This window comes from Dryas octopetala, chromosome 3 (genome assembly GCF_963921425.1).
Source record: "Dryas octopetala chromosome 3, drDryOcto1.1, whole genome shotgun sequence".
Taxonomy (NCBI): Eukaryota; Viridiplantae; Streptophyta; class Magnoliopsida; order Rosales; family Rosaceae; genus Dryas; species Dryas octopetala.
In genome coordinates, this window is record NC_141368.1 from 9,959,009 (window position 1) to 10,017,264 (window position 58,256).

The 58,256-nt window shown below is 34.2% G+C and overlaps 6 protein-coding genes and 1 pseudogene across 13 annotated transcripts; 4 read left to right on the plus strand and 3 right to left on the minus strand.

Annotated features, from left to right (window-relative positions):
* Positions 1–4,364: 4,364 nt before the first annotated feature.
* Positions 4,365–10,301, plus strand: LOC147290680 (UBX domain-containing protein). Its single transcript, XM_086235095.1, has 12 exons — positions 4,365–4,578; positions 5,552–5,613; positions 5,751–6,189; positions 6,276–6,359; positions 6,458–6,538; positions 6,953–7,075; positions 7,166–7,348; positions 7,425–7,544; positions 8,407–8,550; positions 8,630–8,686; positions 9,830–9,954; positions 10,037–10,301. The coding sequence occupies exons 1-11, from the start codon at positions 4,495–4,497 to the stop codon at positions 9,935–9,937; spliced, it is 1,485 nt and encodes a 494-aa protein (XP_086091221.1). The 5' UTR covers positions 4,365–4,494; the 3' UTR covers positions 9,938–9,954; positions 10,037–10,301.
* A 337-nt stretch (positions 10,302–10,638) lies between these two features.
* Positions 10,639–15,763, minus strand: LOC147290681 (S-adenosyl-L-methionine-dependent methyltransferases superfamily protein). The gene is made up of 6 exons (XM_086235094.1): positions 14,847–15,763; positions 12,761–12,971; positions 12,290–12,587; positions 11,467–11,859; positions 11,285–11,362; positions 10,639–10,996 (listed from the first exon to the last, which is right to left on the minus strand). The coding sequence occupies exons 1-6, from the start codon at positions 15,501–15,503 to the stop codon at positions 10,747–10,749; spliced, it is 1,887 nt and encodes a 628-aa protein (XP_086091220.1). The 5' UTR covers positions 15,504–15,763; the 3' UTR covers positions 10,639–10,746.
* An 8,769-nt stretch (positions 15,764–24,532) lies between these two features.
* LOC147290682 (uncharacterized) lies at positions 24,533–25,325 on the plus strand (annotated as a pseudogene).
* Positions 25,326–30,545: 5,220 nt separating this feature from the next.
* On the plus strand, positions 30,546–32,547 carry PP2-A13 (phloem protein 2-A13). Its single transcript, XM_086235554.1, has 3 exons — positions 30,546–31,376; positions 31,487–31,605; positions 31,828–32,547. The coding sequence occupies exons 1-3, from the start codon at positions 31,062–31,064 to the stop codon at positions 32,237–32,239; spliced, it is 846 nt and encodes a 281-aa protein (XP_086091680.1). The 5' UTR covers positions 30,546–31,061; the 3' UTR covers positions 32,240–32,547.
* A 2,766-nt stretch (positions 32,548–35,313) lies between these two features.
* Positions 35,314–39,824, plus strand: LOC147290684 (F-box family protein). Of its 3 annotated transcripts, none has more exons than XM_086235300.1 (6): positions 35,314–35,417; positions 35,969–36,157; positions 36,680–37,099; positions 37,218–37,381; positions 37,501–37,619; positions 39,300–39,824. In XM_086235300.1, exons 2-6 carry the CDS (start codon positions 36,031–36,033, stop codon positions 39,577–39,579), a joined length of 1,110 nt encoding a protein of 369 aa, XP_086091426.1. In that variant the 5' UTR covers positions 35,314–35,417; positions 35,969–36,030; the 3' UTR covers positions 39,580–39,824. The 3 variants fall into 3 exon arrangements, with proteins under 3 accessions (XP_086091426.1, XP_086091427.1, XP_086091428.1); XM_086235301.1 differs by having other exon boundaries at positions 35,315–35,417; positions 35,973–36,157; XM_086235302.1 differs by lacking the exon at positions 35,314–35,417 and adding an exon at positions 35,418–35,438.
* A 661-nt stretch (positions 39,825–40,485) lies between these two features.
* On the minus strand, positions 40,486–43,549 carry PEX11C (peroxin 11c). 4 transcript variants are annotated; one of them, XM_086235306.1, is made up of 8 exons: positions 43,397–43,549; positions 42,064–42,270; positions 41,710–41,784; positions 41,557–41,631; positions 41,376–41,456; positions 41,188–41,262; positions 40,881–41,054; positions 40,486–40,718 (listed from the first exon to the last, which is right to left on the minus strand). In XM_086235306.1, the coding sequence occupies exons 2-8, from the start codon at positions 42,253–42,255 to the stop codon at positions 40,683–40,685; spliced, it is 708 nt and encodes a 235-aa protein (XP_086091432.1). In that variant the 5' UTR covers positions 42,256–42,270; positions 43,397–43,549; the 3' UTR covers positions 40,486–40,682. The 4 variants fall into 4 exon arrangements, with proteins under 4 accessions (XP_086091432.1, XP_086091430.1, XP_086091429.1 ...); XM_086235304.1 differs by having other exon boundaries at positions 42,064–42,273; positions 43,397–43,548; XM_086235303.1 differs by having other exon boundaries at positions 42,064–42,273; positions 43,385–43,543.
* Positions 43,550–48,656: 5,107 nt separating this feature from the next.
* LOC147290686 (ARM repeat superfamily protein) lies at positions 48,657–52,382 on the minus strand. Of its 3 annotated transcripts, XM_086236594.1 has the most exons (3): positions 51,841–52,382; positions 51,531–51,655; positions 48,657–50,601 (listed from the first exon to the last, which is right to left on the minus strand). In XM_086236594.1, exon 3 carries the CDS (start codon positions 50,552–50,554, stop codon positions 48,869–48,871), a length of 1,686 nt encoding a protein of 561 aa, XP_086092720.1. In that variant the 5' UTR covers positions 50,555–50,601; positions 51,531–51,655; positions 51,841–52,382; the 3' UTR covers positions 48,657–48,868. The 3 variants fall into 3 exon arrangements, with proteins under 3 accessions (XP_086092720.1, XP_086092719.1, XP_086092718.1); XM_086236593.1 differs by lacking the exons at positions 51,531–51,655; positions 51,841–52,382 and adding an exon at positions 51,154–51,360; XM_086236592.1 differs by lacking the exons at positions 51,531–51,655; positions 51,841–52,382 and adding an exon at positions 51,007–51,360.
* Positions 52,383–58,256: the final 5,874 nt, after the last annotated feature.

A 58,256-nucleotide genomic window follows, 5' to 3' on the forward strand; every position in this document is an offset into this window, starting at 1 on the left:
TTATACTTTCATGTCTACCATTTAGACTCAAATACAAAGTTGGATATTACACTTAACAAATCTGCATAATATAGAGGAGAGTCTAATAAGAAAATATTATCCCGAAATGTTATTTTATTGTATTCAATAATAATAAAAATGTAGTTTGTCATTACCCAGGAGATCACCATCATAGAGATACGATTGGGATTCTGTTCTGGCATGGCATGGAGGCAAATAAATTACTTACAGCAATCTATTGCTGTTATAAAACATGTACATAGAAGGAAGTCATGAAGGCCCATTCCCCAGTCCCCATTCCCTCCACAACCATAACCAGCAGTGGACTTTTATTACATATTATGTACATAGAACCCTTCAAATCCAAGATGTGTAAGTTTGGTGAATGTAATGTAGGAGTAATATTACATTATACGATATGGTGTTATTTTAATGTAAAACAAAGATTAGCTAGTTTATAGTAGGTGTAGATCCAACAATGAATCAATGATTCATCCAATCATATAAAAAACAAGGGTTAAATACAAAAATGGTTCACGAACTTTATAGTGAATCTCAATTTGATTCATTAACTATAAAAAGTGTCAATTTGGTCCATAAACTTTTCAAGTTGTACCAAAGCAGTACAAATGGTGAAAAATTTAACGAAAACTAGTCATGTGCACAGCAAGTGACCACATTTTCAAAGGCATTTTAGTCCGTTTATCACATTTTCATGTGACCAATTCCGTTAATTTTTTGATGAAAATTAACATTTGTACTGGTTTGATGCAACTTAGAAAGTTCGTGGACCAAATTGATACTTTTTATAATTAGTGAACCAAATTGAAATTTACTGTAAAGTTCGTGAACCGTTTTTATATTTAATCCAAAAAACAATATATGATTTTCTCATGTTCCTTCCATGTATTATTAGGGATTGTTAGTAAGTTTAGCTTTTTATTTTTTTTTTGGGTGAATCCACTCTTGATCTATGTTCTTCTTTTTGCATTTTTCAACTTCGTTGGATGTAAAATGACATGTAGCTCGCATTTGTTTTGCATTTTCATACATTTGTGTTCCATTCCAGCTTTTTTTTTCTTTTCTTATATATCCTCTCGTATATCTTTAAAACAAAAAATAATAATCAATTGTCCAAATATGGATCGAGATTGTCTGCTTAGTTCTCTCCCTTTTTCTGCCTTTCATTGTATTACCACCCTTCATTTGATCTAACGGGTTTTATTTCTCCACATCAGCATTAATTGTAGAGTGATGATCTATCTAAAGGCAAGAAAAGGCAGACAAGCTAAAGGCAGAGGAGCAAAATCCTCCAAATATCAATTTATTTATTCAAATTTGTTCTTTGTGGCCCTAATATAGAAAGATGTCCAATCCACGTGATTGTTGTGATTCCCCAGTTTTACTACTACAGTAGTACTCGTGATTAATGACTAAACCTAATAAAATCTTATCTTTGATCCTGTAATCTCTTTTAAATTTTTAATTATATATTTTCAACATTCCGTGGATTTTTCTACATGTTTTACACTTTTACTATTAAAAATCTAAAAAAAAAAAACAGAAAAACAAAAAGATTTGTTGTCACTTGTCACTTGTCAGTAATTGGGTGGGTGAATCCGCGGACCATTTTAAATTGGTTTGCATGCAAATATGCAATGGAAGTCCAATTATTGCACAAACTTCAACAATGCAGTAAAATTGCCAATAATGAGAAGAAAGATATAGAAAAATAAGGCAGCATGGAATAAAAAATTAATAATGCAATAGTCGCCAAATTTTTTATCAAATGTATAATAGATGATAATGTAACATGTTCCTCTTTTCAATTTATTTTTGCATGGAGGGAATTTAGGGAAAGGGTAGCTAAACATGTGAGTCATGTTTTCATTTTTTTTTTATCAAACATGAGAGTCATGTGGTTGATGGTGCCACATTAAGGTGTCCTTACTTAAGTTTTATTAATCTGATTAAGAAATGGAGGTAGGATTTGAACATGATTATTTAATAATAAAAATACAATAATAGCAATCTATTATATTAAAAAAAATCCTCTTTATTACCTAAACATGCATAAAATATTGTTCAATATGTCTTAATTCTTTTTCTTATGTTGGAAGGCACCCAAATCATTACCTATTATAATTCTCATTCATTTCCCCATGCTTCATCACCACTTGGTACTCCCAATAGCTTATAATATTACTATTATATATATTACCTCAAATTTTCAGTTTTTATTTTATTTTTTATGTGGGATCCTTCATTCATTAAACATTTAAACTTCAAAACCGCTTACAGCATGTAAAAAAAAAAAAAAGCTAAAGAGGGCCTTTCTCAATCCATCTTTAAAATCGAAGGAGGTAGCACATGCATATTTGAGAAGGGAATGCACCACCATGTTACATTCTTGTTTTCTAAATTGGCAGACGATAGCCTGAAACTCTTGCATGAGACTTTGGATCTTCATGATCAAGGTGGACCCAAGTAGCTAAAGAACAATCTGCATACTCCAAGGAAAGAACAACCCTGCTCACATTAGACTCGGGACCGCATTATCAAGGTTAATTTTGAGATTTTAGAGGCTCGAGATGAATCATAAAAATGAAGCACTTGACCATTTATATACATTATTTAAGGTTAACATAATGTATAAAGTATATTAAATTTTAATGTATAAAGTAGAACTCTTAACATTTGGAGCACCAAAAAAGCCCAAACTATCCAGTAACCATAATGGGCCCAGAAACTCAACTAGAAGCGTCATGGGCATAGAGGGGTCATGGGCCTAGAAGCACCATGGGTGTTCAAAGGAGATTAGCTATTTCTGGAGATGATCGAAACTTAAGGACCCGTTTAATTCGAATTTTGGATATCTAAAAATGGAAAATCAATTTCATTCTCACGTTAAAGAAGTATATGGAAGGGATTTCAATTCTTGACTCAAGGGAGTTTGATACTCTAATGCCCTTATTGGGAGGAAAATGAAACTCTTGCTCCAACTTGAGTTTTGTTTTCTTTCCTTTTGAGGAATCATTTATTATTATTTTTTGAACAAAATTAATCTTATTATTATTTTAAAAATAAATAATAAATGAGAGTATAATTGAAAAACTGAATTTTTACTTTTTCAAGATTATCAAACATAAAAAAGAAAATTTCATATCCTCTTCTTTCTAAAAAATGCAAAGAAATTAATTTATTAAAAAATTAATTTTGTGAATCAAACGGGCTACAGAGCCCAAAGTTCAGCTCTCGAAGCACCTCACCACATCCCTTGTATACTCATGTTGTCTCTTTCAACCAACAGTATACACAATTTTGGTTACAATTCTAATCACACATTATTTAAGATCTAAAATTGGTATACAAAGAGAGCAGTTTTACTCACCCCTTTTAACTAAGGTGTATGCTCACCTCCCATTTAAGATGTTGCCATGTGTTTAAAAAGTTAACCATAAGTTAATTCAAAAATATTTTATTATTATTTTATTTTTTTTCCCCAAAACCGGTTCCCACTTCCTCTTTTTTTTTTTTTTTTTTTTTCTTCTCCTCCTCCTTTCTCTCCATTCGCAGTTAGCTTGCTATTCCTGCAACCGAATAAATTAAAGTAAGTCCATCATACTTTAGCTGAATCAATAAGTAAAAGAGAAACCCAAATGGGCCATCCTAGTGAAAGTTATAATCACAACACATATTTTGCAGTAAACAAATAAAAAAGGAAGAAGACAACTACAGTTGACAAGCACACCATTAATAACTTACCTATAAGGCCATGGCCTCACATCCTTATCAGAGCAGCAATAACATCACCCAAAACTGAAAGAGAAAGATTTATGGTCCTTCCCTCATCAAGTGTTAGTCAGCGTGGCGTAAGGGAGAGAAAGCAGGGGAGAGAGAAATGATAGGGAGAGGGTGGTTGACTGGTTGCAGGTGGTCAGCGCCGGCGAGTTGGGCTGGGGATGAAGGTGCTGAGAGAGAGAAGCACAGGGGATGGAGAGAAAGGAGGAGAAGAAAAAAAAAAAAAAAACAAAAAAAGTGAAAGGGGGAAGTGGGAATCGGGTTTTGGGGGAAAAAATTGAAAATGAAAAAGAAATAATAAAATATTATTAGATTAACTTATGGTTAGTTTTTTAAACACATGTCAATATTTTAGATGGGAGATAACCATACACCTTAGTTAAAAGGGTGAGCAAAACTCCTCTCGTATACAAATACAAAAAAGTGAAAAGCATTCTCTGGTTTCTATAATTTCGGCGCATGTCACGTGCTTAGGCAATCATTGCATTCCTTTACACGCGTCCCCTTGTGAAAAAGGCGCGCAAGCCGTTGTTGTTCCCAAAAAAAAAAAAAAAAACCATTGTTGTTCCTTCTGCTATTGTCCTCCTCACTCCGCACTCCCCACTGCTATTACCATTGGATTCCACAATTCTGGCTCTCTCTTCTCTCTCTCTCTCTCTCTCTCTGCAATTACTCTCTGAAATCAAAACGACAATGGCGACGCCAACACCGGACATGGTCGAGACGTACATGAGCCTCACCGGCGCGTCTCACTCTCTCGCGCTGCAAAAGCTGGAGGTTCAATTTTTTCCTCTCACCTTCTTCTTTCGTCCTTAATTTTCTATCGCACTTTTCTCTCTTATAAGTTCTGATATTTTCAGTACTTAGGCAAAATTTTCTCCCTGTAAGCTTTTATTCCGTTATTCAAATTTTTTATATTATTTTATATTTTTCATTTCTCAAAATCAGAAGACGCTGCCGCTTGCTGCCTAGGGTTTCTTGCTCTATTTTGTTTTTTGTTTTTTTTTTTAATTACAGTTTGTTTAATTTCTTGATCTGTTTATTTCATTATTCATAAAATGTGATATCTATAATTTGGTAAAATGTAGGCAATCATGCTTAAATTGTATGCAAGATTAGGGATGATATATTTAAAGAAAACTTTTAGTAAGTTTGGTAAAATGTAGGCAATGATGCTTAAATTTGTTTGTGCTAATTTAAAAGGTTGAAAGGAATGTAATTTCCTTGTTTTTAGAAGCTTGAAAGGGAATGTAGAAGTATATAGGGTTCTCTGAATTGGCTCTACTATTATTTGATGAGTAGAGGTTCCTCATTCTATGAACTATAAAATGGTATACAAGCTCTAGTCAATCAAATCTTTGTTCTATAAGCGAACCCCAACTCAAGTGTGTAAGATTCTTGTATAATCATTTTGAAAAGTCATTCCTCTGGTGTGTTTCGAATTTTATCATTGGGCCATACGGTGGACCATTTACGCTGAGTGATATCGTCAATGTGACAACACTTTGTGTGCATCCTTGGTTGTAAGGTTGGGAGCTAAACCCATGAGGTAGATTAGTTCACTAGGAATTTAGGATTTCTTGAATGATGATTATCTATAATCACGATGGTATCCTATTGAAAACTGAAATTTGAATGTTTTGCACTACGTAAGATGAGTTGTATTTTTCTCTATTGATAGTCACCTCTATGTGCTGTTCTATGTTACTACGTTTTCTGAGTTGTCTGGTATGTTTTGGCTTATAAACAGGAATATGGTGGCAATCTCAATGAAGCCGTGAATGCGCATTTTAGTGAAGGAGATCGACACATGTATCACATTTTCCCTACATCTTATTCCTTTTTACTTTCTTGATCAACTTAGCACTAGCAACAAATTTACTTAACATTCTGCAGTGGTGTCTCTTCTCTCTTTAATACTTGTTTTACTTTTGTTCTTTCTGCTTCAGTACAAATCCAGTGTCTCCTGCTTACCCACAATACAATTTCCCTCATATGAGTAATCCAAATCAAGTTGCACCACTTTCACCAGTTCCACCAGAAGGACTTCCGTCACAAGGACTTCTACCACTTCTCTCTGCTGCTAGGAGTTTCAAGCCTTCATCACTATTGGACCTTAATTACAGTAGAGATCTCCTTAATCGGATTGGTTCTGCATTTACTGGTCGTGCACCAATAGTTCCACATCCTGTAGAAATCAGCAGAGGGAATGAGCAGCCTTATCTCTCAGGACAGAGGTCTACCATTCAGGGTGTGACAGGAACTGAATTGAATGCCTCACATCCATATGGAAATGATGTGGAGAATGAAATGATTCAAGCTGCTATTGAGGCTTCAAAACGAGAGGCTGAAGTGGGTTATCTGAATATGCAAAACAGGGATCTCAATGTATGCTACTGCTATTTTAACCATTTTAGCCTATATCTAGTGGTTTCCTGAATTTATGATGACTCTTGTCAGATTTATTCATTCAGGTTTTTCCTGGTAATGGGCTTCCAGGAGAGAAAACTCATCAAGATAATGATGATTTTGATCGTGCAGTTTCATTGTCCCTGAAGGTTCCTAATTTTGGTTTATTTTTTCTTTGGTTGGGGGGGGACGGGGTGCTTCCTTATCTTTGAGGTCCTTGATTTATTTTATATTGAAGTGAGTTCAGACAGCAGAACAAGAGAAAGCAATACGTGAGCAGCAACTGAAAGAGAAGAATCAAGAACCAGGAACTTCTAGTATCTGGAAGGTATACTTTCTATTTGTTGTATAGTTACATGTAGACAAAATATGAGTGTGCACATACTGTGTCAATGTACCCAAAAGAAGAAAAGACAGTTGTAATAAGAAGTATATAGGAATTTTCCATTCAAACAATATCATTACAGGTTATATGCACTGCAGAAAGGAAACTGTATGCCTTATGCTCTATATTTAAGTGTTCTCTATTTTTTGGCAGAAATTGTTTCAGATAAATTTTAGGTTGAATGTATCTCATTCAGGGTTTTTTCCTTCAAGAATTTAGGTCAGAGCTAAATTCTGCTTATTATAAATCTGTAAAAAAAAGTCAATCTTGAAATTTGAGTATTAATAATCTCTTGATCTTCCCCATATGAAGGAAAAGATATTGTTTCTTCTGAAAAAATATGTTTCTAAATTATAGCGAGGAAGGTCATCACACCAAGATGGAGCTGAAATTGCACAACAGCAATTAGTGAGTCAAGAGTCTCAGCGTGATGCTGGTAATCATCTTTATCAGGGTAACTTTGCCATTCCTTGTGAAGAGGTATCATCTTGTTGTTGTCAACATTTCCATTTAGCCAATGCAAAAGAAAATTGACTGCTGTACTAATCAAATTGTTTACAATCTTTGTAGTTGGGCAACATATCTTCCAAAGAGCTTGATGAAGCAATACTGCTCGAGACTGCACTTTTTGGTAAATCTTCATATGCACCTAATTTTCCAAGTGGTCCAAATAGAAATTTGGGTCCTTATCTGCAGCCTGCACCTGGCCCTTCATCGTCCTCTCTATCAGCGAGACAACTAAGAGAACAACAGGTTTTTAACTTCCTGCTCGCAATTACTATTTTGATGGTATTTTCCAGCACTTGATTGTTAGAAATATTACCTGCAGGACGATGAGTATCATGCATCCCTCTTGGCTGATAAAGAAAAGGAAAGGAATGCTGTCAATGAAGCTGGCACTTGTTACTTGAAGGAAGACTCAGCTGACAACAAAAAGACTGACCCATTGGTAGTGTGTCTGCTGAATTTTGTGGAATATTTTATCCTATTCCACTTTTCCACATATTACTGAAATTGTGATGTTTTCCTCAAATTTTAAATATTGTGAGATGCAAGGGAACAGCTATATTTTTGTTTATTATCTCTGTTTTCTTGATGTCCTTATATGGTTGAAGAAGTTTTTATTGCAATTCTAAACAAGTGGGAATATTTTTTGTTAAATATGTGTATTCTAGAAATTCATGTTTATCCCTTTCTGTATTGGTTGACAGTTATAGTTATGGTTTATTGTAATCAGATTGCTTGGCTTTGAGGCTGAGGATTAATATTAATAAAAAATTAAAATTAAAATAGATGTGCTTAAGCTCCATGTAGTTCAGTTCTCATGCTGGATTCTTGATGTGATGAACCAGAGATTTTGAATAAGCCAAATGTATTAAGGTACCAGGCCATTTTGACTTCACCATAGTTACTTGAGTGCTTATGATAACCTAAAATCATAGTGCTGTTTGCATCTGCATATACAAAGCTGTAACTTTTGGTGCATAGGCATTGATTGTTTTGACTACTAGTATTACTTGGGTTAACCAAGCTGTGGATTTGTATTGGACATTTTACATGGCCACTGGGCTATGTACGTTAATGTACCAAGGAAATAAAATGAGATTCTAATTATTCTCATGAGTCATGACTGCTTTGGCATCCTTATGTACAGAGCATGTCCCCTTCCCTTTAATGTTTGGTAGTTTTTACTGTAATAAGAAGTTAAGATATTTGGTTGGGGTGTATGATGGAATGCTTACCATTTTGATTTTTCAATGGCTAGATGTTTTATTTCTTTTCCCTACAATTTATTGTCTCACTGATGACAGGAATTTGAGAGAAGGCTAGCTGCAAAAAATGCTTTGCTTCCTTGTGAACCAGCATCGGATGATGAGAATGCTATAACTCTTCTTGTTAGGATGCCAAATGGCAGCCGCCTTAGCCGCCGCTTTCGCAAGTCTGACAAGCTTCAGGTATAATGTTAAAAATGTTTTAGAAAGTTCAAATGCATTTCCCTGTCTCCCTACTGACTGAACTTTTGTTCCTTTTTAGCTTCTTTTTTATTTCATAGATGTCGGTAGAGTGGTAAAGCCTGGCACTTACAGAGTGGTAATATTCTTCTTTCTTCTTTTTTCTTTTGTTCTTTCTGTTTTAAAGAGTACAACTCTTTTGTTCATTTTCAGATCGGACATTAAGGAATTGTTAAGGCATATGCATTTTGTTTTTCCTTTAACAGTGAATGAAGTGTCATTTTGTTCTTTAAAGACCTTCCTCTTTTTTTTTTTTTTTTTAAATAATAATTATTATATATTATATATTATAATTTTTTATTTTTTCTTCATTTTTGTTTCATACCTTGATAAGATTGCAGTCAATTAGTACTACCAAATGACATAGTGTTCCTCTTTGCTTTGGTTTGAGGATTGTATACAATAAACATACTAGTTGGTCTTGATTCGAAATAGCTGTAAATTGATTGGAGCATGATTTGAACATGCTGATTGTGAAATTATTCATGTCATTTATGTCAGACTATCCAATAAGTTTCCAAGTTTTACAGACTTTGTTCACAATTGTCTATTACTGGATATTCCATGACCAATTAGATTTTGTCTATGCATTTCTGTTTGGCATGCATATAACCTTATTACTAGCCATACACATAATTCTTATGTGGGTGCTTACTGCTTTGTAAATATAAGTTTTGAGGGGGATTTTGGAAAGTCAGTTCATTACTCAATGTTTTTGATGTCTAAATCAAGTGAAGAAAGTAAATAATTGGAATGAAGCAACCAGGGAATAAAAAGCTCCCCCTTCTGTTATTTAATAATTTTATCCAACTATAATCTTGTTTTCAAAGAAATATTTGATACTACTTTTTAAAATGCCCCAATGTTATTAATATGATAAGAATGTTGGTTAATGTGACAACTGCAGCCAATTGGATCATGGCTGTTAAGTTATCTTGAAATGTTCTTTTTTTTTTTGAAGAGAAAAATACTTGTTATCTTGATATGTCTGACCCTAATGTGGTCCTCTTATCGTGGGACAATCCTTTTATACTTTAAAGCCCATGTGGTGTTTAATTTCAGTAAACAATTTGTCATTTGGGTAATCTATGATTGAACGTCGGACCATACTGGCCAGCGAAAGTTTGTTGAATTGGTTGTTTGCATATGAGATAGCAGTACATTACTTCTTCCCATAGTTTCTGTATATTCTGACTATATGTTGCTTTATTTCCATGAACAGGTGAGGTCATATCCTTGGCGCGCTTTCAGTGTTGATGAAAGCTTATTAACTTTGAGCGAACTTGGCCTGACCAACAAACAAGAAGCCTTGTTTCTGGAATTGATTTAGGATTGCACGTCTTTCTCGTAAGTTTCCTCTTTGATCATGCAGCTTGACACAAGATGAAACAGTTGATAGTTTCAGTCTAAGGTTGATCCGTTTTGCTAGGAAATTAAGGGACTTAGCCCGGGCTTGGAACCTATGTCATGCCCTTTAAAGGTAGTGGATGTTGGATTTGCTTGATCGGTGGATCTTTTATCATAATGTGACTGCCCTCATTTGTTGGTAACCAATCTCATGGGAGGTATGGTTTTGAACTTTTGAACCTGAATTTGTACCTGTCTTATGAATAGACGACATAGCTTGTAAAACCGACATGTATTATTCATCAGGATCATGACGATTTGTATATAGTTTATTAGTTTAAGGTCCACTTCTCACAAGTCTGACCGGATCATATAACTCGTATAAAAACCTGTTCTATCAAATTCAAGTAGATGAGCAGTTCTTATGTCGTTAATTGACTTATGCTGTTTCGTTGGTGAGCTTCGTCTCTGCTACATGAGAACATGTTTTGTAGCATGTAATTTGGGAGCTATGCTTTCTCTTTTGTTTTAATTTTTCCTTCTCAATGTTTTTAATTTTTTTGTTTCTTTTAATCAATAGAAATAGGGTATACAATAAGATTGTCCACCCTAACCAACAGATCAAGAATGTTCTTTTTTTGTAAAGTATAAAAAATGCTTTTCCTTGGTGTATAGAATTCAATCCAAGTGTCACACCACAAATAATGGGTGCTGAAAAAAATCATTTCATCATCAAATTATCAACATAAAAATAGTCAATTTGAACCAAGAAAGAAGAGAATCCCTAGGTATCTATGAATCTTTTGTGCTTTCTCCTTGATTTTGTTTAGGGGCTGTTGCTGTCCAATACTGCTTCGCCGCCAATAATATCTTTTCTCTATATTTGGGGCCATTTTCATGGTCTACGATACTGGCATCGTATTGCATTGCATCCATGATTCTCTTGACCTTCACCAACACATCCACATCATCCCTGAATATTATACTACCCTCTGGCCTTAAAATCCTATCCATTTCTAAAAGAATATCTTCCATTTCACATCTGCAACATAAATATTTATGTGTAAGTAGTAAGATAAAATGCTTTAAATGTTTGACACGACTCTCTATTGGTCCAATTTATACCCTATGTATCTATTTGTCTCATCAAGTGACTTAGCACGTGATGAGAAAGAGGCAACATAATAGGTGTATATACCCATTACATAGAAGTTTTACTCTTACATGTGTATGAAGAGTATGAGAAGCTAGTTTTGGAATAAATTTATGGTTTCCCGAAAATTAGTATTTAACTGAGTCAATGTTCAAGAATGAAAGACTTATTAGTCACCTGTCCTTGTAGAGGCTGAAAACTGAATCAGAGTGGATGAAGTCATAGGTTCTTGGGTAAGTAGACATGGCCTCACACCTGCCAGGAAACAAGGTATTATCAGCACCAACAAAGTTTACATGTTTTAGGCTTTTAGCTATCCAAGGGTTGTTATGTTATTGCAGGGAGGGATAAGAGCATACCAATTCTGATATGTTCCAATCAATCCTCGTTCGTAAATGGCTCCAAGGGTGTTAACCTCAGCCTCAACAGGGACAATGTTCATAAGCCACACAGGGTCATTGACAAGTGCAGCTGCAAAGCCTCCCAAGTAAGAGTTCATGTCGAGCAAATTCCGGTACCGCCCGGGCTCCGCCAAATGATAGTCCAAGGTCTTGTAGTATACTACTCTCTGCTTCCATAGCTCTGTGTTGTCTCTGAAGACCTCAGGTGTGATCCCTGTCAAACTTCCACTGCTAATCCTTGGAGGGACTGAAGTTAGCCTCTCTGGCCATTTGGCCAATTCCCCACCTGCAATTTCTTTTATGTTGGTCACTCCAGGCAGTGGTGTCAAACAATCCTCCAATTTAGTGTACCTAACCAAAAAAAAAGACAGGAGGCAGGGGTGTTGAGTAAAACTTCAAAAATAGTGCTTCATTTGAGGCCAATAAGGCTCTCTTTTAACTGATTCTCCATTGAAGAAACATTGAGTAAAGAACAAAAAAGGTAGCAACTACACAACGCATGTGAATGGTATGGATGGTTGGACTTGGACAGTTTAACAAACACTATGCAAAGAATAGCATCCCCTCTGCCTTTGCCATTTGATTGGTTTTGGTATCAATGCCAAAGTGTGTAATCTTTACCAGTTGGAAGAATTTTCTTTTCTCATCTGTCTAGAGATCACACAAAGGTAAATTCTAAAAACAAAGTTTTAAACTACATCTACAAAATGCATAACCAGAAGATTAATAATTTTTGTAAGGAAAAAAAATGTGACATGTTCGATATTGAAAAGCACAATACCATGCAGTGTCTGGGTCTTGAGCTTTGCAGAAGGATGGTTTCTTGAAGACCTTCCTATTGACCTTACAGTGGACATGGTTGGTGGGTTTTTGCCAAATGGCAAGGTCATCCTTTTGCTTCAATTTTTTCCAGCATAGGCTTTTTGCTACATTCTCAATCATAGTCTGCTCAGCCTTGAGGTCTTCAGCTGGTCTGTCCCAGCCTTTCCAGTGCTTCTCCCAGTTTATGGGTGGCCCGGACAGAATCCAGTACCCGCCGGGACGTAGAACTCTATCAACCTCGATCAAGTAAAGCCCGTCTGCATAATCAAACATCCAAAATTAAATAGAAAAATAGAAAACTAACATGTTTTGGACTATACTAAAGTCATATCATAATTGAGGTCGAGTCAACATGTGGGTTGAGACTGAGAATATGAGATCTCGAGTTCTCAACTCACATATCGACCCCCATATTTTTTAAGGTGCTTACCATACTGGCCCCAAGGTATGAGGCAACGAGAGCAGTGAGCCATGTCAAAGGCTCTTGAAGGGTATGGGAGTCTAATGGAAGCAAGAATGCCAATCAATGCAGGCACTCCTCTTTCAAGAGCAAATTGAACTTGTGCTTCATGGGTGTCTCTTGGTGCAAATGACACTGTTAGGATGTCCCTAGACAAAAGGTATGCTCCCCAACTTGCAACCTAAATGAAAAATAAATAAGAAATATTTTCACCTTAATTACTTGCTAATATTATACATGAAAAAAATCACATGAAATGTGAACATTTTTTACATTGAAATTTCACATGCTAAAGGTAAAAAATTGAAGCTTTATGGTTTTAGAATAAAAGCTAAAACCAATTTTAAATGGGTTTAGATTATAATTTTCTCTTTCTCACTTCTCTCTCTCTCTATTTAATTGAATGATAAAAAGAAAAACGTTACCAAACAAACATTTGATTTGTCTGAATTTGTTTTAAATAATCAGTATAAAAAATTGCATAAGAATAAGTTGTTGATAAAGAATTATGAGAAAGTGACTTGTAACAAATTAGCAAGATTAGTAAATTTGAAGAGTGCTATAAATGAGGAAGCTTGGCAAGTTACCAACAAACTTCTCAATGTGACATTCCAAAACATCTTTAAAATTTAATTAGATTTCAAAGCACATTAATTATTAAAATTGTTATAATAGAAAGAAGTGCATTGCAAGAATTGCTTTCCCACATGTACCAATGCTAATAAATAAAAATATAAACGTCTTCTTCATCCATATCCTTTATGAACCACTTTACTAGTTCACTTCATTGCCAAGGGTCTACAAAGACTGTAATAGGCTTTGTAGCAAACCAGTTTCAGTGTCATTAATTTACAAATTACAACCCAAAAAAAGAAAAAAATATACAGATTTTCCTGAAGTGATTTTCATTGGCCAATTTCTAGAGGACAATTGTACTAGAAATTTTAGCATTGGACCAACCTAATTTGAAAAATTTACCATAAAAATTTTACTTACCTTCAACAATTTGAAAGTAAATTACTATTAATTGGGCCTATGAATTATACTAGGATACCTAATGTCTACCTAATACAACTATAGAGCTTGTTTGACATAGTTTTCAAAAACCATTTCCTGTTTCAATGTTTTCCTAATACCAACCCAGATTTTTGCTAATCTCTTATATAAATATAACATTATTCCAAAGAGGAATCATATTTCAAAATTTCTCTCAATTATTTCCTCATCTTACCTTTCTGGCCCTCTGGGTTGGTATTAGCACAATGAGAGCAAATTATTTGAAGTAGAATGAGAGCAAATTATTCCTAAAATTGTCTACTTTATAACAAGGTGAGCTGGAATTTCTTTCTATTTTATACAAAATGAAAAGTGACATATTTTTTAAAAATAATGAGTATTGAGTCTATGACCATATATGGATGCTGGAAGGATTTTTTTTTTTTTTTTTTTTTTAAGGCTTCCTTCTTTGACACTTCCTTAATTTACTCTCATTCTTAATTATATGCGTAGCAAAACGAAGGGAAATTAAAAATAAAATAAATCCTATCCAACCCAATTACGGAATTACCCTTCACGCTTACTTTCTCATTACTCAAACAATTGGCAATTTGTTGACCAAAAAACAAACAGTTGGCAATTCTGTATATTTTTTTTTTTTTCAAAAAAAGGATCATGAAAGAAAAATGATCTTATTGGCCAGTTCAACCATTTGAGCTGGCCAATCACAATTTCTACATTGATATAAAAAAAAATTATACATTCAAAAAAATAAATAAGCATTGGAAAAAGAATCCACCCAAATATTTACTCTGACACGTCATAAATTCATAATATCTTAAATTATCTGATAAGAGAACACAATTAATATTGACCATAAACTTACGATAGAATGATAGAACAATGCACACACATTAGCATATATAGACATGCATGAACCATGATGATGATGATGCATATATACATACATACATATATACTAATATACACACACTGACACACAGCACATACATTCACATGACCCAATTAAAAAAAAAAAAAAAAAAATTGACGTACGTACCCCACAACCGGTATCAATGGCGGTTCTGACAGAGCCATCTCTGAGATTGATGATCTTCCCAATCTCGTCGATATAGGCGTTGGCGCCGCGCGGGAACATGGTGCCGCCGCCGGGGAACCTGAAGCGGTCCCCCTCGAAGTGAACCCAATTCTGGTTCTTCTTCTCCACCGTCAGCCACTTGTGCGGCACGTTCGCGTACCACACCGACTCCCTGCTCTCCGGCCACCGGAACGGTGCCGTATAGCCCTGCGGGGCCGGAATACGACACTTGAGCACCTCCTCCTTTTCCGGGCAGTGTCTTTCTCTGTACACCAGTCTCTCCCGCTCGAACTTCAGGGACCGGGTCGTGTCCTCGCACGGCGTGTACTCGCTCAGCTGCCCGTCGCAGCCCGGGATTTGCACCACACGCGCCGCCGCATAGGGGAGGTCGTCGGCGCGGTGGTGGGTTTGGAAGTCGAGGTGGAGGGGGGCGGTGATGTTTTCGGGGAGGGATTTGCATAGGTTGGTGGCGGAGGAGATGGCGGAGCCGCCGGTGGAGTGCTGCCAAATTCCGACAAGGTAGCAGAACGTGCAGAGTACCGCGGCCGAGGTCATGAAGTAGAGGTTGGCTCTCTTGGGTTTCAGGGAGAAAAACGAAAGTGGACCTGGCCAAGCCATTTTCAGAGAGAGGGAGAGCGGGCGTGTGTGTGTGTGTGTGTGTGTGTATAGGTGTGTATATATAGGTCGAGAGAGAGAGAGGGTTGACTAGTGAGGTTTTCAAGGTTCATATGGTAAATATATTTGGTGGAGGCCTCACGCGCTTTGGTGTCTCACAGTCCCAAGTCCTCCTCAAACTTGTTCGACAGTTTGACATGAAGACTGAGGAAGTGGCTCTTGCACACGAGAGGGTGTCTGAATTTATTTAATGTGTGTGAGTGTCTGCTTACTGCTTTCAATGTGTCAATAACATTAACATTGTACCATATGAGTCCACACTCTGGATTCTATGAATCTCTTCCACTCTTTTTTTTGGGGCCGGGCATGAATATTTGACAATTTTTGGAGTTGTTCTTTCATTCATTTTTTGTATTTTTGTTTAATCAATGAAATGTATTAAATACTAAGTTCATCATTTTGACCCTGACCGTGGTAAAAGAAGATACAACTATCTTATAATCAATGTTGGTTTGAGCTTTAAAATTAAGCGTTTAGAGTTTTACAGTTCAATATTAACGTTTTATATTAAAAATACAAATAAATAATAATGTAATTTTAGACGTAAATAAGATATGATTTTGTTCTTAAACATCATTAAATTACATTGAACAAGTAAATGTTATTCAATACATGTGAATGTAATTACTTCTATGCATTGTAATTGGGGGTTTTACTTACATTGTACAATATGATGAATTTGTGATTGTATTTGTCTCTTCAACAAAATATAAAGATATCTTGTGCGCATGCATACAAAAAACTTATTGTATGTGTCATTTGTTTAATTGTTTAATTAATGAGCATTTTCTCTTCGTCTCTTCGTTTAATATTTTATTCTATTCTTGATGATGGGAAACACATATTATGTCCTTCTATGTAGTCTAAAATTTCATTTTTTCGAATGAAGTAAAAGTAGCTAATTATTTTCTTATGATATAAAAGGTATTACAAGATGAACACGTATTGTGTGTATTTGGGTTGTAGTCTCTATCCTTTGGCAATTTATATATTGGTCTTGTACCAAGGTTCTAATGTATAAGAAGAATACAATAAAGTCGATTTAAATTAATCCATTAGTGATAATTTTAAATATCATATAACAAGTTTAGGATATATAGTTCATTATTTAAGCACCACAAAATCAATTAGACAATGAAATGACATCTTTTGTCAGAATTCAATAATGATAAAAGATAATTATCCTAACAATTATATTTGTGTAGACTAGAAATTAAGCATTACATTGTTAATGGCAATGCCCAATTTGGCAGCTGAGGTGAGAAGCTTCAAATGGCGTGGAAGCACTTTTGGGGAAAGTGGTCTCCACTCTACAAAGCGCGTGAGATAAGGAAGGAAGAAAGGAAGGGTCCACCTCAGGATTTTGGAAGCAGAAGCATGGTCTCGCAGTTTCGGTACTTGCACGGACAAGCAAGCAATCTTCCGCCAAAACCTTTTTAAAAGTGCTTATGCGCACAAAGAGCACACAGAGAGTTTTCACTGAAAAAATATATATATATATATATTATGTAAATAGTAATTTTTTACCGTAATATTGTTATGTAATGTTAATAACTAACCAGTGTATATTTATTCCTGGTCCAAAAAAAAAAAAAAAAAAAAACCAGTGTATATTTATTATAATACTATACCATAAAACTTGGTTTGGTTCCCAGATGAGTGCTTTGAGAACCATGGTAAGTCTAGAGGGACAAAAATGTTTACTATTATCATGTTTGGTTTGTACAATAATATGAAATCAAAACTTGTTTTCTAATAATACTCTCATTTATTATGTGTAAAATAATATTTTCAATTTATAGTGAGAGTCAAGGATTCTAAGGGCTAGTTTGGTATTGCTGTGAGAAAAAACAGCTATGAAGTAAAACAGCTGTGAAGTAAAGTCAGCTGTAAAGTAAATCAGTTGAGTGTTTGATAAACTATGTTTTCAAAAGTGCTGTGAGTGCAAAAAACAGTATCAAAGTGTTTGGTAAATGTTAATGTAAAAGTGCTATGACTGTGTATAATTTTACAAAAATGGACATGATACTGAAAGTGTCTTTCACTTATTTGTTTGGTAAAACTAAAATTTTTTTTTACTTATTTTTTAAATTTGTGACTACAAATTTTTATTAGCATTAATTTTTTTAAGAACAACATTATTAAATAAGTATGCCTATTATTTTTTAAGTATATTATAATTTTAATCGTACAAATAAAATATCATAATTAATTATCACAATATAAAATATAACTAACAATAGACATATTTATTAATTTAAAATAAACAAATAAAAATTATAGAAATCAATAAGGGTATTATGGGTAAAATAAAATATTCATTGTTATTGTGATTCACTACAGCTTTCAAAAGCACCTAGAAACCTGCTTTCTGTTTTTGTTGTGGGGAGTTGAGAATTGTGGGGAAAACAGTTTTTTATTTTTTTACCAAACACCAAAACTGTTGTAGGTGATTGAGAATTGTCATCCACAGCAGTTTTTGGGTCTTCCACCGCAATCTCAAACGGAGCCTAAATTCCCATTTTTTTGGGTATCTCATATCCGTATAAAAGGTAACACATTCTCAACATAAGAATAGAATCTCATACTCATTCTTAAGCTCAAACTCCACATTCGCAAACTAAACATGCCCTAAAAGTATAAACTTATCGTCCACTCATATTATAACACGTGAATTAGTAACACTACATGACACCGCTACCATCACACTTAAAAAATTTTCTTGTGTTCATTATGAACCATGTTGATTACATTCATTGACGAGGAAATCCATATAATCAATGATACTCTTCATACTTTAAATAATTAAAATAACAGACTTTTAAATTAAAAAGTTCTATGATAATTTCATCCAATTCATCTCATCCAACCTACTTTGCTTTTCTAACCTATATCTCACTTTCTTTTTAACTTCATCACATACACTAGTGTGCTAATAGGCTAATATAACACACATAGCGTATGTAGCTAGCAAGTAAATACTGAAAAGGTTTATAAAAAAAAAAAAAAAAAAAAAAAAGAGAGGAAGATATGGCTCCTCTACTTAAAATTAAATTGGTAGCGCTTGATTGTTAATGTTTTAATATGTCTTTTAGTACAATCTAAAGGTAAAGAAAATAACCCTTATAATGCCAATACAAGCAAATAATTATTTCTTTATATAAAAATTTTATTTAACCATTACCATTCAAAATTATAGATAAAAAACAATCATCTTACTTCATATAAGTAGTTATTCAACATTAAAAATAGGGAAAAAAAAAACAATTTTGGTCCATGTGGTTTCAAAACTCCTCATTTAGTCCTCGTGTTTTATATTGTTTGTAATTTAAAGACATTTTTTAATCAAAATGAAATTATTTTTCAAATTAAAATTAATAAACTCGCGAGTTTTACTAAAAAATGACAAAAAATCATATATGTAAAATTCAATTTGATTTTTAAACAAAAATTGAAATTTTGAGTTTGTTAAAATTGTCCTTATATTACAAAAAACATAAAATACAGGGACAAAATATAGAGTTTTGAAACCATAAGAATCAAATATATTTTCAGGGTATAACACAAGAACTAAAAATGTTTTTTTTCCCTTAAAAATATTAAGTGAGATATCTTCACATCAATACATTTTGAAGCCCCACATTAGGCTTTTAGAAGGTGATTGATTAAGTTGAGTGCAATACCCGTGTAAGAGTTCGGGCCACTTAGGCCAAACAGTTCTCTCACTGTACCTTGTCTTCCTTTCTTAACTCAAATTACTAATTAATTATTTATTTGTAATTCAAAACTTTTATGGTTAATTTGAGAAAGTTATCTTCAGTTTGAAGTGTTTTAAATGACGAGTCATATATGAGTGAAGCATCGTGGGTGTCGTCTTTGATAGAAAGAAATCACAAAAAAGGGTATGTTGCTACTATTTTGAAACGATTTAAAGATCACCGAAGTAATGTCTAAACCCAATAATTCAAGGCAAAGATAAAGATCCTGGAACAAGGGCTGCATATCTCTGGTCATCGGCATCCCATCGTCGGTTTTAGGTTAAAATTTGGGGTAAAGAGAGATAATACAAAAATTTATGGTTTCATTATTTCAGACGTTAATGCTAACTTTTCTCTATAACAGGCATAATTAACGTAAACTTGTTTAGGTAGTTGGATTGAGTTTTTGTTTTAAAAGACGACAGATATTATTTTATGGTTGGTTTTGACTTTTGAGTATAAACAGGTCCTCAAGCATTGCCGCTTTTAAGTGGCCAAAAAAAAAAAAGCATTGCCGCTTTTATATATGTCATTAGGTATCCCATTCAATACATGCAGGCATGCAGCATGGGTTTCATGATTTGCAATTTGTATCCATGACATATTTGACAAGAGAATGATAGATTGGTACTTGATATAGTAATTAGATTTTGTTAGTACCAAATAATGATTATACGATTTTGCCCTTTAATTTGCAGCCAGTCACTTCGCACATTCTTGAATTTCATTGGCCCTATGATGCTAAACCAGTGTCTTTTGTGGTATAGGCCGGCTTTCTTACTTCTACTGCTGCATGTGGTTTGGTTTGGGGGGCTAGTCTCTCTATAAATCTACAATCTATATGGTGCAACTTGCAAATTGTTTATTGAAGCTGTATTGTAATAAGGGCTTTTGGCAAACTACCGGAGACTCGATCCTAATTCCACCACCATAGCAAATTAGCAACAAACCATGTTAATCGGTTAGCCAAAAAATTAAGAAGAAGACATAGCAACAAACCATGTGTCCCACACCAAAAATTGGACAATGTATGCATGCTCAGGAGCCACAATTTATGCATAAATAACCTTATCTCCATTTGGGTTATTGAATTTATTTTGGACTCATCCCAGTTAGGCAAATACTATTCCCTACTCCCTACATTAATATTCCCATCCTAATCAAAGTTCAACCTCATTTCCAACATTTGGCAATAGAACCAAAGTACCAATATTTTAATGTGAAGGTATAAATTTCCTTGCACATAGACAAAATTAACTAATGGACTAATGGGTAGTAGCTAGCTAGGACCCATTTCCCGAACATTCTTCAATTTTTGGACAATAAAGTCACATCATTAGAGCTAATTCGACAGTTTCTACTACTTATTTGACAAAAGAGCTAGAAAGCCTCTGATTTAATTAGATGGCAAATATAAGAAGTAAATTTTCTTGCTTAAGGGGTTTTAATTTCTTGGTTTGATTGCCATACGTAGGGGTCTTAATTTGTAGTTTGATAGTGGTAGGTTACTAGGCTGAGTGGGTCCTAAGTAGATAGAGCTAAAACCCAAAAGAGTAGTTACACTAACTGAATATTGGTGAAATTTGACTTTAAACTTTCTGTGCGCTACACATTGTTTTTGATAAGGCATCTTTCTCAATTCGGACTTTCTCATGTATACCCATGTGCCACAGCCCACAATACTATACTAATCAATGCATAATAAATAATATTAGAGTTGTTGTTAAACTTGTGTTCGGAGGAGTTATCGTCTCTCTTGTCTTTTATAGTAGAATCAATCGGGAGTCTGACAGACAAAGTTTCATCAAATAATATGTCACTATACATCAATAATGAGATATAAAATAATTCAAATTTAAATAAATAAAATATTATCACACTATCAAAAGTAAAAACTTGCGTTACATTCAATATTGGACAGAAATAGAGGCATTCTCTTATTGCCAACTTGCCATAGGTCCCGGCTAGGAATAATTTCATATACCTAATCTGTATATAATATGTCAATGTGATGCAGTGTAGCATGTGACAGCAAATTTGCTCTCTATTCCATTATTATTTGGAATTTAAGAGGATATAGATTATTTATATGTTAGCAAACACACACAAAAAAAAAAAATTTATTCAATATAATTTTGATGCTCAGTCATGTGCATGTATGTGAACATGGCTATAAAATTATGTGCATACTTGTTTCTGTAGAGAACGTTTAAAATGATAAAATTATTTGGATCAAATAAAACAAATTTTAGAAGAAAAAATGGATAATTGTTGCTTCTTTCTTGTGAGATATTTTCAGTCTCAAATAACTAAATAATTAAGTTGAAGAGATGCCAATGGCAGCTGATGGTCTACTCAATCCTCACTGTGAAATTAAATTATATCTAGGGAGATACATGCATGGCTTAATCTCATGAATCATTATGGTTATTTTAATACATAAGACCCAATCAAATGTGAAATGTAGCTGTGTAGTTCCTCCCAGCATAAATCATATGATTAGCAGGGGAAGCAGGGGAAGGTAATACTTTGGGGAACATCAAAATTGTAGTCACTCAACTATATATATTATATTGGATTTGAATAATACTGTTTCAAAAGGAACTATGTATTAGTCATAGAAGACAAGAAAAGAAGAAGCATGCATCTTGTAGCAAGTTGTACTAATACATGCATCATGTATTAGTCACTCACCCAAATACAAAGATTTTAATTATATATACGGATATACCATTATTCCAAGGTGTTGCATACTTGCATGCATGCTGTTGGGTCAGCAAATTTAGCATGTTGTGGTTGTACAAAGGGAAGGGCAAAAAGTAACTATCATGAGCCATTCATTCTGCACTTTTAATATGCAAAATAATTTTAAAAAAATATAAGAATGAAGAAAAGGAGAAAACCAATGTGGGGACAGAAATTTGTTGGGAAATCTTTGTAACAGTAAATGAGTCAGAAATTAAAAGCACAAGGGACACATATCGCTCTCTAACAATTTGAAAACATGGAGAAAGGAGCTGATAGCCCCCATTTGTTGGCAAACTCAGAATTTTATGTGTGCTAGCAGCAGCCATTTTCATTGATGTATCTTTTCCTCATGACACATACTCTACCATATATATAATACACACACACACACACACATATTGGCCATAGAAAATAACAGTCACCCACTGTATATAATCATTCTTTCTTTTGTGAGAAAAGGATTTTTTAGCATGAGTATCTGTGCTCTTTACTTTGGAATTGGGCCATTAGTATGGGTCTTTAAGGTCCCATTTAGATTGGAATTGGGCTATGGACCTGCCTTTAATTTCCTAATGTGGGTAGTGCAACACATGCAGCAATAGGCATGTGCAAACTGTTGCATTTTGATTTTGATGGATCCAGTCACATGGCCTGCAAGCTGCATTAGCTTCTTAGCCATAATTTTTTAACCCAAACTTTATGTCAAAAATGGTATGTGAGGGAAAGATTTAGTAAACTCAGAACATTATTTCTGAGTAAAAATTGGTAATTTCCAACTGTTATTTAATCAAAGGGAATTTGGTAAACATCATATATTTTGTAGAGAATAGCATAATTGCCTATATATAGTAACAGGAAAGTATTTTTCTATAGCAACTCTGAACTCTCCAAACTTTTACTCTGCATAAGTCTCAGCCTCTCAGCCACCCACCCATGGAATTCATAAGAGTCATGGCAACAGGTGACCCTCTTTTAATGGAGCTGTTTTAAGTACAACAGAGTTGGTACATAAAATTCTGGGGCTTTGAGAGTGATATGATGTGTCCCTTGTGCAATGTGCTTCTTAGTTTCTAACTCATTTAAGGCAACAAAGATTCACCAAGAAATGTGGCCCCCACACTGGTTTTCATCTCCTTTTCTTTGTTTTTTGTTCATTTTGTATACTGGAAGAGTGGAATGGCTTGTGAAGGAAGAGGTCCACACTTGTATACTCGCAGTGCCATCCCTTGTGCAACCACACCATGCTAAATCTACTAATCCAGCAGCAGTCAACACCTTGGTGCAGACCTTTCATTGTTTGATCTTGGGGTTCTATCCCCCTAGCTAGAGAGGACAACCATCACATATTTGGTATTTATTTTAGGGGTGGCTGGGAGGCTGAGACTTATGCAGAATAAGAGTTCGAAGAAAATGATGACTTTGTTGGAACTGTGGATCAATCACAATTGTCTTAAATCGGATAGGTGATTATCTATAATTGGGTATATTAAGTGGGATATCTCCCTAAATTGTATTGAGACTTTTTAAAATAAACAATAATACTAGAGGCACCAACTATTATCTCAACTTTTGATCACCAATTAACGCGACAGATGACATGTTAATTTCTTACTTACTATAAATAAATAAGGTCCATACCTATAAATGAATAAATGAAAAGCCGCCATGTGGGCTTGGAAAGGCGCGGCCCCAACAACCAGTGTCTTATATGAATCATTGTATGGAGCACATAGTCATATTTAGGAGGCAAATCCATTGCCATGAAAAACATTGGCACTACGACCCGCATTAGGAAATTGAAGGGCAGGCCAGTCCATGGCCCAATCCCAATCTAAATGGGAGCTTAAAAAGGCCCAAAATGGCCCAAACCAAATCATGAATTCCTAACTTTGATCACACAATTCTCATGCACTGGTGTGTATGGGAGTACAAGCTTCACCATAGGAATATACATAGGAACATTGTCCTAACACTTAACAATGACAAACTTTCTTGTACCAAAAAAGAAATGAAGGGCTTTCCAAGTAATGGAAGCGTTCATCCATATGATCATACAAAATCAATAGAAGATAGTGAGTCAATTAAGTTCACAGCCCAAGAAGGTACCCAAATATGCAGGTTTAACTGTTGCTCTAGGCTCCAGCAACAAATGTAACTACAGAAAAAGCTAAGGAAAGGTACAAGAGAATCACAACCATGAGAGCTCCTCGATCCCACGTAGAGAAACACCGAACTAATGCTTTGACATTCAAAGGTGAGTCTGAAAAAATCATGGCAGGATGATAAGCTTTCTGGGAAGGTTGCCATATCATTAAGGAGATATATATGATTTTCAAGAGATACTCCACCTCGGAAAATCTTGTTTGGATTCCTGGAAATTTTCGGTATCTGAACATGTCATCGGATGTTTATTAGCATTGGCTTGGAATCTTCGCGGTAAAGAGCTGAACTTTATTTTCTCTGAAGATGTTCCTGCAAAATGGGCAAATATATATAGAGGACAAGGATTTGAGTGAGCTTAGCAAAGCTGCTTTAGTGACTCAAGGAGGAGTTGCAAGGGAGGGTATTAAGGTAAATACCACTGACAAGGAATTGCTTGCCAAAGGGTATTGTTTTATTGCTGCATCAACCCTCAGGATGTTTACAAAGTCTGCTAAGAATTATCAGAGAGCTTTCTATCACATTGTGTCTGGATTCAAGAATTTCTATAAGAATTGTGATATGCGTATTGCTAACTGCACCCCAAGTTCTGGTGTTCTGAGAAAAATAGCCTCAGTTTTCCATACTTCTGAGCTAATGAAAACTACTTTGTATAGGATGCTTTATAGTGCAAATGCTAGCCAAAGTGACAGAGCAATGAAGAACTTTTTGTATGATCTGAATTTAGCATACTCTGGGATGCACATTTTATCTGTCTATGTTCAGGTGATAAGGGTTTTGAATGTTCCACCTCAGGATGTCTTGAATCGGTTGTCAAAGAGAAGGATGTGAGAATCTTAAAGCGCTGGAAAAATTGGTAAGTGAATTTTTGTTGTCATCAAAAGAAGAACATGCCAGAGGGATATGGAAGTAAGCAAGAATATTTGATCAAAATTTGTTTGCTAAATTGGGAATCAAGAAGTGTGCTCACGTTGTTTCGATTCTTGCATATGTTTTGAAAAGGAAGGGTGCTCAAAATGCTGGGAGAATCCTCAGAATGGCAGAGTTGAGAAGAAGTGACAGATGCAGAGAAGTTGAGAGACAGGGATATTGCAAATAAATTTATTTCAATTTTCATCTATTGAAAATGTTGAAGGTGATGTGATTGAGCAGCCAAATTTATGCACTAGTACCATGGAAAAGGGACTGTCCTCAAGATACAATATTATCACTTACCAGTGATGAAATAAGAAAATGGTACTTAGTGTTATTAATAGCGGATCACTCATCTTGTATATATGTTGTAGATTGTTGTCTTTCATTTGATGTTAGACTAAACTCATTCTCGCTCGTGACTTGCATTGAGTCACATACACACTAGCTAATGAAATCTAGCAGTTTGGAAGATTGGGAATTTGGGACGTAGCTGATCTGAAAAGTTGAAGACTGAGAAGCAAATTGGAGGCTGTTTTGCTGCTTGGCATGGATTTTGAATGTTGTTGCATGGTGACCTACATATGCCACATTCTAATGCTCCATTAGGACCATTACCTGTTTTTTGGTTAATGTGATTGTCTTACTTGGTTGGTGGGAAGGTTACCCTGCCTGCATTTTTGTAATTAACACTGATTGCATGACCTATGAGGCTATGAAGCGATTTCTGGTAAGTAGTTTTTGAGAAATGATATTTGGTATATAGAACATGCCAGGAAATGACTTTTCTAGTTTTCTGCAGCACTCTTCTATATATTTCTTTCCCTTTTTCTTTTAAATTGGCTCAAGTGAAATTCTATTGTCAACATTAATTGTGGTTCTAAATTGTATATGCAACATGCAATGCAAGCAGCTTCAATTCTCAGCCCTTTACACTGTTCATGCTCAACAATTTCTGCAATTATTGGCCACATGAGTAACCAAAGTTGTACAATATTGATTACATATTTGTACCAAAAATATTGATTATATATCTTACAACTTTGTATCTGACAAGAGAGTAAAATGAGGGTTTTATATCACATTACTAATTATATAATTTATATTACATTTTCATCACTCTTTAACTATGATAAAATCTACGTAAGATACGTACTAATGTAATTAAAAAATGCAAATAATACTCACTCATATGTCCTCCTTAGTGGTTCCCCCATTTGCAACTGGTTATCACCTAAAGAACAAACACAAAATGACATAAATAGTTAAAAGGTTGATATATAATTCCAAATCACGACAGTCGAGGAACAAACTAATTTATGTATGACTCCTATAGAGAAAGCCATTGTTAAGGGATAAGATCCTCTCTCTCCCTGTGGTGTCAATGACAAAGAGTGCCCCACAGTCCCCTGATCCAAATGAGGTTTGCTGACTCATCTCCACATCTCTATCCTATTTAATATTAATCATCATTAGCATTTGTCAATGAAAGCTTAACTTGGATTATAGCTAAGATGGGAATACTTAGTTCAGGGAGCTTCAAGTGTGGTCTATTCTAAATTGTATTTCAATAATTTGAATCATTTATTTTTTAAGTTTATAATTAAATTTTTGTAAACAATTAAACAAATCAGAAACCATTAAACTACTAAATTTTAATTAAATAAATAAACGAACAAAATATTTTCTATAAATATTTGAAATGGTGATAATTTAATCAATAGTCAAATAGTTTCCAATTAACCTAATTTTGTGTAAACACGATCCTTCAAATGAGACAAAAAAAATAGACGGTTCCGATTATCGAAATACAATGTGGAGTGTGTCCCATGAGAGATCTTACAAATAAGCCTAAATATGAGATCTCACACCTGAACGGACCTGATACTTAATTATATTATATGTAACTATCAAGTTATGCAAAAAAAAAAAAAAAACAATATCTTTTCCTTTATTTTAAGAATCTTGTATAGTATTGCTTTTTATTTGTTTAATCTAAAAAAGTAGGGTTCATATAAAATTTAGTTATATCACAAACACTTGTTGGTTAGGAAGCAAATTAGAAACCATTAAGCTACCAAACTTTGATCAAATAAATAGATGAACAAAATATTTTCGATAAATACTTGAAATGGTGATCATTTAATCAATAGTCAAATGATTTCCGATTAATCTAATTTTTTACAAACACGATCCTTCAAAAGAGACAAAGAAAAAATAGACGGTTCCGATTATCGAAATACAATGTGAAGTGTGATCCCATACCTAAAGGGACCTGATACTTAATTATATTATATGTAACTATCAGGTTATGCAAAAAAAAAAAAAAACAATATCGTTTCTTTTATTTTAAGAATCATGTATAGTGTTGCTTTTTATTTGTTTAATCTAAAAAAGTAATGGTTCATATAAAATTAGTTATATCACAAACACTTGTTGGTTAGGAAGCAAATCAGAAACCATTAAGCTACCAAATTTTAATCAAATAAACAGACGAACATAATATTTTCGATAAATACTTGAAATGGTAATCATTTAATCAATGACAAATGATTTTTGATTAACCTAATTTTTTACAAACACAATCTTTCAAAGGAGACAAAAAAAAGTAGACGATTCTGATTATCGAAATACAATTTGAAGTGTGTCCCATGAGGAATCTCACAAATAAGCCTAAATGTGAAATTTCACATGTGAAGGGACCTAATGCTTAATTACATTATTTGTAACTATTAGGTATGCAAAAAAAACAATATCTTTTTTTTTTACTTTAAGAATCCTGTATAGTGTTTCTTTTTTATTTGTTTAATCTAAAAAGGTAGTAGTTCATATAAAATTTAGTTATATCACAAACACTTGCTGGTTAGGAAGTTAATTGAATTAAAATAAAGTCACACTTTTTTCAGTTTAAGGGGCAAGCATGAAGTGGACAGGCACAAGTTGAACCCCTTTGGTTGGCATTATCTGAAACCTTTTGATTAATGGGTCATTAATTAGTTGGGTGTTGAAAAGAACATGATTAATTATTTAATTCATGTTTTTCAATAAGCATGTGATTGGTTCAATATTTTTTATTGATAGATTGGTTGAAGCACTTTTTTGTTTTCTTCTTTCTTTTTTCTGAATTGAGACACCATTTATGTTGAACTTGAACATGAGAATTAAATACAGGTTTAAAACATTAGATTTGAAGGCAATGCTATTGACTAGAGATCGAGTTCCTTAAGCCTTTATTGGATCGAAAAGAAATGATTCTTTATTTTTAAGAGACTTGGATTGGAAATATTCTCTTATTAGACTTATATTTACGTTATTAAACTATGAATCTAAATGTTTTTGGGATTAGCTAAAGTGGTGAAGGTAAATGAAATAAGAGTTAGAATTAGATTAGATTCGATCAAGATTCGATTCCTTCCAATGAAAAAAAAAAACACTATAAATCTAAACAATTGATTATGTTAATTTTTACGCATACGGACAAGACTCTTGCTTAAATATTCTCTTATTATACTTTATAACTAGAAAATGCTTATGATGCTGCACTATTGACAGGAGAACAATGTCCAAACTTTAATTAAGTAGACCAAGCTAACATAAGCAATCTAAATTCTCTCTTCTTGTATGATATGCTAAATAGCACATGATTATCTCATAATGTAGCACATGAGCTAACAAATTGAATGCTTCAAAGGCCTACCAAAGGCAGAGAAACACTAATTTATATCATTAAATGCCAATTAAGAAGTGGAGGCATACAATTTAATTGGAAAATTATTGCATGTGACCATAACACCACGTGACATGATGACGTAGTGTTAACAATCCACTTAGATTATAACACGTGTATGATTATAAAAGCATTTTTAAAAATTAATAATTGCACATGTGTTATAATTTGCTCCAAGTGGTATTATGCTTTGCTTAGTTTGCTATAAATATATAGTTTGTTGGCAAATGTTGTCAAAAGTGCCCCAGTGGAGTGAAATAAGGTTGGCGTAGATGGCCGAGGACAATAGTTCCCTCTGCATACCCGAGTTCGAACCATCCCCACCTCCCATGTACTAAAAAAAGAAAAAAGTGCCCTAATGGATAATGCCAAAAAATATTCTTTCACTTGGCATTTTAAAATTAAGAGAAACATATGGAATTGATAATTTAGAAGACATGACAATGATGACATGGTGGGCACCTGTCATTTCATGGCCAAGAAATAATTAATCAAGTGATATTGGAACTCGGCATATTCTAAGAAATAATTAATGGAATAATTAAGAAATTATCAAGTATATTTAATAGCATCGGATATATAGCAATCTTAGATTGTAAGGATCCAATGGAATTAAAGGAAAAACACCAAGACCGTTTCGTGTTTTGAACTTTTGATTATGAATTTAAGACTTAAAAATAAATAGAAAAAAGTTTGAGTTTATTACGGAAAGACTTGTAATTTGAAGCTTTTCGCTAAAACCCATCAATTTAAACTAAGTTGAGCTTATGTTAACGTGTGAGTGGACTTGTAGGCTTGTAGCGCTAGTAATTGAAAGAGTTTACCCTCACACTTATATTTGATAGAATTCAACATTTTAGAGTCTATGGTTAGCTCTATATTTTAGCAATAATACTAATTGTTTCACATTTGTATTTCATATGATGTATCATTATTTTATTAGAAGGGTATTTCTTTTTCTTTTTTAAGTTTTATTTTTTAATTTTTAGTGTCTAATGTATGAATGTCATATAAGATTGTATGAAATTGTGGTATAAAAATGTCGTAAGTGTAGCATTACTGATATTTTAGGGTATAAAATCAAAAATTCAAAAGGTAAAACTTAAAATTTAACTGAAAAATGAAAGCTCAAAACTACGATGTTATAATTGAAAAAAAATGTTTCAATTGAATAATTATACCTCAAAGTATTAAATTTTGTTAAAAATTAAATTAAATGTGAAAAATAAAATAAAATATATGCATAAATTCTTTAATTAAAGAAAAAACATTATGCAAATAGAACGAATGTTTCACTATTTATACTTTGAAGAAAAATAAAAGATAGTTGCATCAATTTTCCAAAGAAAAACGAGCATTATCATTTATCCATTCATTCTTATGATCTTATCCAGAACAATGATAACATCCTTAACAATCCTCCCAAACAAAAATTCTTAGTAAAAAAGAAAGCAAAAAACCTCCAAAAACCAAAAACAAATACTAATGCAAGAAGGCAAGTGGCAGCATGTTCACAAAGCAAATCCCAACCACGCGCTGATGAAAGCGCGTCAATAATAAATATCTTTTTTTTTTACAAAAACCACGGTCTAACTCACTAACAGAGCGCGTGCACTACACACTACTTCAACTGCTATAAGTTAACAGTCCCCCTCTCTCTTCCGTACGAGGTATCCGCTGTTTAAGAAGCTCTGTGCTTCGTCGTCGACCTCAGAAACCAAAACCAGATCCCGAGAAACTTGTCTCCGTGACCAAAAAAAAAAAAACGGCGGAGGACAAGTGGCCGTCCGTACGTGTCCCTCCGATGACCCATGCTCTATCTTATCCCGAACTCTTCATCCAAAGTACACAGCTTTTTTCCGTGCTTATCTATATCTGTCTTCCTCTTAAAACCTCCGAAAAATTTTAGCTTTCAGATTCAGATTTTTTCTGACATTTAGTGTCTGAAGGTATTGATTTTTCTTACAATTCTAGATTTTAGTTTCTGGGTTTTAAAAAGCCCATGTCTTTGAATCTGAATTCTGGGTTGGACTCTGTTTGCTTCACATTTCTCTCCCTAAACCTCTCGCAAAAGATCTACAAATTCAGGTTCAAGCTTAAGGATTAGACCAAAACCAAATTCTGGGTTTTGGGGTAAAAAGTCTAAATTTGGATTGAGATCCTGGGTTTTCTTTATTTTTGTTTCTTTTTCGGGTAATGGGTGCTAATTTATCGGGTGGTGTTTCGGACACGGAGGGTTTACTGCAGCCGAGGCTTGGGGATTTACCAGAGGGCTGTGTGGCTTTGGTTTTGATGAACATGGACCCTCCTGAGATTTGCAAACTGGCCAGGTTGAACCGGGCTTTTCGCGGTGCTTCGTGGGCCGATTTCATATGGGAATCGAAGTTGCCGTCGAATTATCGGTTTATTGTAGACAGGGTGTTTGATGAAAAGATTAAGTTGAAGATTTCAGGGAAGAGGGACATCTATGCCAGGCTTTGCAGGTCTAAATCATTTGATGGTGGCACAAAGGTACCTCTCTAGTGTATACTCTGGTTTTGTGTTTCAATATAAGAAGGTGCATTTTGCATTTTATATAATTTTGGTTGATTTTTGTTTGGTTTCTTGCTTGTTTTGTGAAGGAAATTTGGCTGGATAAAAAAAATGGTGGTATTTGTTTGTCGATTTGTTCAAAGGCGTTATCGATTACAGGGATAGATGATCGGAGATATTGGAATTTCATAGAAACTGAGGAATCTAGGTGAGTGTTTGATATATATGGTCAATCAATGTTATTTTAGCCTTATGTTAGAATTTTGATGAGCCAGGGAAACAGAAAGATCTTCAATTGTCATCTTTGCTCGAAATTTGCGAGCAATTCACCTTTTTGGTGTGTAATATTTCTATAGTGGATACATTTTCTTGTGCCATGAAATCTGAAATGACAGAAGGACCTGATGTGTTGTGTTTTCCATTCGTGTAGATTCGAGACAGCTGCTTATCTCCAACAAACCTGGTGGTTTGAAGTCAATGGAGAGTTTGAGTTTCAATTTCCATTAGGAAAATATAGCCTGTTCTTTAGGCTCCACCTTGGCAGATCCTCCAAGAGATTGGGTCGCCGAGTATGCAATTCCGAGCATGTCCATGGCTGGGACAAAAAACCAGTGAGGTTTGAACTAATAACTTCGAATGGTCACCATGCTGTATCCCAATGTTACTTGAGCAATCCTGGAAACTGGGTTAATTACCATGTGGGAGATTTTGTTGTTGACAATCCTCATGCTTTGATAAAGATCAAGTATTCGATGACCCAAATCGATTGTACTCACACCAAAGGCGGTGTCTGTGTAGACTCGGTATTGATATACCCTAGTAGTGTTGGAAAAGAGCCCTAGCTCGTTTTTGTAGGCAGGTAGGAGCTGCAGATTGCTAGTTATAGAGAGTGTGCCGCCCCATGGATGTGTGGCAGCCCTAAGAAGAAGAAAAGATTGAAACTAGTGTTTGGTTTTTGGGGCATATGATGTATTTTAGATGTAAATGTGTATTATTTTACCTTGTATTTGGAATTTTGGAGTGTTGCTTTGCTCTTATATTTTTTTTACCAAAAGAGAATGCTTCATGTATTGTGAGTTGTGAGTTGTGACCTCTATTGATTAATGTATTTCATTTAATAAAGAGCTTCCTTCTTCTTGTTCCCTAGTCATCTAGTTTGGTTTCCTTTACACAATCCCTTAAGACAATGAATGAAGAAGCCCTTAGCCCTTTAAGCGATTTGGGCACCGAGGGAAGAATCATGTTTTGCCAACATGACAGCACTGAACACTGCTTGTATCTGGAAATTGACTTGCAGATTGTCCATTACTTTAATCACATTGTCTGTCTATAAATTTTGCTTCTCTTTTTTGTTTCTGCATGGAGATGGACTGAAGGATGTATGTAATAGGATTGAACCATGGTGAAGAATGGTGCAAATGTTGCTGGTTATTACTGGGTCACTGTTGAGAGATTCTTGGCTTGAAGTATGAGAAAACAGAAACCAGGGCTAGACTGTAATGCAGTGGTGGAACATAGAAGGGACTAATTATATGAGGATTTAATATATGTATACTGTATTCAACTTGGTAATTTTATACTATTTTTTTTTTTAATAATGGAAAGAGTTTTTAAGATCATTTGGACAAGATTTTGAGATATTGGTAAAAACTAAATAACAAAACTATATGACTACGTACAGGTTAACATGGGAATTGGTCTCTTTTGGTAATATAGTCTTCTAATGTATCTTTGTTAGTCTATATATACTCATCAATCATTCTTTGCAATTAATGTGTCATTTGATTCCTTATTATAATTCATATCTTCATGTGCAAAGGAGTATGTCTTCTGCTCATAGTATTGGCCTGATAGTTTGGTATAATGGTGATGATGAGCTTTTATTTTGTATGATATTAACAGTAGTGCTAGATATACCACATTTTTATACCATAATTTCATATCATTTTATGTGGCAACTTACATGGCATTCATACATTGGATACTAAAAAATAAAATAAAAAACCCAAAAAGAAAAAGAAAAACTCTGTCGAATAAAGTAATGACACGTGAGATGGTATAAAAATGTGGTACAAAAATGTGGTAAGTATAGCATTATTCTGATATTAAAGTACTTTGGAACGATAAATGATGAGCCACTAATGACAAGTTTTGAATTTTTCTCTTTCTTCTGGTTTTTTTTCTTTACAAAACAAGGTTTTGAATTTGTTGTTTGATTAATTACACACAGTTGGTGACATAAACATCTTGAGGCACAGTACATTTTGGAGCCTTTAATAAGTTGTTCATATCAAGAGTTTTTGCTTGGTAATGCTTTGTCTTTTGTATTGATTTTTAATTTGTTTTTTGTTTATTTAATTGTGTTGATCTCTCTTTCCCAAAATTAATACTAACTCAAACTCAAGAGACATTTAACTAAATCTACATACCAACTCATCAACCCCCAAGAGGTTAATTACACTCATCTTTAAGTATCACAAAAAAAACCTAGTCAATTGTATAGTATATAAGTTTGGAGGTTTGTATAACCAAAAGGGAGTCCATGACAAAGCTCTAACATCTAATTGCACATTTATGTAAGTTGGAATTTTTTAAGTGCTAATTTGAAGGATCCATGCACACAGAATTTATGTAATGCCATAAATTGGAGTAGAAAAAAAGAGAAGATGAGAGTGATAATTGACTGGAGGAAGTTGAAAGCATGAGATTCTTTTTTGTTTTTAAGGTAAACGCATCAGATTCAACTAATGTATGAACACCATCCAATATACGAATATACTATTTGAGTGTACCTTCACACACCAAGCAAGCAATCTAAGAATCCAAGAAAACAAGTGAATTATATTCTCTTATAAACTAAACCAAACTACTAATAGTGGTTTGGTGAGCAATTTGAACTATTTGTAAATCAAACTAAACCAATTATACACACTGCATGTTCATTTCTTCCCAGTTCCCACTCCTCTCATTCATTTTTTCTCCTCAATCTCAACCTCCCTCTAATTAATGCTTCTATCTCTTTAATTTCTTTCTTTACAACTTTTTTCCTTCGTCTCTTATAATCCTTTCATATTTTTCTCTTATTCATTTTCATCTCTCCATTATTTTTTTGTTTATTTAGTTGTGCCCTCTCTCCAAACCGTTCAAACAAATGATAAATGAATTGGTTTAGTTTGGTTTAGAATATAATTTGAAAAAAAAAAAATCTAAAAACCAATTAAATTGGTTTGGTTTGTAATTTTGGGTAAAAACCGAACTAATTCGGACCATATCCATCCCTAACTAATAAAGCATATAAAATTGGACCGGGCGCTTCATGGTCATCTGAGGATGCCCTTATTATATAATTTATATACAAGCTCTTGTTAACGATAAATACAAAAAATAAAAATAAAAAATTAATCAAAATATGCAGGCTCTTTCTCAATTTATTTATGTTGAGGTATACCTTATTGAGACCCACATGAGTCGTTTTGTGTCGATCCGAACCGTTCATTTTTTACATCTCCATTGATAAATCATCCTTACAAAAAATTAGCCAAATCGGAAATCATTTGTCTATCTAACTTTGATCAAATAAATGGACGAACCAAATATTTTCGATGAAACCGTCCATTTGTTTTATCAAAGTTAGATAGGCAAATGATTTCCGATTTAAATAATTTTTTACAAGAATGATCTATTAATGAAGATGTAAAAAATGAATGGTTTGGATCGACACAAAAAGACTCGTGTGGGCCCCAACAAGGTCATACCTCAACATAAATAAATTGAGATATATCTCAATAGAAGGAACCTGTCAAAATATGAGTAAACATTTAGATAAAAAGTAAAAAATAATTAATTGAAAATTACCAAATTGGGCTTGGTTTGGTAATCAGTACCTTCCCTTCACACGCTATCACTCTGTCGCGCTTATCACCAACAAACTCTCTCTCTCTCTCTCTCTCTCTATGTCTACAATCCTTTTCCCTCTAGGGTTTGGGCATTTCAGAGACACACGTTTGCTCGTCAACAAAGGTAAAAATTCGATGCTTTCTTGTAAGTCCCCCCCCTCTCTCTCTGTTCCCAATTTTTTTGCTATTTACTTTTCTCTTTTTTCATAAATGGTTCCCTTCAATTGCTTCGATTTATTGCAATTATCTTTTCGACTGTATAAATTTTCAATGCTGTGTAATTTTTAAGATTTAACGCTTTATGGGTTATGAATAATCTGGAAAACAATTGTGTTTTTCACTGTACAAACCAATACAATCATTCTTGGACATAAAAATACTGTAATTGATGTGGTGTTTGATCTCATGCATAGCAGGAATGTGATCAATTTAATTGTTTTCTTCAAATGGGCATTTCTTATTTCTTAATTGTGCTTGTTAGGACTTAGCTTGCTTTTAGCTCTTATAGTGTGTACTTTACAATGTTGGGTTCAGTGGTTTTTGTAGGAAACTGTATGTTTCAAATTTGACGGCATACATAGAGGGAATTTGCATTACATATACTTGTTTTATTTTATTTTATTTTTTCAATTATCACTATAAAGTGCATTGAATAGTATCTCTTATACTGTGAAGGCAGGTCTTGAGGCTCGAAAAGGCACCTGGGTTTTGTTTATTCTATCTACAGGTTACTTGACATGGGTCCTTCTATGGATTTCTTGAACGGGCTTGAACCTGACATGTCGTTAATTATCCTAACTAGTTTGGATGATCCATCTGATCTTGTCCACATTAGTTCTGTCTCACGATCTTGGCGTCATTTTGGTGAGCTAAAACAGTTTAATGTATTCTAGTTCTATTACTTTCTTAAACGCCGTAGTTTCCTAATGAATAACCCCAATTTTGATTGTATGTGCTATACAAATTTTATGCAGCTCAATAATCTAGTATAGGAAAGATATTAAGTTGATTTTTTATCTTTATTTGTAAATAAGTAGTTTTATTTGATTTTCATATATATAAAAAAAAAAAAAAGTGGTTCTATTTAAGTTGTTTGTAGGTAGTAAGTAGTATGTGTTTGTTGTCTCTGGTCTCCATCAATATTCTATTTAAGGATTAATTCTCTAGTCTACATATTTCGTTCTGGTTGTCTTTGTGATTGTGTCATTTGTTAGTTTGAGAATTTCTGAAAACATGATAATTGAGGCTCACTTCTATTTTTGGATTTATGTTTTTAGTGATGGAAACCAATGTGGGTATTCTTAGATGAATTATATTACTGTAGTCCGAAAATATCCTGTGTTACAAAATGATACTGAAGAGTTTGCAACTTTTACTGTTCTGCAGTGATAGAAAATGGTCTTTGTAAGAAGCTCTGCTTGAGAATGTTTCCTCAGCTATCTAGAGTTGCTCGTGTGATTGAGTTAGACAATCCTGAAGCAAAAGAGTTTGCAGAAGTTGGATCTAGCAATTCAAAGGAATGGGAAAGTTTGGAAAGGGAGCATAGGGTTTATGCTTTTTTAGCTCACGGTTTTACATCTTTCACTGTTAGGGATTGTATTTCAAAGGCAATCAGTGCTTCCAGCACTGACAATTATCCGGAAGAAAGCATTCACAATACTCTAGAACCCAGAGATGTGATTGGACTAAGAGGTTCGTACTGGTCGAGTGAAGGCCAAAGTGACCCTGCAGTGCCTGAGATGCTGACATACAAGTTGCTGTCTGATTTTGTTGTAATTACTGAAATCAGCATACAACCTTTCCAAGGCAAGTGTTTGGTTATCCGAAGTTGTGGACTTTGCCAATTTGTTTTGAATTTTGACCTTTTAAATTTCTCTCATTGACCTCCCTCTCTCTCTCTCTCTCTCTCTCTTCCTGTTTACAGCTTTTTTCCAGGGTGGTTCGCCCATATATTCAGCCAGTGCTGTGCGATTTCGATTGGGCCATTCAAAATCCCCTATGGATGTCGAGAGTGATCCCATGGGGGAATCATCCCATGATGACAGGTTCATATGGACTTACACTTCACAAGCATTCCCAATGGCTCAGGTGTGTACTACCTGATCTCTACCTCTTTCTGCCTTTTTGTAGTTGTTTGATTGCTATTACATCTTCTTTGATTTTCCAATTCACTTCGATTAGCTAATCAATGAATTCGTTACAAACAGGAAAACCGCTTGCAGAGATTCATGCTTCCAGAACCAGTTCTTTGCATAGGTGGAATTTTGCAGATTGAGCTGCTTGGTAGGGTTCAGAAACAAGAAATGGACGGCTTGTTCTATATATGGTTTGTTCCACGTGCTCATTTTTCTTGGGCGCTTCTATTACCATCCTCAAAATACTTATCCCACCTCCTTCTGAGAATACTTTCAATTACAATTTTATTCCTCTCTGAAATTTCTTAAGTGAAATTACTAAAAAAGGAGAAACATTAAAAAAAACTGAGTGATATTACAAATTTTATGCCTATGTGGGTAGCGCCTTATCTTAGGAGTGCTGTGCTAACAAATAAAAGCAGGATTAGGATTTAGGTATGTTTTAAAATATTTGTGAGTGGGTTGAGTAATATATTTTTTTTTTCTAAGAAAAAAATTGTGAGGTGGAAAAAGCAGGTGTGATTTGGGGAGTAGCACGATTCTTTTTCTCTAGTATGGTTCAATATTTTGCTTTCAGGGGTGCTGCGGAACGAAAAAAGAAAATTAGGGTTCTGTTGTACGAATACTTTTTGGCAATATTGGTGAGCAGGTCAAGTAATGTGATTTTAAAAAAGCGACGGGAAAAACATGTGGGTGGGATGGTAGTAGTGCCATTCTTTTCTTTAGTCAGTTCAATACTTATGCTTTCAATATCATCAAAGACATGTTAAAGCCTGCACAATGCTAATTCTGATGATTAGATCTTTGATTATGGTAGAACAAATGCCACTACATTAAGCAATTGCTTAAAGATTGCCTAAAAAGGTCATATGAATTGCTAAGGTAACATGCATCCTTTTCTCAGATTGGTGAAAATGAGTTGGAATAAGTTGTTTTCACATGAGTAGAGACTAGAGAAACTGAAAGAATTCTACATGGGAACACATTTTGGCATGTGGGTAGAGACTAGAGAAACCAAAAGAATTTTTTTTCTTTCTTTAGCTTCAGTTGAACACCGAAGACTTGTTTGCTATGTTATGTGCATGTCTCTCTGCCTTCATTTGTTGACGGTTTATTGTCTGAGAAAGCATGTTTGCTTTATCTATCTATTTCTTTGATTATTTCATCAGTCTATATCTCGTCTTTTCGGCGTTTTAAGAAACATACTTTTTCTGCCTGTTATCATGTTATGTCTTGCATAAATCATCCAAGCTGCCAGCATCATGAGAAGTGGGGGGGCTTGATTTTGTATATTTTTGGTCTTCTTTAGTTCTCTCTGGTGTGGTACTGAAAATGGACAAACATTGAAGAATGTGGAGGAAGGCCAGTAATCTGTTATATTCTGGAGACAAGTAAATGTTTCTTCTTATGAAATATGGGTTTCGGGATTAGGGAGATGACACTTTAAAGGATGAGCAGACAGGGAAAGGTTACCCCAGGATAGGGAGTGTTGAATATTCCTTGATGGGGTAGATGAGTAGGTTGAAATTTTGTTACTTTTTTTTCTTTTTGACTAGCTGATTCAATCTCCCAGTTTGCTGCTTGGTTGTGTCCTGCCATTTAATATCGTCACATGAGGAAATTTTGTTATATTTTTCTTCACATGTTTGGACTGTACAAAAGGCTCTCATGGCATAGGGGAAAAACCTCCTCCTCTTTTTCCACATCTTAAAACTAGCTTTACATTTTATCAGAATGACTGGACGCTTGATCTACAGGATACAACAAAACCAAATATCAGTTCTGTTTGTTTCTTAAAATTGCAGTGTGTCAAGTTGTGGCAGAGTTTTGTGCATGTTTTCTAATATTTTGCGCTTTATTGCATACTGCAGTGTGTCTCACGTACAAGTTCTGGGCAAGCCATTATCACCTGCATTTAGTGTTGAAACTCATGAACCATCTGGGAAGTTTGTGTTGAAGAATAACATGCAAGCCAAGTGTGATACCCAACCAAGCTTACCTGAGAATGAGGCCAATGTAATCAACACCGTTGATTTGGAGAGAAATTTAAGAGAAATGCTGCCGATTGTTTTGCGTGAAAACATACTAGATTATGATGAATTGGAATTAGATGAGATGGAAGATGAATCAGATGAAGAGTTTGTAGTCTAATTGTATCTATCAAAGTGAGGCGGGATGTGTTGCGGTTTTTTCTTTGAATTGGAAAGCAGCCTAAGCTAATTTTCTTGAGTGCCGTGGCCTCTCAAGGTGAGAGTGATAAGTGTCATGAATCGTTGGTGTAGCTTTCAATTAAGGTGTCAAAAACATTAATCGTATCCAATACAAGTTTAAGTTCATGTTGTATATAGTGTTTGAATATTTAAGAATTTATCTCATAATGTTTGTTTTTTGGCCTTTATGTTTTCTTTAACTATAGAGGTAAACGGAGTTTTGTTTCTGTACTTGAAAGTAAATGAAGGAGATGGAGATGAAAAACAGGAGATTTCATCACATTATTTGGTAAACAAATTTAAGAGTGTAGCACTACTCTTGACCTGACTGGTAAACAAATTTTCGGTAAGATTTCACGCGTGAGGCTTTGTAAGGCAATAGGTAGCATCTGACCTTAGTCTCATAAGCACAAATATGCCTACTGTAACTGTGTAAACATGCTTAAATGGAAATACATGTAAATCCGAGTGAATCTGCCAAACTGCAACTGATGTCTCTAGCTACAATTCTTATACAGCACCCACACTTGTCTTGCCTAAGCAGTCCACTTTCAGAACATTGGTAAAATTAGCTTGGTGTCAATTTCAATCATGATCATCCATAGAATTCATGCCTACATATGACATGTTCCGCCCATCCAGTTTGCTCTTATATCATTAACTCTATGGTGTTGCCTCCCTACCCACATAAGCAATGCTGATGGAACTGATACAATGGAGTTATGAAAAAAAATAAAAAAATTCTCGTGCCAAACAATCAATCTGAACCATTGATTAGTTGAATCTTGTTTGAATACATGATCCAGATTGATAGCATGAATACGTAACATGCCCGTAAAATGATTACTTTTGTTATCTATGAAAACGAAAGAACATATATTATTTCTATTGAATAGAGCATTATGGATTGTGACAAAGATAAAGGTGAAATTTTAAGTTCACCCAGTTTTCAAATTTCTCAAACCCTAACAAATATTCATATCACAAGGTTTAAACAATTATTAAAAGGACAATGAAGCTCATTGAGGAAACAGACTTCACTCTTTAGGATGTCTTGGACTTCACTGGTGCTGGAAGCAACTGCATCACAGAAGCAAGGGAGACTATCAGTGTAAAACAGTATGAAGCTCTAAGTAGACCAAGCCCAAACATATATTGGCAAGAAAAGCAAAATGTCTGCAGATCTGTCAAGCATTCATAAAGACGAATGTCTTGGTCTATAGAAGATGGTAGAATAAAAACCTGATAACAAGAGATCAGAGAAGTAGTAAATCCCAAGGCTCCAGTAACACGAGGGGTAATTTTCTTAGGCGCCAACTGAAGCAACCCAACTGCTACCACTGTATCCAGGGCTGCTTTAACCAGCGCTAGTGACCTCTCATTTGATTTTTTGAGTTTAGCACGGTATTGCTCATTCTGCAGTCAAATCCACGTGAAAAATGTAAAAACCACAGTTATTTGAACCAATGCAATTATCTTATGGTCCATTATTGTACAAGGTCTTGTAAAAAAAAAAAAAATGCATTGTACAAGGGTGTGGTCAACGTACTTGATACTTATCAGTATTCTTCAGATCCTTCTCCAACTTCTTAATTTGTCCAGAAAGCCTTCCTATCTCCCCAACCTGATTTAGGAAGTAATAGGAACACGTTGTTCATGCTATATACATCTCGGAACAAGGAAAGCAAGGAAAGAATATGTACTAGTATATGATGCATAAGTTGGTAAGCAACAAACCTCAACCAAAGTGGTGCAAACTGAGGAACCCATCCAACAGTAAAGAGATATCCGGCCAAGTAGCTCAGCACGTTCTTTGTTCTATTTACAAACATAGTTTCTTTACTTTTATATCACTATGTGTCACAGAATCCAATGTATTATAACAGTTGTACTGGAAAGGAAGTCAGTATATACATACCTTGTAGATACCTGTTCTACCAAGCCAGACAATTTGATCAAGAAATAGAAAAGTTGACAGCAATGCATTTTTGGACTGTACGAGCACCACATTAAGAGTCATAAAGAAGGCAAAGAAGAAGAATCTTAGATTGTGGCCAGAAGTGGATTATACCTTTCCAAGCAGAACAAGCGGAAGAGGAGTTCCTTGGGGAGTTGGACTAATAAGACCATGGAGATCATTGACAAACTGGAACCAAGAAGACAATTCATAAAATGTTCCAGAATCAAAAGGCTTGAAATTCAAGTTCAATGTCATATAAAACCATTTGGAGCACTAAAGGTCCATTTCCTTCCTTAAAAAAGTGTGAGAGAGGATTAGAAATTGCTTCAAGAAGGCTCCATTTCAGAAGCATTATCCTTCTCTCCATTTCTTCCAAAAAATTTAAAGAGCATAATAACAGCAAAGAATGTTTTTACCAATCATACAAGGTCAAAATATAAATAATTATATCAAACAAATTCTAACCTTGAAAAGACGGAAAACTTTCCTTGCCAAGCTAGTCGATTTGTCAACATTTTGGGCTGTTCCAGGTTGTCCATTACTCAAGAATTTTGAACCATATTGTATTGCCCTGCATATCTTGTCCCTGGCCTCCGCCTTATTCAGATACAGAACTGCAAGAGCAAGTTCAGCTCTAGTTGCATCCAGTGTACTCATCTCTTACCCCTAAACCTGCTGAATTGAGTACAAGTATTTTGTAGAATAAAGCAATTTTGGGAAGCAACTGATAGCATGAAAATAAACAAAATAAATGATATATAAAACACAGGGCTAGTGAATATTTAATACAACCATCAGTCAAGAAAGAAGTTTCTTCCAAGGTTGGGCTTATGCCCTAAAAAAAATAAGTGTACTATTTCAAATTAGTCATGACATATTAACTAAGAAATAAACAAGCTATTGGTTGAAATACTTATGATTTCAACTTGTATTAACCCCTGAGTTTCATGTGGTCAACATATCTCTACAAAGGCCGAAGGATAGTCCTCATTCCCACCATCTCGAAAATCAAAGAAGAGTAGAATTTCGTAAAGTAGAAGCAGAATATTTTTAATTCCCATCTGACAACAGTAATTTTCTGTTGTTCAATTTCATTAATAATGCAGAAACAAACAATTTCCATTATAAAGAAAGCCGAACGCCATATTGTCTCATATACAATATTTAGCTGTTTTGCTTGGCAATCAGAAATTAGTAGTTCTATATTCTGCAATCTACCCAGCATGAATATACAATACAGTCCATAGCCCTTTCAGCTGAACTCCGGAGCTCAAAACACACACAGAATTATGAAGAGAAAAGATAAAATTACCACCCAAAAAAAAAAAAAAAAAGGAGAACAAAAGGCTATACTCAATTACTCAGCTGAGTCTGGCACAGCTAATTGGTATGATTTTCTTTTCCTAGAGATATCTACAATTTAACTAAGATGGCAACTAAAGAGCAATCATGTCATCACTTTCTGTTGTTTCCTTCACTTTCCGAGCAACCAAACATAGGACCGCACTCATGAGCAATCAATATCAACATCAACTCAACAAAATGAACCAAATCAAGAAATACAATAACCCAAATAAAAATTTAACCAAACAAATCAAAACCCAACACCCAAATCATCAAAAGCAACAAAGAAATTTATAAGCTTTTAATAAAAGCTTTAAGCTTTAGATTGTATGAAAGACAGCATACCTAAAAAGTATGGTATTTCTGGGTTCCTAAGTAGAGGACAACAATCAAAGATATATGAAGTTTATGAAATCTATAAATCTAGAGAGAGAGAGAGTACCGAAGAGAGTGCCGAGGAAATAGCCTCGAAAGAGCAAAATCTGACACAGAGAGAGAGGAGATGAGCTTTGTTCTGGTTCTTTTTAGAGCGTCAGCTGTGTCTGTTGGCTTCCTTCTTTCTTTGATAGGTTATGATAATGGCTTGTTTGGTCCTCTCTTTTCCAATACATACAAACAAAAAATGTTCATAAATCATATAACCAAAGAGCCAAAGAACGGCCCTTCTCTTGAATTAATTATTTTAGATTTCAACTTGAGTTCTCGAAATGATAATTTTAATTTTTTAACCAAAGAGCCAAAGAACGGCCCTTCTCTTGCATTAATTATTTTAGATGTCAACTTGAGATCTCGAAATGATAATTTTAATTTTTTACATGTAACGATAGTGATTGAGTTATTCATTATTTGACACAATTACAAATATCACGTCACTTATTAAATATGAATAATAAACGAATCAGATTAGCATCAAATTTGAATAATTTGATTTCAACCAATAAAACTTGAGCTACTATTATATGAAGAAAATAATTACTTTTTTTTTTCTATTTTTGAATTTGTATAGTACAGTCATTGTATAATATATTATAGAGTTACTCTTTTATGAATTACAAAGGCTTTTATTTTATAAGTGAAAATTTTTGTTTAACATTAAAGGAAATTTCATTTTAGGTTTTTAGTTCACAAGGTATATTGGTAAATCCTAATACAAAACAATTACAATTGAGTTGAGTTAGTGTTGAATCATTTAACATAACTAGTTTAACGAATCAGGTAAAAATTGACTAGTATTTAATACAAACACAAAAATGACACGACAGAATACGAAAGTAACACAACACTAACACATAAATGACACGACATGAACACAACCCACTAATAAGAATTCTCAACCCCTACTTCAAAGAGAGACAATGTTCTTAACCATTAAAGTTATAAATCTCCACAAATAAATGTTGTTTGAAAGACATTTACATTATTTTTTCTTCTCATATAACCCTTTTTTTTTATATAATTTTAAAGGAAAACGGTTTATAATCTAAATATTTTCTCTTATGTAATGTATGAATAGTATGATATGATCCATCATGTTGTGGGATTTATGTAAAGTCCATTCCATATATGATCCATTCCATTTATGTAAAGTGCAGTTCAAAAATAAAATTCATAATTCAGTTCATTTGTTACAGAAAATCTCAGCCCGGTCCACTTTAATGAAAAACGCATGACATGGAACCCACCAAACGCTTGGTACTGTTCACCGAGCTCTCGGCAATTGCCACTGTCAGTTAGTGGCAATAATTGCCGCTGTGCGACAGTAATTATTTGAAGCTGCATAAAAATGATACTTATTGATATACCTTGTGTCTTTTCTTACATAAATAATTGTGTCTTTTCTTACATAAACATGTCAAAAACTAATGAAACTAACATAAAACACACAATTCAAACTTATGAAGTCACATCAACCCGTGTTATAGCATAAAAATAACTGTCACTAATTGTCATTGTCCCCAGTTTTATTTTATTTTGCTCTAAAAATACGGAAGAAATTAAAACATGGACTTACTTGTCATAAAGTGAACCTATTTGACATTACAATTTTTCAGGTGAGCTTAGTCATCATTAAGAGTCAAAAAATAGACTTTAGAATCATATCTGAAAAAAATAAAAAAGAGTTCACTTTTTTATTTTCATGTTTCAAATTAAAAAACAAAAAATAAATTTGGACCAGCTATGATAGATTAATTAGTAAAGGCATTTGTACATCAGCATTTATTTATAGGTCATCAAAATTCATAGGATGGTCCCAAAATATTGGTGTGCAATGTGCATGCATTGAATTTCAAATCATTATTTTGTGAACAAGTTAGTAATCATTATATTGAGCCATGAGGTTTAACTTCAAATGCATATACTATTTAAAAGCAAAAACTGAGAAAAAAAAAAAACCTAACAATCAAGAAACAAACATGCCATGCAAGTATAAAGGAAGATAGAGAGACAAATTAATGTAAGGAACAAATTAGATTTTATGGTTTAATGGTCATTTCACTAGGAAGGAACAAATTAGGTTTAATGGTTTAATGGTCATTTCACTAGGAAGGTAAGTCAATCTCGAATGTAACGTAAAAATTGGAATGAATTAAGCTCAGGTGATAAATTAGAATAAGGAAATAAATTAGAGTTAGTATTGATTAACATTTGATCCTTCTATATAACTAAAAATTGAAATAAGTTATTTATAAAAATAGATTTGACATATAATTTGGAAGGGTATGGGAGAAAGCGAATAGGCAATGCCGGTTTTGGGCCATCCAATTAATTAAGGATGGTAAAACTTGGGTTTCAAAGTCTCCTCATATTTTGTGTTGGGGGTTGTTTTTGGGATTCTCTTTATATTTTTCTTTTCTTTTTGTTAAAAGGGGAAAAAAGACAGAAAACCTTGTAATGTAATCTATGAATCCCAATGAATGGCGGCTTTGCACGCAAAGCAAGAAGAAATGATGGATGGACGGTTCCTGATTGCCTGATGCTTTTGTTTTTGTTTGTTTGTTTGTTTTAAATGACTTACTTATCCAATGACTTGTTATCGTAGTGAAGGATATTGGATAAAGATGGAGCATCCGGATGTTAGTGGCAGCATTGCATAATACAATACATGTGGGCCATGTGGCACATGGAATGTTTGGACACATGCAATATGGAACCAAGTCTCGGTTTGGATTTTTTTCCATCCTCGAATTACTTTTATATCCAAAGTAATCCACTCTCGTCTCTCCAAAAGTGTATTGCTAACAAATTCATTTTGCTCATCATCATGGATGAGTGGCAAATGTCTCACCATCAATCCATGATGGTGGTAATACTCACCACCACATTCTTGTGGTGAACAAAAATGGACTCTCATTACTAATTCATTTTGGACTACATATTTCAATTTTCTTCATAATATCAGAACAGACAATTTATGTGTTGGATTAAAGGACCACACGTACTCATATTTTACCCAATATAAGAGATACATGTGTTCAACTTTAGTAACGCAATACGCAAGGGGGCATGTTAAGAGAAATATATCATATAATGAATATAAGACATTGCATAGTATCAGAGTATACAGTCCACGTGTTAGACTAAATAGTCACACATACTCCTACTTTACCCAATATGAAATATACACTTGTTCAGCTCTAGTAACGTAGTACGCAAGGGGGCATGATCGAATAAAATCTCATATAATGAATGTAAGACATTTTATAGTAGTTTATAAAATATTGAATATCTCCACTCATATCAATTGGTTTTGAATTAGATACATATAATAAATATAAGACATTATATAGTAGTTTATAAAATATTGAATATTTTCACTCATATCAATTAGTTTTGAATTAAATACTCTGATTTCTTTTCGGGGTTCTCTTTCTTTCGTCTTTCTTTTTTATTTTTTTCAATCAGTGCAGCATTACTGACTGTCCATTAATTTCATTTCTATTTCTTCTATCTCCTACATTCAATTTGCAATGTTGTACAAGATAAGTGACATAAAAATAAAGGACATGCCCTCTTCATTACTTCATAGTGGAGCTGATCACATATAGCTCACAACAAGCTTTATATTTATATCTTTTAAAAGAAAAATAAAATCATGTGGTTCAAAATTAGTTTCCAAAATGATCAAATCATGATCACATGCTGAAGCTGTGTTAACATGATGCTGATGGATGCTTGGAGTTGAAACATGCAATAAATTAATGGTGGGGATGGGCACTTTAGTTCTCTGATTGCTGTAGATAGCAAACCATAAACCATACCTTCTATGATGTCATGTTTGTTTTTCTAATCTTGTCGTGCAACCACAGCAAGACTAAAGACAAAGTCTAGAGATTATCTTTTTCCCCTAAGCTTTAGTGGATAGGATCTGTTGAGGTAGAATTTGAATTTATTTACAGTACACTCTAGAAGCATTAATTTTACCACTTTTACATCAATAAAAAGTAGGACAATGACATGTAGTTTGTTTTTTGTTTTTTTGTAATTAATTACATTTTATTTGTAATAAATTAAACAATCTGTCAATTAGTTAAACTGAAATTTTCTCGATTAAGTTCCTGTAATTAGGTTTCGTTTTCAATTAGATTCATCTATTAATGTTTCGTGACATTTCTATATAATTTTTTACATATTCTTCAATTTGTCATTGATTGTAAATGAAACCTAACTACAAATATCTAATTGACAAAATTTAAACTACATGGACGCAATTGAAAAAAAATACTCAAACTACTACCAATTGGTCATTTTTTGCACATTTAAGCAACAAGTTCATTATCACTTTAAGCACTGGATCAAAATTATAGCAGTTGATTTTCACAATATACCCACATTGCAGTTGGTTATGAGATTGAATTTTCAGGCACTTGCGCATTATAGAAGTGGGGGTGGTTGGGTGCGTAAATGGAATGAATTTGAATTTTCAAAGGACTGGTGGAAGAGATAGAAATTTAGAATGAGTAAAGAAAACTTTATCAGAAATGGAGCAGCATATCATATGCAACACTTCCAGCTATGAGGGGGATAAAAGAAGAAAGCCTCACAGCTGGTGTCATAAATGTTGAACAAAATGTATGACAAAAGAAGAAACTCGGACAACTTGCACAACTCAACTCAATGTGTGTAGTGTTTACACATGCAAATGTATATTATACACGTGTATGTATCATATAAAAGGAAAAAGAAAAGAAAAAAAAAAATCGGTCAATTTGTCGTGTTATTTTGTCATACTATTAATTGAGATCATTGAACATGTGAATTCTTACTTAAATATATAGTTGAAATTGATAATCGGTAATTAATAGCAGAACCATATATAGACCCGAAATGGTGTCTCTCGAGCCTTCACATAGATCTTTTCAACTTCTAATTCCGCCACTGTTAGGAACATAATATGTCAAATATTTAACAAAAGAATATATAAGTATGACTCATTAATCATTATATATGTACGTTGAAATCTCCTACAGCAAATAATTATTAAATGGCTAATGAAATTTTTTGTTAAATAACCTTATGTTTTTGGCTTAATACAAGTTTATTGTAAACGATATACATCCTATTCTGAACTATGAATCCTTCTATAATGGCCAATGCTGTTATGGCCATGACATGCCAGAAATTGTACCAGAAACTTCCAATTTTAGAGCAACCTTTTGATGATGCCAGTGATCCAATAGTTTAAAAAACAAAATGGAACATACCTCACTATAATATGAAAAATGAGTGCAACAAAATGGAATATACCCCAGAGATTATATTTTTATAGATTTTTATAAATAATAATACAACATAGATAACATAGATTACCAAGGCTTGCGCATACCAGTTCATACCATAAACTACTTTGTTTCATATAGACAATGAAACAACTACTACTACATACAAAGACAAAGGTTACAAAAGGACACTTGCATTTCTTCTTCCTCTATTTTGATCTTGCGAAGAAACTTCTCAACTTCCCTCTTTCCAACCTCTCAAGCAGCTTCTTGGCTCCTGGGATGTCCATCTCTACAAGTTTCTTGAGGTACCCAATTGCCCCATATGAGATCATCAGCTTCTTGCATTTCTTGCTTGTGCACAGTGATGCAAGGCAGCAAACTGCATACTTTTTTGCAGTGTTTTGTGGACTTGGGTCAAGCAGTTGGACCAAGTTTGGCACACTTTTGTCATCCCTTTTCACTTCTCTGCAATTCTGTGAAAGGGTCACCAGGCTCGAAATTGCCTGTGCAGCAACCTCTCTGGCACTGTTTGATTTGGCCTCAAGCATCTTGACAAGCAGAGGAATGCAGCCAGCCTCGCCGATCAACTTTTTCATCTCTGTTGAGCTGCAAACTCGGCAAAGTGCCGATGCAGCAGCTTGCTGTGCACCAAGTGAACCGGATTTAAGCACGTGAACCACACATGGAAGGAAACCAAGAGAAACCAAAACCTCCATAGAAACCGATCCAACCAAATTCCTTAATGCCCCAACTGCAGATTCTTGTGGCAATGGACCACCAAGATAAGCCAGCAGGCTCCGAATTCCACCTTCTGATATTACAGACCTTCTTAGACTGTCATTGCTTGCAGTGAGATTCTGCAAGCACTCTGCGGCATATTCTTTGGAACCCAATAAAATCCCACAATCAAGGAGATTAATGATAACCCTCACAATCCCTTCCTCGGCTAGAGTTTGTCGGACTTCCGGGACAGCTGATATGTTCTTCAAAGTGCTAGCAGCAGCAGCCTGAGAAACAGAATCACCAGTCTGACAGATCTCAATCAGTGGCCGAACCCCGCCATGTCCAACAATTGCACGGGCTGCTTCAGCTGACATTGACAATCTCTGAAGCGAAATTGTAGCCTTCTCTTTGCCCACTGCACTGCCGGACTCAACAAGCCTTATCAGAGGTGGCAAAACACCTTCAGACGCAAGCCAATTTTCACAACTTCCGGATTCTGCAAGCGAGCAAATAACAGTTACCGTCTTCTCCCGGATACGAGGAGATGTTGCAGTGAGCAGTTGGACTAAAGCAGCAATATTGCTACGACCCAAAACTGACAACACATTCTTTTCGTCCTCTTTCATGACCTCAACAAGACTGTCAAGAGCTCTGTGTTTGGCCTCCAAGTGCCCGATCTGAAGCCGGGCAAGCAGCTCCCTTATATTACCATGTGCAGCAGCCTCTGGTTCACTTGAAGAACCAGCCATAGATAGAGGCAAAGTAGCCTCACCAAGCACCCCAGTCTTGATCAAAAGCCCACAATCTCGCAAATTCAAATCCAATTTCCCAGATAATGCATCAAGATCACTCTGCATCCGAAGCTTTCCTTCATATTTCTCCCCCACACAAAACTCTGCCAATTCAACAGCTTCTTTCAATGTCTTGGATACTGACTGCAATTGCTCCTTACAAAGAGCATTCTTGGAGAAGCAGGGATGGCTAGACAAGTCCGATAAACGTGATGGGATCTGCTCCAACTTTGAAATGATCATCTTCCATCGACCCGGAAACCCCTTAACCTCTCTTGCCTTATTCAGTGCCAAAGGAACAAGCTCCCTTGCATGTGATAACCATTCTTCAGCTGACCGGGTATCGGTCAAGACCTCTTTGCCACCATCTTCCACCATGATTTGAATATGGGTATCGATCAAATTGGCTACCAGAGCTAAACCAACTGAAGTTTGAAGAAAACAAAGCCTTTTAATAATGAAACAGATGAGAAAATGCAAAGAAAAGATCTGTCCATATAAAATTAAAAGGCAGTGGAGCAGTTGCAATCATAAACACATTAAAAATATAAATTATGTATAAAGGCTGCAATTAAATAATATCAGATATAATAAAAACAAATAGGCCAACATCAAGAGCTTCGAGAATCTTGTATGATCACAGCAAGCTCGTTTTGCTGAAAACAATATCCCACCAACCATATGACATACCTAAATGATGCCCCGGGAGTCCATTAAACTGTTGGCAAGTGATCATTAAATGGCTAACGAAAATTAAAATCCTAAACAAATACATTTATAATGATTGAACTTTATAATATGAAATTGTTGATGGCAATGAAGGAAGTTACTTTTAGAGGCTAAGCAGTGCCGTCCAAATGTCCAATTAAGAGGTCGTCTGCACATGTTTCTTATGGACCGTTCAACATATTAGCTGAAATGGGTCTTCTAGTGTTTGGTACGAGAGAAATATAAGAGACTAGACTTAAAGCTACGACCTTTACTTTTTCCAACCATGACCATGGTGAATAAGTGACTGTGGTATCATATCTATCTACTGGACTTCACTAACTTGATCTTGATTGACATCCGAGGGTCACGATTTCCTGGAAAGAGACTGGGAAAGCTTGATTCTTAGCTTTGTTGCCATTTTTTCACCCAAAAATGAAGCTAGGTGGTTGGAGAGAGAGAGAGAGGGAGAGGGAGGGAGGGAGGAAGAGAGAGAGAGAGAGAGAGAGAGATACTTTACTTTGAAGAGAAGGTACAAGTCTCTATCCCAAGTTGTATAAGTAGAGTGGATTTAAATTCAGCAAATGACCCCAAACCCCACAAAATATTGTGAAGGAAAATTCAAAGAAATAATTATGAATAATACCTCAAGTTGATTTGACTTTGCTTAAAATTCAAACGGTTCCACCACCATTGACAGCCATTAGTGACAAGACAAATGCTCTCTTCTCTTTTTCTCTTTCTCTCTCTCGCTCTCAGTCCTTCCTGTTCCTGAAATCACAAAAGGAGACGATGATACCCATGACCATAAGCAATTGAATAAATCCTCAGCTATGAGAATAGCAGTGAAAAATGATTCACATAAAAGCGAGATAAAAAGAAAAAAGAAAAGAACTTTGTACATTCTGAAGTGGAGGGATTAAAGAAAGCACCAAAAAACAAGTACAAGGACCAACCTTTAAGACTCGGAAAACATAAACTTGTCCTCTTTTTCTTCAGAAAGCAAAGCTTGCGCTTCAAACCTCTCTCTCTCTTTCTCTGCAAGTATCAGCAACCCAGATCAAATTGACCTTCAAACCCCTCCCTCTTAGTGAATCACAACCCAACTCACCAATGCTGCCAAAATCAGCAATCAAACAACAGCTGGATCTTAAACCTCTCTCTCTCTCTCACTCACTTTCAAGTAGCAGTTTTTGTGTGTATCAGAAACTACCCAGAAACCATTTCTGTTTCCTATTAGAGAAACAGAACTAAACGGTCTGAACCCATTGAATAAAAACAGACACAGACAGTGAAAAACAGAAGAAGAATCTTCAACCTTGAAGCTATAAGCTTAATTTGAAACTCAACCCACTTCAAATTTTCGAGCTTTTGTTTAACACAACAAATCACGCAGAGACAATTTTATATATATATATATAATAGACAAAAAAACATTCACAATTCAAATATCTTCTCTCCTCTCTCTGTAAATGGAAGAAAATGATAATGACAAAAATGTCAGACTCTCTCTCTGTTTCTGAGATTATTGTGTTAAAAATAAAAAATAAAGTATCTATTACTGTGCAGTGTGCCAGTGTCGATAGAGAAATGTGCTTATGTTTCGGGCAGCAGGGATTAAATGTCGAGCATGATCGAGGATCCGACGGCTGTGATTTCGAATGAGAGAGAGAATCCGACCGTTGCCTATTGGGTACAATTTGAATGTGCTTTTAATTTATTGGAATTTTTTTACGTTACCGAGGTAATGACATGGACTTATTGCCACGTGTGAGGTGGGGGCGGCCTATGACTTTCAAGATGGTATATTGCGGTTTGAAACAGGTCACACGTGTGAGAGGGACAGTCGCATGGGAAAGGACATAGTTGGAAATTACTTACATAACCTTAATGTGGCTCCCAAAAGTTGGAAGCTTGCCACTGATGTAATTAAGTGAATGATTTTTTAATAGATGGATGTGGTGGGGAATTGGGCATCATCTCAAGATAATTTTAAACTTTATAACGTTTTATGAATAAAAAAATGGAAGCACTAGTCTGAAGAATTGTAAGAAAATAAAAAGTCAAAAAAATATTCGAGCCATAAAATATTAAAATGTAATGAATTATAACAATTGTTTTCGAATTTTACTGTAAATATTACTTTGGTTTATAAACTTATTTTTAAATTTTTTTATCCATAAATTTTCACTTGTATATCACGTAAGTTTATTTTGTTAATTCAATTTTTTTATCGAATTTAGTCATATGTATCACATTAAGGGAAAAAAGAGGGTGTGAATTGTCATTTTTACCCCTCAAAAGAGGGTACGTCACGTATTTTACCCGTGATTATAACTGACAGAAAAATAAATAAAATTAATAGAATAAATTTAAGTGATACACGGGTGAAAATTCATGTACTATAAAAAAAAAAAAACAAATTTGTTGACCAAAGTAATACTGAAAATAAAATTTAAGGACCATTATTGTACTTCGCTAGATAAATTATTAGTAATGTTTCAATTTTGAATTCTAATGACATGATAGTGGTTCGTTGATTTATATACGAATTTACGTTGAGAATCATTTATTAATAACAAGTAAATTAATAATATTTTTTATTAATTAATTATTGTCCATAAGTAATAAATTCATACTTTCTCCCACAAAAAAATATCTACTTGCTCAAATAGTCAATGATAATAAAATAGTAACATTCATATGTACACTTCCACATTATTTATAATCTAATTGTTTGATGAACAATTAATATTATATAATTATTTCTATTTGTGTTATAAGAAAAAAAAATAATAGTACATTAATTTCAAATGTTTCTTTGTATGTCATTATTTTAAATATAAAATGGTACGTTGTATCTAAATATTTCAAATACATATAGTGTTTTTATAGAATTTATTTTTAAAAAATTAATCATATTGTCAAAATTCAAATTTCTTTAAATCTCTCCATTTCAATGGATCCTAAATTTGTTAAATAGTAGTTTTAAATTTTCATTCCATTACCAGAATTTTAGATTTTTGAGGAAAAATAGTTAATAATAAATAAGTTTACATGAGCGACCAAATGTAAAAAAAAATTACATCATGCTTCTTTTTAATTAAGATAAAAATCTAGATATGGTATGTTGAAAATTTTAATATTTTTTTTTTCCACAGTGGGGCCGAGATCCAAAAATAAAGCAAGCTAACGCTGCTTTGGAAGCATGGATAGTTTTTTTTTTTGGCCAAGGAAGCATGGATAGTTAAACACCAAAAACATCAGTAGAAACTTAATTTATTTTTCCTGGCAAAAAAATAAAAATAAATTATTTTGTTACAAAATTTTTTTTTTTCCATAATACTTATTACAATGCCTTGGAAAACACGCCCGTTTACTTCCAAGCTAGTAGCTTGGACCGCTTGGTACACGCAATGTGCAATTGTGCATTGTGTAAAAACGGATTAGATTGATGAACTACAAATATAGTTGAACTATTTTTTTTTCGGCCAATGCAAATATAAGTTTTTTTTTTTTGTACAAAACGGGACTAAGCCCAAAAAAAAAAACTAAAGAACAACAGCTCTGCTATAAGAAGTACTAAGAGTATCAGTAGAAAGCAAAGAGCAAATCTCAAGAGCAGAGAAATCAAACCAATGAACACCCAAATCTCTCTCCATACTTAGGGAGGCCAAGCAATCAGCAGAGAAATTCTGCTCACGATACACATGTGTCACCAAACAATTAACAAATTCACTAATAAGCAGAATGCAACTATTAATAAGCCTAAACAGAGGGTGAGTTGTATCAATTTTCTTGGAAACTAATAAGACAACCAAGGATGAATTACTTTCCACTTCAAGCATAGCAACACCTTGAACACAAGTAAGGAAAAGACCACAAAATAAACCCCACAACTCACCCTCAAATACAAATATAGTTGAGCTTGATAAGAAAGATTGCGTAGAGAGAAATTCGAGATTTATTACCATAGTTATCCTTATTTATCAAAGTTTTAGGGATATGTTTGTCTAAATAATAGCATAAATACCAATTCAGAAAAAACGTGAATGATTGCGAATTACGACAAGTAGTAAAGTATGGAGTGCAATGTTTCATTTTCAGACAATTTGAATCTATTATTCAAACAGCCAAGAATACCCTTTCATTAACAAAAACAAATAATTTCAAAGTGATTTTTTCATAAATCAATAAAAACACATTAAAGGGGTTTTCCACCATAATAACATAAGCAACAACCCCCACTAACAAAAGTTTAGGAACCATCTTTTCATAACTTCTACGTGGTTACATGATCAATAGTTACTAATTATGTATTTAAGGGATAAGTGTCATTTTGCTCCTCAAATTTATCAGTTTGTTTCTTACACTTCTTATTTGAAAAATTAAGGTACTTAACTTTTTCAATTTTACTACTTGAGGTAATTCCGCCAATTTAATCGGTAAATTGATACAAGTGATGGGCATGTGACTACCATTTTTCCTCAATAAAGACTTTCGTGATGGGGATTTGACTTTGTGTAAATGAAGTTTTGAATGAAAAGCGAGTAAATTCACAAAATTATCTCAATTGACAAAATTAAAAAGTCAAATACCTTAATTTTCTAAATTAAAAGTTTGGAGAGCAAACTGATATAAGTGCAATAGTTTGGAGAGCTCATGAGTTGCTCGTATATTTTTATGAGACAACTAAAGGTTTGTTCGAGCTCGACTTGACTCATGTTTGGCTCATTTGAGTTTGGTATGAAAAAGAAACAAGCTGAGCTTAAACAAAATATTAGGCTCATTATAAAAACGAGCCCAACTTGAGTTTTGGTATACTAGATGTAAAGCTCGTGAGCACTCGTATATTTTTATAAGACAACTTAATTTTTGTTCGAGCTCAGCTCAGCTCGTGTTTAGCTAGTTCAAGCTTGGTACGTAAAAGAAACGAGATTAGCTCAAACAATGTATTAGGCTCTTTAGAAAAACGAGCCAAGCTTGAGCTTTAGTATACTCAACTCATAAAGCTCGTGAGTTGCTCATATATTATTATGAGACAACTTAAGTTTTCTTCGAGCTCAGCTCAACTCATGTTCGACTTGTTTATGGCTCATTTGAACTTAGTACATAAAAGAAACAAGCTGAGCTTAAACAGAATATTAGGGTTGTTAAGAAAAAGTGTTGAGCTTGAGCTTTGGTATATATACTTAGCTCATAAATCTTGTGAGCAGGTCGTAAATCTTTATAAGACAATTTGTGTTTGTTCGAGCTTAATTAGCTCAGCTTGTTTTTAGCTCGTCCGAGCTTGGTAAGTGAAAGAAACGAGCTCAACTCAAACAAAATATTAGGCTCGTTAGAAAACGAGCTGATCATGAGCTTTGGTATACTCAGCTCATGAGCTGTTTGTATATTTTTTATGAGACAACTTGAGTTTTATTCAAACTTAGCTCGGGTTATGTTCGGCTTGTTTTTGGCTCGTTTGAGTTTGGTACGTGAAAGAAACAAACTGAGCTCAAACAAAATACTAGGGTCGTTAGGAAACGAGTCGAGCATGAGCTTTGGTGTACTCGGCTCATAAAGCTCGTGAGCTGCTCATATATTTTCATAAGATAACTCGAGTTTTGTTTGAGATTAGCTTGGCGTGTGTTCGGCTTATTTTTGGCTCGTCAGGGCTTTGTACGTAAAAGAAACGAGTTGAGCTCAAACAAAATATTAGGCTCGTTAGAAAAACGAGCCAAACTTGAGCTTTATTATACTTAGGTTGTAAAGCTCGTGAGCTACTCGTACTTTTTGTTTAGACAACTTGAGTTTTGTTCGAGCTTGTCTCGTGTTTGGCTTGTTTTTGGCTCATTTGAGCTTGGTACGTAAAAGAAAAGAGCTGAGCTCAAACAAAATATTAGGTTTGTTAGAAATGAGCCGAACCAAGCTTCAACTTGGAAAAAACAAACGAACCAAGCTTGAGCAAAATCTTCATGCTTAATCGTAGCTTGAGCTCCAAAAATATTATTTGAGCCGAGCTAGAGCACCTTGGTATTTGGCTCGACTTGGCTTATTTACACTTCTACATTTAACTTTATTTTAATTTATTCTCTCTCACTTTTTCTAAAAATATTTCTTTTATTTATCTTTAATATTTTTATTTAACTTGTCATATTATTTCTTGTATATACATATTTGTTATAAAAATAAAGAAAAAATAAAGAGACAGAATAGAAAAGAACACGAGTGAATTAGAGGGAATTGAGTGTATGTTTCTTCTCATTAGATGGTTTATAGGCTTAGGTTTACTTGGAGGTTACTCTCAACTCTCAAGTACTCTTATTTTACTTTACATAAAAAAGGACCATAATTAATAGAAATTACAAAGTGGCCCCATGTACATATTTCATGGACAGCCACATAATTACATTATTTACAACAATATTTTTTTTTTTGGCCAGGTTATATAACCATATCGTTAAAAAACACTTACACATGCAATCGAAAAAGTGTTTTAGCATGTGCGGGAAGCGTTTCAAAAGCCTAATTTCCCGTTGATGTTATAACAATTAAATATGTTATGCTGTTCTATTAATAATACTAAATTAAACAATTAAACTGGTTTCAAATGGCTGCGGCTTGCCTGCGAGTGAACCAAGACGCCTGGGGCTTTGGCACTGCGTGGCCTGGACGGGACGCTGTTGCCTGTCGGCTCAATTCTACAACATATTCATTTATTAAATACTTTCAGAGTCGTTTGGATTTAAAATGTGGATCTCTCTTCACTTGACTTCTACACCCAATAGCCATGAGAGTTTCAAGTTTCAAAATTTGCATTGTTTTTTTTTTTTTTTTCCCAGGGGAAATTTACAGTGTTCTATACACCAATTGCTTCCAAAATTTAATGGATATCTCATTTTGGTCTCGGAAATCTTAAAACTTCCAATTTTCATTTAACATGGATAAAATGAAACACTCATTTTAGAAACTTGATGGAACAAGAGTAATTTCATCCATTCCCCCACATAGAAGAATATCTACCACAGCAGCTCAAGGCATGTAACTGACGTCTGTGCAACTAAGCAAGTATTATTGACATGGAGAATATGTGTTCCTTGCCCAATTTGACAAGTCTTTTTTTATAACTTATTTAGGATAAAACTTTTTAAGTGGAGGGACTTTTCTAATGGAGTCTGCTAAGAAAACACATGCTTCTACCTCTAAGAATGGCCATACAATCAGAAATTTACTGCAAATGCCCTTCATCGGTGAGAGATGAAGTCAAATTTTGTAGGCAAGCTAGACTAGTGGGATTTTATATTTACAGCTTATGAGGATCTTATAACATGCCATAAACCAAACCATTGGGTTATGTCAACTGGTTTGAGTGGGATTAACTATTAAATAA

What these genes read in the sequence shown, in the direction of transcription:
- LOC147290680 (XM_086235095.1), top strand. Translation starts at nt 4,495, where the DNA reads ATGGCGACGCCAACACCGGACATGGTCGAGACGTACATGAGCCTCACC. An exon ending in TCGCGCTGCAAAAGCTGGAG is followed by an intron (nt 4,579 to 5,551) that starts GTTCAATTTTTT and finishes GCTTATAAACAG; the next exon opens with GAATATGGTGGCAATCTCAA. An exon ending in GAACTTCTAGTATCTGGAAG is followed by an intron (nt 6,539 to 6,952) that starts GTATACTTTCTA and finishes TCTAAATTATAG; the next exon opens with CGAGGAAGGTCATCACACCA.
- LOC147290681 (XM_086235094.1), bottom strand. Translation starts at nt 15,503, where the DNA reads ATGGCTTGGCCAGGTCCACTTTCGTTTTTCTCCCTGAAACCCAAGAGA. An exon ending in CATACCTTGGGGCCAGTATG is followed by an intron (nt 12,588 to 12,760) that starts GTAAGCACCTTA and finishes TTGATTATGCAG; the next exon opens with ACGGGCTTTACTTGATCGAG. An exon ending in TTCAGCCTCTACAAGGACAG is followed by an intron (nt 10,997 to 11,284) that starts GTGACTAATAAG and finishes TTTATGTTGCAG; the next exon opens with ATGTGAAATGGAAGATATTC.
- PP2-A13 (XM_086235554.1), top strand. Translation starts at nt 31,062, where the DNA reads ATGGGTGCTAATTTATCGGGTGGTGTTTCGGACACGGAGGGTTTACTG. An exon ending in CATTTGATGGTGGCACAAAG is followed by an intron (nt 31,377 to 31,486) that starts GTACCTCTCTAG and finishes TGTTTTGTGAAG; the next exon opens with GAAATTTGGCTGGATAAAAA. An exon ending in ATAGAAACTGAGGAATCTAG is followed by an intron (nt 31,606 to 31,827) that starts GTGAGTGTTTGA and finishes CCATTCGTGTAG; the next exon opens with ATTCGAGACAGCTGCTTATC.
- LOC147290684 (XM_086235300.1), top strand. Translation starts at nt 36,031, where the DNA reads ATGGGTCCTTCTATGGATTTCTTGAACGGGCTTGAACCTGACATGTCG. An exon ending in CAGCATACAACCTTTCCAAG is followed by an intron (nt 37,100 to 37,217) that starts GCAAGTGTTTGG and finishes TCCTGTTTACAG; the next exon opens with CTTTTTTCCAGGGTGGTTCG. An exon ending in AAGCATTCCCAATGGCTCAG is followed by an intron (nt 37,382 to 37,500) that starts GTGTGTACTACC and finishes CGTTACAAACAG; the next exon opens with GAAAACCGCTTGCAGAGATT.
- PEX11C (XM_086235306.1), bottom strand. Translation starts at nt 42,255, where the DNA reads ATGAGTACACTGGATGCAACTAGAGCTGAACTTGCTCTTGCAGTTCTG. An exon ending in AAGTTTTCCGTCTTTTCAAG is followed by an intron (nt 41,785 to 42,063) that starts GTTAGAATTTGT and finishes TCTTGGTTCCAG; the next exon opens with TTTGTCAATGATCTCCATGG. An exon ending in CTCTGATCTCTTGTTATCAG is followed by an intron (nt 40,719 to 40,880) that starts GTTTTTATTCTA and finishes TCTGTGATGCAG; the next exon opens with TTGCTTCCAGCACCAGTGAA.
- LOC147290686 (XM_086236592.1), bottom strand. Translation starts at nt 51,061, where the DNA reads ATGTGCAGACGACCTCTTAATTGGACATTTGGACGGCACTGCTTAGCC. An exon ending in GCACTGCTTAGCCTCTAAAA is followed by an intron (nt 50,602 to 51,006) that starts GTAACTTCCTTC and finishes TTCAAACTTCAG; the next exon opens with TTGGTTTAGCTCTGGTAGCC.